Source organism: Carassius gibelio, chromosome A2 (genome assembly GCF_023724105.1).
Source record: "Carassius gibelio isolate Cgi1373 ecotype wild population from Czech Republic chromosome A2, carGib1.2-hapl.c, whole genome shotgun sequence".
NCBI classification, from domain to species: Eukaryota; Metazoa; Chordata; class Actinopteri; order Cypriniformes; family Cyprinidae; genus Carassius; species Carassius gibelio.
Genome location: NC_068372.1, coordinates 20,774,358 through 20,829,184, shown reverse-complemented (window position 1 = coordinate 20,829,184; position 54,827 = coordinate 20,774,358). Strand labels below are relative to the sequence as shown.

At 39.4% G+C, this 54,827-nt stretch overlaps 2 protein-coding genes across 4 annotated transcripts; one reads left to right on the top strand and one right to left on the bottom strand.

Moving 5' to 3' along the window:
* Positions 1–348: 348 nt before the first annotated feature.
* LOC128030817 (protein patched homolog 1) lies at positions 349–34,654 on the top strand. 2 transcript variants are annotated; one of them, XM_052618839.1, is made up of 23 exons: positions 349–1,460; positions 1,599–1,737; positions 9,291–9,483; positions 16,991–17,180; positions 17,278–17,347; positions 17,514–17,605; positions 19,632–19,827; positions 19,955–20,076; positions 20,758–20,905; positions 22,201–22,332; positions 22,441–22,596; positions 22,681–22,773; positions 22,884–23,009; positions 23,704–23,822; positions 23,921–24,660; positions 25,566–25,708; positions 25,806–25,986; positions 26,081–26,361; positions 27,434–27,571; positions 27,667–27,809; positions 31,401–31,791; positions 31,884–32,391; positions 32,537–34,654. In XM_052618839.1, the coding sequence occupies exons 2-23, from the start codon at positions 1,606–1,608 to the stop codon at positions 32,569–32,571; spliced, it is 4,329 nt and encodes a 1,442-aa protein (XP_052474799.1). In that variant the 5' UTR covers positions 349–1,460; positions 1,599–1,605; the 3' UTR covers positions 32,572–34,654. The 2 variants fall into 2 exon arrangements, with proteins under 2 accessions (XP_052474799.1, XP_052474790.1); XM_052618830.1 differs by lacking the exons at positions 349–1,460; positions 1,599–1,737 and adding an exon at positions 7,160–7,807.
* Positions 34,655–41,943: 7,289 nt separating this feature from the next.
* LOC128030808 (kinesin-like protein KIF2C) lies at positions 41,944–53,155 on the bottom strand. Of its 2 annotated transcripts, XM_052618810.1 has the most exons (22): positions 52,940–53,155; positions 52,298–52,392; positions 52,058–52,168; positions 51,568–51,622; positions 51,449–51,481; positions 49,949–50,080; positions 49,631–49,735; positions 49,435–49,526; positions 46,265–46,360; positions 46,140–46,194; positions 45,886–46,048; positions 45,544–45,634; positions 45,400–45,463; positions 45,218–45,309; positions 44,865–45,007; positions 44,309–44,513; positions 43,883–43,993; positions 43,680–43,747; positions 43,481–43,571; positions 43,221–43,295; positions 42,881–42,974; positions 41,944–42,196 (listed from the first exon to the last, which is right to left on the bottom strand). In XM_052618810.1, the coding sequence occupies exons 1-22, from the start codon at positions 52,998–53,000 to the stop codon at positions 42,132–42,134; spliced, it is 2,097 nt and encodes a 698-aa protein (XP_052474770.1). In that variant the 5' UTR covers positions 53,001–53,155; the 3' UTR covers positions 41,944–42,131. The 2 variants fall into 2 exon arrangements, with proteins under 2 accessions (XP_052474770.1, XP_052474780.1); XM_052618820.1 differs by lacking the exon at positions 51,449–51,481 and having other exon boundaries at positions 52,940–53,134.
* Between the last annotated feature and the right edge of the window lie 1,672 nt (positions 53,156–54,827).

The window sequence follows — 54,827 nt, the reverse complement described above, 5'->3', positions numbered from 1 at the left end:
TGTAGTTAATATTAATATTAACCATAACATTAATAAATATTACAATAATAATAATAACAATGTGTTAACCAATTTAATTATAATAAATGTATAGTCAATAATATGCTTATTAACGATTCATATTGAAATGTGAAAATTTTATTAACATTAATTAAAATAATTATCATGTAATGCTAATATTAATAATGTAATTAAACTTTACAATAATAATAATTATTAATGCTAATGTAAATATTAATGTGAATAATTACACCTTTAACTTCATTCAGTATTATGAAAATATAATATATTATATATATATATATATATATATATATATATATATATAAAATACAAAAACCCGCAGTGTAAATATATTAAAGAAACATCTGACTCCATCACTTCCTCTTGGTATTGCATTGTGCACTATCATGTAACATAAATGGGTATAAAGTGTTAGATGTATTGAAACTAGGTTAAGGTTCATAAATTGTGTTTGGTTGTAGGTGTTGATCTTGGTGGGTGTCTGTGTAGTTTGCAGTTTGGTCGTGGTTGTTTGTCCAGTGGATATCCCATCACCCATCTGCGTGACCACCGTGACTGAGACTGCATGCTCTGGTGCTGAAAGGAACAGATAACCACAATGGGGATAAGTTTATTTGTACACAAAAAGACTGAAAGAAACAGACCACCCAGTTAGACAGCGACTACTAACAGTCTCTTTTTCTCACATACTTGCAGGCTTTCCCAAAATGCTTAAAAGGAGTACTTCCTAAAGATTTTCCTCTTTGCCGTCAACGATTTATAGCATTCCAGCACTTGTGTGTCTCTTAAATTACAGGTCCCTGGTTTCCTGGTGACGATGGATTCAGAGCCTGAGGAAGATGCTCTGTGTGATTTATAACTGTTCCAGCGTATTGTTTTTAGGCCCAATCCGAGTCATTTAGTGTCATTGGTGGAATAATTGCACGTTCAGTGTCTTCAAAGCTTTGTTTTGGGGCGTAATTAAATATTTCATAGTGACATCTCTTTGGTGTTTCACCTTGCTGTCTTTGAATCCATAAAATAATGTGTGCATTTATGATATTGTCACTGTTCATTTTAGCCTCCCTTTTCACTTTATTATGATTCAAGACTTTTGGCACATAAAGCTCATTGGGATCCGTGGTAGTTCCCCCCACATGACTTAATAATATTTTTTTATATATAATAAATTGCTCCCTGGAGACACATAATGTTTATTGAATTGTTTGGTGCTATGATGCATTGCACATGTTAAGTAGAAATGAAATAATAAAAATCCCTAAATGCCCCAGGTCCTTTTTGAATGCCTGTCATCTACTAATACGAAACATGTATCCTCCATTTTGTCAGTGTGATAACTAATCAGATGTCGTGGCCTTTGCCCCCTCTCGCCGCAGTGTCCGCGCTCGGACCACCAGACCTGGCTCAGGAGATGTGGCAGCAGTTGTTTTTCAAAGGTTTGTATATTTAGACAAAGCCTCCCAGAGCTGGAGTCCCCATGGCTGTGTTGGTTTGGAGCTGTGCGGAGCTGTGTTCAGTGTCATTCCCCACCCTTTGGGCCAAATGTGACAGATGCTTGTGTTTTCCTGGGCCAGGGATCAGATGTCAACTAGCAGATCATATATCAGGCCCACCTCGCTGGCTCTGGGTAGCTTCCAGCCCGGTTTTCTATGCCTGCTCAAGATGAGGTTCAAGATGTGCCAAACTGAATCAAACACAATGAAGATTAAACAGGTAATCATGCCCAAATATATGGACACTCTTGGTAAATATGATCAAAGAAGGCTGTGAAAATCAATCTGCATTGTTAATCCTTTTGATCTTTTATTTTTTTTAAAAATAAAAAAATCTAACCTTTCATTGGATAATAAGAATTTAAAATGAATTCTTTTTTAAACCTCCATTTGCCAGTTTAACAGCTCTAAATGTTCTCCTATAAAGCCTGACGAGGGATCAGAGACCATTTCTTCATCCAGAATCACTTCAGACCCTTTAGATTCCCAGCTCCATGTTGGTGGTGCTGCTCTTCAGTTCACCACACTCATTTTCTATAGGGTCAGAGGACTGGAATGGCTATAGCAGAAGCTTGGTTTTGTGCCCAGTGACCCATTTTTGTGTTGTTTTTGAGGTTTGTGTTTGGATTATTGTACGGTTGGATGATCCAAACATGGTCCATTATAAGATTTCTAACAGAGTCTGTCACATTTAGATTTTTTATCTGTTGGTATTTGATAGAATCAAAGATGCCATGTATCTAAACAAGATGTCCAGGACCTCCAGCAGAAACATAGGCCCACAGCATCAAAAATACAGCAGTATATTTCGTTGTACACATGGGTTACTTTTTATCCCTGTTTTCACCAAACCCATCTGGAGTGTTTGCTGCTAAAAAGCTCATTTTTTAGTTTCATCTGACCTTAGAAGCCCGTCCCATTTGAAGTTCCAGTCGCATCTGATGAATGAATATGCTGGAGTTTGTTTTTGGATGAGCTAGGAGAATTTTTCTTGAAACCCTCCTAAACAACATGTGCCGATTTTTTTTGACAAAGTTTTCTGACCCCGAGACTCAACTATTTTCTGCAATTCTCCAGAGAGTCTTTAGCCACTCAAACTGACCTCCTCACCGTGCATTAGGATGATATAGACATACGTCTTCTACATTCACGTCTTTTTGTTGATTGGAAATTCTTAATTATTGCCCTGATGGTGGAAATGGGAATTTTCACTGCTCTAGCTTTACTTATAGCCACTTCACTTATTTGTGAAGCTCAATAATTTTTTGCTGCACATCATGTTTTCTTTGTTTTTTCTCATTGTGATGGATGATTAAGGGCATTTGGGCTTTGTTTTCTCCCCTATTTATATTTCTGTGAAACAGGAAGCAATGGCTGGATAATTTCATGTTCATAATCACCCTGGAGTACTCAAAATTGTGAATATGAATGGGAAGAATATATATATATATATATATATATATATATATATATATATATATATATATATATATATATATATATATATATATATATATATATATATATATATAATCTTTTTTTGTGCAGCCTTAGAGAGCACCATGGTCTTATCGAAAAATTGCAAATATTACACTTCAGCAATTTTTTTTTTTTTTAAATGTATAGATAGATAGATGTGGGTATTGTGTTTTTTCAGGATTCAAGTTTATCATGGAAGTTTCTGTTTGAGTGCAAACTGCACTGTAAATGAAATTGAACAGTTCTGTGAGTGAATGGGTGTAAGTGGTAGTTACAGTAAGTACTTGTGAGTCATCGGAAATCACAGTGACCTGGATATAAATATACAATTTGTTACATCCTCCAGTCTTCAATTGGGATAGTGTAGAGCTGGTGTCTCCAGCCCATGAGAGCCAGTGATCTGATGGACCAAACAAATGACAGATACAGTCGATGCCTTTGCTCTGAGGGATGGTATGAATGTGTGTGTGTGTGTGGGGTGGGGTTTTTGAGGGTGGGTGGTGTGTGTGTAGTCGATGGGGAGATGCTAGGCTGAAGTCCTAAGCATGGTGGAGGGTGGTGAGAGCCTCGCTGGCCACCCAAGTGGCAGAAAACCTGCATGTTTTCTGCTGACCCCTACACATTAACAGAACACTTCCTCAATTTGTCTTCAGTGTTCATGAGGCACAAACAAAATTTCCTCTCTTTTTCACCTTCTTTTAAGACGCCGCATCCCCCACAAGCCTCCTACAAACCCTCACGCCCACCTTCAGTGCACACACTTAACAATTAGTACTTTCTTACTGCTGAACAAAGACAGTATGGAAGCTGTGTGGCCTGTAAAGGCCAATAACCTCTATGACATGTGAGGGACTGTGTGCTCTTTCAAATGAACATACTGGCTGCTTTACAACACTCCCCAGGACACTCGCTAAATAATGTCTGAGCTTGTTTATCTCGCACGACCCCAGCGAAGTTACAGCCCTTCGAATGGTGGCTCTGTTCTTTCTGTAAGAAATAAATCCAAGGACTAATCAAAGTACTTATCAGATTCTCGAAGATGTAAAGCACTCTATGCAAGAGAAGATGGATGAGTTGAAACCACCCAAAAACGTCTGAAACTTTGCACTTGTTGAATCAATAAGATTTCTATATTTCCAGCATTGTTTCATGCACCTGTGCCTAACTTTTTGGTTTAAATGCGCATTTCTTCTTTGAATTCTGCAGTCAAGTTTGTATTTTTAGATCAGGCTTGATTGATTATTTCATATATCTATACATACATACACCCCAACATGCACTAAATAAGTAGAGAGAGATAAGTAAGAAAACAAAAGGGCCTGATTTCATCTTGCCACCTGCTAGTTTTGTCCAAACAATACCCCTGTTAAAGGGCCACAAACAAAGAAGGCTGAAAAAGTTTTTTTAAGCGAGCTATTCATTACGATGACAAAGGGCAAAGAAATACATTATCATAATTAATCTTATGTGTGGCTGTGGGTGGCGGGTCTTTCCCTTTTGAGACTGACGGACCCTTACAATGCCAACATGTACACATCAGTGTGTCACAAAGCACTTTCGGGGCTAAGAATATTTTAAGCTTTGTAAACATTTGCCAAACAACTCCTGAATGTTAGCTGGAGGCTAGTGTTTCCCCATGCCTTTATCCACATCAAAACAGTCAGCTACTGCCAATTTAAATATGTGAAATGTGTATGCGTGTTTATATATATATATATATATATATATATATATATATATATATATATATATATATATATATATATATATATATAATACATTACATACAACAAGAATGTCTTTGACATCACTGGAATAAATTACATTTTTAAATATATTCAAATACAAAGCAGTTATTTTAAATAGTAAAAATATTTCACAATACTACTGCTTTCGCTGTATTTTGGAGTCTTCAGTGTCACATGATCCTTTCTTTGATGAATACAGAGTTCAGAAGAACAGTATTTATCTGGTGTGTATATGTGTGTGTGTATATATATATATATATATATATATATATATATATATATATATATATATATATATATATATATATATATATATATATATATATATATATATATATATATATATATATAAAATGTATATATATATATATGTAAATATTTATATAGTACAGGCCAAAAGTTTGGACACACCTTCTGATTCAAAGAGTTTTCTTTATTTTCATGACTATGAAAATTGTAGAGTCACACTGAAGGCATCAAGGGCTATTTGACCAAGAAGGAGAGTGATGGGGTGCTGCGCCAGATGACCTGGCCTCCACAGTCACTGGACCTGAACCCAATTGAGATGGTTTAGGGGTGAGCTGGACTGCAGACTGAAGGCAAAAGGGCCAACAAGTGCTAAGCATCTCTCGGGGAACTCCTTCAAGACTGTTGGAATACCATTTCAGGTGACTACCTCTTGAAGCTCATCTAGAGAATGCCAAGAGTGTGCAAAGCAGTAATCAAAGCAAAAGGTGGCTACTTTGAAGAACCTAGAATATGACATATATATGACATATACACACACACACACACATATATATACACACACACATACATATATATGTGTGTGTGTGTGTGTGTGTGCATATATATGTGTATATATATATATATACCAAGCGTGCTAATGCTCACAGGTGTCAGCTACCATCAAAACCTACTTGGCTGGTGGTTCCAAAGCAATTCGTTCATGGTGCTGATGCCTTCATAAGATATATAAATTTAGCCCTGAAGCTTTTGGGGAAAATAAACACATCTTCTCCCGCAGAGCCTCTCAGCTGTCGTTTGATAGCCGTGCTTCGTTCTGTTGGAGTTCACCTTTACATAAGCAGAGATGGGCTGGGGCCGTTTATGTTCAGGGTCTGTGTGATGGAAGATTTCTGGACAGCGCATGGTCATCTCCCTAGTTTATTTATCCAAGGCCTGTAGACCTCGGCTCGGACCTCCCTCAGTTTGTTAGGCTTAAAGGGGCCCCCTACCTCATGGAGCAATTCCTCAGATTCCACATTAGCTCTCATTCCCAGCTGCCCGTACCCTCATCAAATTAAACAATTTGGAGAAATGTGCTCAGTGCTGCTATAGTGTACATGCATGCATGCCATTGTGCTTCCCCAGTTCTTTATAGTAAAAAAAAAACTGTATTTGAAGTAATATCTTGACTGTAATCATATTGAAGTCAATAATCATCAAATGACAGGGGGAATAGGTCATGTAGGTCATAGGTCAATATGACCATTATTATATGGTAATTATAGTTTGTAAAAGGCCTTTGAACTCTATTGTACTGTAACTTCACACAAACCTCTATAATGTGATTGAATTCTCTGTATATAATGTATATGTTTGTAAAGGTTTTTTTTTTTCCTAAAGAGATTAATTGCATCAGTATGCTTAGGTTCACAAAATCTGTGCATCTTATGTCTCATATGACACATTTATAAATGGACCAATCTAGTGATTAAGTATATCACTAGAAGTAGCCTTGAAATGGACTTGACCCTGCCATTATGCAATATCTAAAACCATTATCCTAAACCTGGGGTCATCTACTGCGGGCAGATCTATCAAATAATGACAAATGTAATTGTCGTCTTAAATTGTTGTGTTAGTGGTGCCTGAGTCACAATGTGCATTGCTTGTTGTACATGTGGTTTGGTTTGTTCTTGTTTGTTTACGATTTATTTAACCATTTTGAATATAATTAGAATCTCTTAAAATTTTGTAGAAAAAGAAATGATTGTGTAAAGTCCCTAGTGTATCTTATAGCACACAAGAAATGCAAATTTTGAAATTTAATTTGGCATTGATTGCTTTGTTTGACAAGCTCAGCAAAGGACATATATTCTTTTTTATTATTATTCTAGCAAGTTTGTTGTTTTCAAAACCATGAAATCGGTTCATTTTGTTCATCTTTATTATTGTATGGTGTTGTTGTATTTTATATTTTATTCACAATTGCTTTTATTTTTGTAATTAAATATTATTTTATTGGATTTATTAAGAGCAGATTAATTTGTAAAGTCTCCCTCTGCATCCGACTGTCAGCATAAAAGAAAAGTGTGATAGCGTGTTAAAATACGAGCTGCGGCTATTGGGAATGTGCAGAGCGGAGCAGCAGTGCAGTGAAACAGCTCCTCTCGCACTTCCCCCTCCCGGCGCTGGTGTGAGGGGCTGCCTGCCTGCCTGGGTGGTCTCCCTCTCTCTCTACTTTGGTGAGCTGTTGCTTAGCAGCTAATAATAGGAGATGTTTGCAAAGTAATTTGCCTCTTCCTCGGCCAATGAGAACCAGAGCACTTTTCCATCAAACCACCCTTTTCAGGGTTTGCAAAGGCGCTACTTCAAATGTTACTGCAACAGGATCAGAGCTAGACTGGCGGAATCCGCTCGCCACTTTCTTCTGCTTTAAAACGAGTTACGCGCTATAGCTGGACGAATGAAGACTGAAGGATCTATACGGACTCGAGCACATAATGTTGGGATGGAGTTTGAAGACTTTGGCTCAAGGAAAGACTAGAGAATATTTCTTAAAGTTGAACCCGGTGGACGCGCGTGTCGCGAATCTTGGATTATTATTAATTTTATCGCTTTTGCCTAACGCGCCGCGTTTGCATTTAACTTTCTTCAGCGCTTCTTCTTCCTCCCGGTCGGACTATGGCCTCGGATCCCAGAGACCCGGGACCGGCTGGTGGTGTTTTAGGAGGTTTACCCCCAAGTTACAAACGCTCTTCGCCGCCTGTGAACTCTGATCTCCGGCGGAGACCCAGTTACTGCTATGCCGCCTTTGCGTTAAAACAGATTTCCAAGGTGACAAACGCTTTTCCGCTGGAATACACACAAACAACGTTGTTGTTCTTCGTGTCCGTGGTCTAATATATTTATATTTCAGGGAACGTTTAAGGACTTTCTTTAACCTAGTTTTAGAAGCGTTGCAGGGAATTTACTCTCTTTTTTTAAGCTAGTGAGAAGGAACTGATCAACATGCTACATATGCATATGAAATCGGTTCAGGAGGAGAGTAGACGACGCTAAATATGAGTGCGGACAGCGATTTCTATGAATGAAAGCCGAGTCTTCATTCATTTAGCTCTTCTGTCCGCGCGTTTTCAAGCTTTTTCGCGTTTAATTCGTCCCTAATGCCGACTCAGTGTTCAATCTGGTTGGTCTAGATACAATATAGCGTGTTTGTTTGACAATGCGCGCGTCCTGCTGAGGAATTCACTGATTAAGTTTGATCTGACAAAGCATCAGTGAAGCGCATGAACGCTTGGCTATGTGTCAAAACTCCCATGAGTGAAACCAAAACATGTCCAGTTATACTGCAGCTAGGACTGACAGTTAAAGGAAACTTTTGAGGTAGTTGCAAAGCCCGACCACACGAATCTACATTTTTGATCAAATTGCTTCTAAACGTGTTTGCTTTTCTGTTACAGCCTGCCAGAAATGCTTACAAATTGACTTTCCGTGTAACATGCTGCTGTGTGATAACAAGAACCAAGTATCTTGAAACCGTTATAGTTTATTGCAAGGCATGTTTGACAGCTTTTAGTTGAGGTTACATGATCTAATGTGTTTTAACATTCGACATGTTAACGCTAAAGCTTTTTATGAGCTTTTATGTAGTTGTAATGTTGTACGATAGATTGTTAACACTCATAATTTGAATAAACCATCTTCTTTAATAAAGAGATGGAGCAGCAAATCCAGACCAGATGAGAAACCTCAGGCCTGTGAGATGTTTGGAGAAAGTCCTTTAATACTGTAAGCAGTTTAAACCCACTAAAATTGAAAACAAATTATTTGAACTTTTTAGACCTTTAAATTGAATTATGACAGAAAATTTCAGATTAGGTACAATTAATATAGGAACAATTTAAATTGATGGAGATGAATATATAACAAATTAAAAACATTAACAGACCTTTGAAGTTGTCTATCTCATGCCAAGTTACCATAAAATGAAATTGGTTGGATTTTAGTGTTTATGATAGGTTATGTTGGATTAATAATCAAACTGAATTCTGAATTTGTCTCCGGTATTTGAACTGAACCTTAAAATAATTAACATTATTTTGCGGAATTGTTGTAGCCAAATATCTTTAACATTCTTTACTCATTTAGTGTCTAATTTAGAAAAGTCTTTAAAAAACTAAAATAATAACTTGACTGGTAAATATTGATTCATGTGTTGTCAGGACAGTTCACTATCCTGGCAGGGCACCGTGTGTTACAACTGATCTGAAATAGCATCACTGTACATGTGAATAAGCGTTCCTCTCTTGTGTCTCAGGGGAAAGCTGTGGGACAGAAAGCGCCACTGTGGATTCGGGCGACGTTCCAGGCTTTTCTCTTTTCTCTGGGCTGTCACATCCAGCGACACTGTGGAAAAGTCCTTTTCATTGGACTTCTTGTGTTCGGAGCCCTGTCTGTTGGTTTGCGGGTCGCTGCCATTGAAACGGACATTGAGAAACTATGGGTGGAAGGTGAGTCCAAGCTTTCATGTTTTCCTTCTGCGCTGAGTGGTTTTATTTCTGGGGCTGATTGGTGAGGAGCTCTGAAGGAACAAGTTATTTGTGAACTGCATGCTGTGACATCACTTTCCATAGGGTCAGAATAGACCTCTCAATTTTAGAACTCTCTCCCAAACAAGCTGACTTAACGAAGCTTGCTAACTTAACTGATTGAAAGTGTGATTGTGGTGCAGTTGTTGGGCGATATAGACCCAGACTTTGTGTGGGCTTCTGATATGAAGTCTCAGGATCTTTGAGCGGATGTAGACCGTGGGATCTGGAATTCCATATCTCCTGTCATGCACACGTAGCATTCTTTTTCCTAGCGCATGCAAGCCTTTTCTTGTTCTCTCCCCATCAGCCTATATTGTTTGCGGTGGGTGCTGTGTGTGATGTTTTTATTTTTCTCCATTTTCCGTTTGACGTCCTTTCCGTGCACCTCACTTATCTGTGCATTTTCAGGGAGCTTTATTTGGTTTTCACACCGCCAAATTCCTTCTAAGCCCCCTAGGCTTTCGCCACACTGCTGATCCCCTGCACAGATGGGCTGTGTGTGAATCGTTAGCCATCTTTGAGGTGCTGACCCTCCCCCTCGTGCTCGCTGTGTGGTCCTTCACTATTCTTGGATTCCATTCAACAATAAAGGCTCCCCCTTTGCCAAAAAAAAAAAAAGTGAATACAGCTGAAGTTTACCCACCTGTTTCACACTCACACACACCATGTGCACACGCTCATGCACAAGCACATCAAATGTGATTATTTTACACTTTTTTGGGGGGGGTTTGACTTGAAAATAAAACGAAATGTTGTTCATGGTAGCTTAGCATTGGTTTGATTCAGAACAATTGTGGGACCTTTTATACATGAATGCTTTTTCACAATATCGTTGTCAAAAATATGTTTTCTGACTTGCTGAAAAGCATATTTTTGTCTATGATATTGAAACAAGTTTATAATTTCTTAGGAAATCTTTAGATCTGTAAAGGAGGTTATATATGAACAAATGCTCTCTGGTGGGACAGTTAACTGGAGTTAAGCAAAGGGAGTTGTCAGTGAAATTTGTGTTTTAATGTAAAGCAGACATAAAGTATGGGGTCCTGGAGTGAAACGCCAAAGTACTGAAAAGGAACGCTGTGCCTTTAAGAGGCAGTGCCTGTGTTTCTAAAGTTTCTGCCTGCCTTGTTTCCCCCAATAGCCCATTGACAAAGCTCCTCTGGGCTGAATGGGGAATAAGTGGTATGGTAACAAGGAGAGGTTAGTTCTCACACACAGGCACACACATTCACTTTTGCACACATACACATAAAAAGTCACAGAGACAAACAAAAGAGTTTTATAATGGGTCTTGTGATGGGGAATTGAATTTAAGAAGGTCCCTGGTGCTGTTAACGATTACTAAATAGTTGCATATATCAAGAGGGCTTTCCAATGACTTGGCAAGCCAATACATTTTATAACAAAATGAATGTGGCATAGGCATTGCTCCATTTAAAAAATTAGATATACCTGTTACATTTTAAATGTGGCAAACCATTTGTCACAAAAAAATCTAATCTGTTGTGTGTGAGGGAGCTATAAATAACAGCAAAACAGTCAGGGCCTGTGGATCTCACACTTGTCCAGCTGTGGATTTTGGAGCATATGCTTCCTAGCTAGGTGGTGACATCAACTGTCCCTCCTTGCTCTAGCCCCTACACAAATGTCACCCAGGCCACCAAGTGTCCGTGTCCTCAGAGACCACCCGGGCCACCCGTAATTACTTCCGCCTTCCATCGAATGTGTGAATAGTAGCAACCTCGTGTTTAAATGCCTTGTAAAAACAGACCAACAATTTATTAATCCGGTTCAGGCTGTTCAAATTATAGTTGTCTTTAGTCTTAGTTAAGGCTTAAGTGTTTGTTCACCCCAAAAAATTACACCCTTGAGTCATTCCAAACATATTTCTTTATTCTATTTTTTGAAGAACATTTTGTTGTTGTTTTTTTGTCTATACAATGAAAGTCAGTGACTGAATTTCATAGCATAGACACAGTTTAGTGTTCCATTTATAAATGTAAGTCATACAGCTTTAAAACAACACGAGGGTAAATAAATGATGGCAACATTTGGCTGATCTATCCCTTTAAGTCATGGGTTAATTCTTGGGAAAGTGTGATTTTTTTATCTTGCATTGTGAGGCAGGAGAAAAAGGCGATAAAATGAAATGTAGTCTGATGGTTAGGGGGTTGGTGAGCGGAGAAACATTCTAGTATTTACACCCTTAAATTACTCTAGATTTCATGTTTGCTTCTTTATGTGCAGTGTCGGATTCCAGAGGGGAATTTGTTTGGAGAATTAAGAGAGGAGGAGAAAAGATTGAGAAAGTTGTGTTTTCAAAGAAGCTCAAGTTATTTCATCTGGTTTTTGACACCAAACCGAGCAGTGCCACATCTTGTTTTAATTGTGTGGATTTTAATATTTGATTGAGCTTTTTTAGAGTGAAGCACGAGGAAAGATTTGTCAGTGACAAGTTGCCCTGTCGGTGTGGGGCCAAAGAGCAGACTTTGATATGTGATTATATGCTTGAGTAATACTGGCCTCCCAAAAGGATTGTTGGCATTTAACGGTCATTGCAAAAATGTGTGCCGGGCTAAACAAACGGCAAACTTTTTCAAACAGATGGACATGTTTATGTAGCCATATACAGTCGTAAGTTAATTTTTCTCATCCGTTTTGACACGATTTTGGGGTGCTTGACAGACGTGTACACACAGACAAGCTGTACAAACATTACTCAAATGTGTGCAGGGATATCTGGGTAGCAGGAGCACTTGAGTTGTATGAAGCCACAAGGCAGCAGAAGAGAGGAATAAAGAACATATACACATTGCATAAATGACCTTGTCCACATGCATGTAGACGGAGGGAAGCAGCAAAGAGCCCAGGATTTACACAGACACGTGGGCCTTTCAGTTTTAGGAACAGTTATCTAAACAAATAAGAAATGCAAGGTAAATGCAATAATTCATTAGAAAATACACAGTCTTCCAGTCCTGGTGCCGGATTTGAGAGAAAGAAAGCTCTATGAAGCATTATTGGAGGTGAATGGCAAGCCACAGTACCCCAGCTACATAAATAAACTCTAACTTGCTGAGATTTAGACCTCACCAGTAGATAGTACAAACAAGGCCAGAGTCAACCTGGGTCAGTTGAAAATGTTTACTTCAACCCCCCCATTTCCACCCCCCACCCCACACAGGCCAGCCTTCCAGCCCCCATTACTCAAGAACAGCCATATGAACTGAATGCATCCCTTCTCAAAGTTAACAACCTTCTCCCCCAGATCAGAGCGTTGCCAATTAAGGCTTCACTCACTCTGCCAGGGTTTTCATTCTCTTAACCTAATCAGTTTGTTTACCATCGCACTTGTTGTTGGTTGCACGCATGATGCGTTGGGTGGTTAAGAGCATGATGCAGTTCCAGAGGTTGTCAGTGCAGCAACAAAACATGTTTCATATCTAGGGTGTAAAGGCATCCCATTGACGTTGGTGGCATGATCAGAGGCAAAATGTGGTCTAACTCCATGGCAGATGTGCTAGGGTACACCTATCTGTTTATATTCTTAAGCTAATGTTACTAGAACAACACCAGCGGAGGCAGTAGGAGCCCAGACCCCCAAGAAGCTGCCCCTCTTGCTGCCCGATGCTGACAGTATTTCTTACATTTAGTCCAATGAGGGTCATTCTCTTTTGATCCAAAAAAAAAAAAAAAACTGAATCTGATCACTTTTTGTCCTTCAGTTAGGGTAAAAAACATTTTCTTAGTACGTGGTGGAAAAGAAATGGTTTCTGGGCTCAATAAATTCATTTCCAGTTTGAATGAAACCAGCAACGTGGAAAATTTTTGCCTTTCACCATGGTATGAATGTATGTTTCAACCACACATTAAACTGCATTAGCAGCCAGTGGAGTGCCTAATGTGGGTATTTTTCACAGCAGCCAACACTAGGGCTGATTAGCATAATTAGTACAGGGAAGGCTATACATATGGAAATGTCCAGGACCTAAATGCCAGAACCAGTGGAAATTTATGTCAATGCTGACAGAAGTATCAGGTCTGAATAGGTGCTAGTTTTAGCCATCATGATTTGATATATAAATACCTGCCATCTGCTGAGTTACAGTGTACGATGTGTGTTTAGTTTTATCATCAAGGCTGAAAGTTACCTCAGAAAGATGTACAGGAGGGCATTCATGTGTGCGTATGCATTTCAGACACACAGACCAGCTATGATGCCTGCCCTTCCTCCCTCTCAAATTGTTTTATCCGCTGCAAGAAATCCAGGTCCAGTTGCTTTTGTAGTGAGTTTCTCTTTTTCAGTTTGTTGGGAAACAACTGAAAGTGACTGAAAATTAGGGTGACAAAGACCTGCATTAAGTCTCTTGGTGGCCTTGAGTTAGAGCTCATAGAGGCAGAGGTGGAGCAGTCTCCATCTGCCACTGTATTCGGGTGAGATGGGGTGGTTCTCTCAGTCATGGTCAAGCCATTGAGACTCCTTGTGATTGAGAGTTGCAGTGAAGCTGAAATGTTTAAAAAGATTTGCACTGCCAAATCTATCCTTGTCTACATAATGGAAAGAAGAGGAAGAAAAAAAATCAAACAAAGAACTTGGACTTGACCGACCCAAGGAAAAAGAGCTGGACCAGCTTGTTCTTAATGGTTTCATATACTAATGTGTTTGGGAGAAAAAGGGAAACAGAAAAAGAGAGTGAAAGCGTGTTTGGGAGAGTGTGTGCGTGGGCACGCACTGGCACCCGGCAGTGTATCTGTGCTCTCGAATTTACTTGGGTGGTGAAAACAGGTAAAAATGTCTCTTTCAGCACTCTTCCTTGTGGGACTTCCTCCAGAACAGCGTGAGTCCTTTCAGAAGCCTCTTAATCCCTCTAATCTGGCCCACAACACTTTGAAGGTGGCCTGTCCTAATGGAGAAAGCACTAGGTTTCAGAACTCGCTGCTCATAGCTACTGCACCACATGCAAATCTTCAAATCGTAGAAATCAAAGGCACCTTTTTCTGTAAATTTTAAAGTAGATTAATTTAGCATGACACTTATTGTAATTAGTTCTTAGTATATTTCATCTTTATTATGCAATTTTTAATTCAAATCACATTTTATTGCTACTTTTATGTATCAATATCGTAAACAAAACTTTATTTCTGGTCAGTGTAAGCATGCAGTTGTGGGTGATATGTTGCGGAGCACTGGATAGGCAGAGCCAGGGTGGACATGAGTGAGATTGGAGCTGACAGGGTCCACTGGCAGGGTGACACTGGGGAGCAGGGGGCTTCTTCAAAGTTAATTACATGTCACTTTCCATACTGCCCACTGGGAGGGAGCCCCTTCACACCAGCTCACTTTGCTGGTCTGCTCCTGTGTGGGACCTTGAGACAAGCTTGCTGAAGCTTGCTACCTTTGTGTTCCAGCTAGTGAGGGCAGACTTTAGATTAGCTTCAGCTTTTATCAATTTATTTGCTAGAGAGTATTTACAGTCGCAAAGCTATCTAATCTCTGAAACACTTGAGGCTATTTTTTTTTCTGGCTATGTTGGGGAACACTGGTCGGACCCTCCAGGTGCATAATTGGCCCGTGATGGTGATGTCACCCCCAAGACTGGGAACAACGAAGGACAACAAAGGAAGAAGGGTCTCTGCTTGGAAGAGAGTAAGCTCTGTATGGCAGTATTGCTGGATTGATATCACACAACACCTTTAGGCTGCCCTCATTTTGGTGTCTGTTGAGTTTTTCTTTTTAAACAAAAGCTTTCAAAATCACAAAAAACCAGTACAAAAATCACTAAAATCACTGTTCCAGTACCAGGAACTCAAGGAAAAGATTAGTGCTTTGTAAATCCCCCTAGGCATATGTGTTTGACAGTTCTCTTGTGCATCACAGTCTGTTTTCCCCAATTCTATGTTGTTTCTGGCTGTGAAAGTATTTGTGTGCCTGTCTCTTTAAGTGTACTGCAGCAGCGAGCCGAGAGAACATAGCAAAGCTCCCATCTGGAGGGTGGCTGAGTAGAGCGGTGGCTGAGCGGCGGGGCCCACTCGGGCCTCTAGCTGGGTGGTCCAGATGGGAGGAACCAGACACAAATAGCTATAATTTACTTCAGGAGTCCCTGTGATTACAGGCCCGAGGATTGGAGCTCAATTCCTGCAGATGCCTGGATGCATTAAATATGAACATGCTGTCTGTAGATCGACACGCATACGTGTTTGCATTCTGCAGATGGAAACGGTCTTCAGATTTTGCCTGCCACATTTTTTGAAGTAATGTGTTTACGTAACCTGCATGTCAGATGGCGGACATGAATGGAACTAGGAGGTTGAATGTTTGCATGCATCAAATAGTAAGCTTCGGGGCAAGTCACATGCCATTTATATTTGCGGTGCAATCTGTTCAGCTTTCTCTTTCATTAAACCAAACCTTTCATGTGTGTTAAAGGATTGTTCTTAAAAGATCTCTAAGCCACTTACAAAGCTGTGGGCCACCCCTGGCATGAACAGTACCCCTCTCTCTTTATTTTTCTCTTTCTCTATGTCTCTTTCTCTCACACTCTCTCTCTCTCTCTCAATTAATTGAGGCAGGCAGCGAGATGTGCCGGGGAGAAAAAGTGGCTCGGTGGGCCCAGCCAGCCACTGCAGGCTTGTCGTCATGTATTGGGACATGGAGGGGCAGACGGGCAGGCTCTGATCTGGGCCGGTGCATTTCATCTGCATTTGGCATGGCCGCAGATACCCCGCATTCTCTTTTCACCACCGCCTCTGTTAATAAGGGGACTGGACTACGAATTTTCCTATGCACTCTTTTATGCTTTTCATCCCGACTCAACATACCACATGAACGGCATTTCTGTTTCTGCTCTTCTACCTTGCTCCCTCCTTCCATTTAATGCTCACATCCTGGATCAGGGATGGTGACCTGTAGATCAAGACCCAACGTTTTGAGTAAACTTATTAATCAGGAACGCAGTCTGTGATAAGCAGTGTGGAGTAAGGCCGGGAAAGAGTTTTTCAATGTTTATCCATCAGTTTTTAGCCAGCCACATTTCAGAATTTCTGGAGGATTTTGTGCAAAAGCCCGTTTGTTAGCCTTGTGTAAAAGTATTGGCCATGTCATAAGGAGCATTTTCAATCTCAAGTATGGTAAAGACACAAATGTGATCCACACATCTGTTTTTGGAGTTAGTTGGAATATTCACAGGGGAAATGAGAACTGTAGAGTGTTTAATTTGGGTTTAATTATGACATTAACCTCTCACTGGGGATCATGTTGTTGGTTTTTTGGGAAATAATTGTTGCAGTGTGACAGTTAACATAAATCAATATTGTTCCTCTGGCTTGTTGTTATCCATAGTCAAAAGGAATTAAAACATCAAGATCATAAAGGTGTCTCCTTTCTAAATGTTAGAAGATAACAAACTGCGTTCTCTCTCTTTCTCAGCTGGCAGTCGGGTGAGCAAGGAGCTACGTTACACAAAAGAGAAGCAGGGAGAGGAGTCAGTGTTCACCTCACAAATGCTCATACAGATACCCAAACAGGAAGGGACCAATATTCTTACACAAGAGGCTTTGCTGCTTCACCTGGAAGCTGCTCTGTCGGCCAGCAAAGTTCAAGTATCTCTTTATGGAAAGTGAGTACAACCCCCAGCAGGATTACAAGGAATTTCAAACACTTATAAACATGAGGGCCAGTCGTTTAATGTGAGGTTGTACAATTTCTACCCACAGATCTTGGGATCTTAATAAAATTTGCTTCAAATCCGGAGTCCCAATTATAGAAAATGTCATGATTGAGAGGGTAAGCATGTTTTTATTATGCAATTTTTTACGCTGATTCATAATAACTGACTGTTTGCTTAGTTCTTCAGACAGCTTTTCTAGTGTTTATTCAACTTAACTTGCTATTTTTTTGTTCTGTGCCTTGAAATCTGCCTTACTGAAGATCATACTCAATTTCTTTGCAGATGATTGACAAGCTTTTCCCCTGTATGATCGTGACTCCTTTGGACTGCTTTTGGGAAGGCTCCAAGCTGCAGGGAGGCTCTGCCTATTTACCGTAAGCATTCTGCTTATTCTTAATGAACATATAACCACATATCTCAAATGAAGTCATGTATAGCTTCACTGGACTATTATAAACATATCTAAACTCAAGAGACCTGAATTAACCATTAAACAAGGGACTGTGCCTGAACTGTAACTGTACATTTTTGACCACCCTCCTTGATTTAACACACACTCCTATAACAATTGGGCTTTACCTTCGACCAAAATGGCACTGGCTGCGACAGTCTCTGACATCAAGCCCCTAGCAAAAGCTCTATTTAGTCTGTTGATAAGCTGAAGCCTGGTTCTGTCATCAGTGTGGCTTGTGCTGTCAACAGTGTGTTGAGGGGGCTTTACAGGACAATTTCTAATTCTGCACCCTTGTCCCACCACCCAATACCCTAGCCTGAAGAAACCCTCACGGAAAGGGAACAGTGACAGAGAGGGAGTGAGAGAGATGACTGCTACTGGGTGGGAAGGAGGGAAGGGTGGGGGGCAGGGGAGCCTTTGGGTCAGACAATGGTAAGCATTCTTTCAGTTTACGAGTGAGTGTCCATCAGTGAGGGGGCCCTGGAGGGGGCCCGGCTTTGTCAGCACTGGGTAACACTGTGCATTCTCATGGTAATCGCCCAGGCTTGGAGCTGTAAGTTGTCCAACAAATAAAATGGGCATTATTCAAGTCATGGGCCCAAAAAGAGAAAGAGGGAGGGAAAAAGTGGGTGAAATTAACTGTGGACGTTAGACAAGGTAGTTTACACTTCCACCCAAAACATCTCTTTAATATTTTGTTGGTGAAAAGTCTCAAAGAGACTTTTTTCACTTTCATCAGCCCAAGTTCATAAATACTAGGGTTTCCCAAGAAGCATGAGTGGCCTTTAAAAATTGTTTTGTATAGTCATGTTTTCACTGTTTGGATATGTGTGAAGTGGGCCTACTTTAGCCACTGAGGCTAATGTCCTCTCAAGCTTCCGCTTCAGTTCAGCTGTTTTTTTTTTCATCTAAAGGGAAAAGAGCGAGAGAGAGAGAGAGAGAGAGACAGAGAGAGAAAGGGAGGAAGAGAGTGTGTGAGGGAGAAAAAAACTTGAGGGAACAAAGAGCAGCAATCTATGGAAAAACAAAAGAGCCCAGACCGGTTCACTCAAGCAAAAAATAGGAGATAAAGGAGACTCTCTTTGCAAGCAGGAGCAAAGGCGCTTGGTATGTGGGAATGGGAGAGAACCAGCTTTATTTGAAGCTGCTCTTCATGAGTTATTAGAGTGAGTTTGGGCCTGGAGTTAGGACACTATTCACTTTTATTCTTCTTTACCCACAAATGCTCATCGCAGTGAAAGGTCCCTCTCTCACTCGGGGTTCTATGGCATTTTAACTTGGGATGTTTGAGCTACATATCTGTTGGTTGGGAAGGTTTTGATAATGATAATTAAATAATGTCAAATGTTAGCAATTTTCAGGTTATCAGTGTTCCTCAGAGTCACCCTGCTGTAGTCTTCTCTTGTAAATCAGAACTTTAAAAAGAGTCCAACTGTAACTCCACTACACCTAGAGAATTAATCTTTGGCACATCAATAAAAAACAGCCCACTCTCTCAATACCCACAGAGTTAGAGATGATAGATTAAAACCTGCAGGCTAAGGGCTTGAGAACACTAGGCTCAAAGCAGCATTCAAGACGGCACAGTCCTTTTCAGCATTCCCACTGCCCGCCTTCATCCTTATCAAGATGTTTTAGAGGCAGAGGTAATCGTTATGACTCGATGCACAAAGTTAAGAGACAGCAGCCTGTAGACCGCCGGCACATTATGCCACTCCGTGTAACAGGATAATAAACGCTACTTTATGCGGCATCTGTAGTCCGCCACCACCACCAGGGAGGTACTGCTCCCGGCAGGCTCAGAGAAGCTGCAACAGGGAAGGGGAAAATGGTTTGCTTGAAAAAAGTGTGCTATCTTTTGAAAAAGTCATAGAATCGACATATTTAGTCTGCTCACTTAATTTAAAATGTCTCAGTTTTGTTGTTTATTGTGTTTCTTGTCGCAGGGGCATGCCAGACATTCAGTGGATGAATCTGGACCCCCTCAAGCTAATGGAGGAGTTGAGCCAGTTTACATCTCTAGAGAGCTTCCGAGAGATGCTAGATAAGGCTCAGGTGGGCCATGCCTATATGAACCGGCCATGCTTGGATCCCAACGACACAGATTGCCCTCATAGTGCCCCTAATAAGGACCCACGGCAGGTGAGATGTTGAACAGTGTTGGAATTCAAATTACAATTTTTTATCACTATGAGTTACATGTTATAATGTGTAATTATGAATAGAATTTACACGTTTGCATTGAATGCATGGTCTATGTATTATTTAGGTGCCTGACATTGCTGCTGAACTTCAGAGTGGTTGCCATGGTTTCTCCAAGAAGTTCATGCACTGGCAGGAGGAGTTGATCCTGGGTGAAAGAGTAAAGGACTCCCAGAATGCCTTGCAGAGGTGAGAAAGGGGGAAGAAAAAAGGATAGGTACGAGGAGGGGGTATGTGGGTGGGCCTCTCATAGGAGGCCCTGACAAGAAAGAAAGTAAGAGAGAAAACCAGAAAGAGACAGAGATGGAGAGAGGGAGGAATCTTTCTGACTCCTAATAACCTCACACATCCAAGGAATTCCTTACATGAAGAGGGATCAGTTTCCACCTCTGACCCCAGTATAGGAAAGACCAATTAAACATGATGGACAGCCACATAACCTACGGGCGGCTCTGAAATGCAGAGTGGAGACAAATGAAAACACATTGAAATTGAACAGGAAAAAAGAACATATGATACAAAGTAAACAAATTGTGGGTAAGCTAAAAACAAGAACAAACGTATCTGACACCTGTAATTCAATCTCTTATGTGTGTATTTTCAGTGCAGTAGTTTAATCTGCAATAAATTAAAGTTTCAGCAAAGAGCAGTATATTGGCCTTTTGCCCAGTTTTTGAGCATTGTTCTAATCTCAGTGGAAGTGTTAGACTGATTTATAAAGCCTGAGATGGACGACACGCATCATTCCAGCCTTTATTATAATGTCTCCCTTATAACGTCTCCTTATTATCACTTTACAACACAATGGTATCTGTACACGCATGTCTGTACATTCAGATCTCACTCAGCCCTCTGTATTTTCCTGTATAGTGCGGAGGCCCTTCAGACCATGTTTCTCCTCATGAGTCCCAAACAGCTCTATGAGCACTTTAAAGATGACTATGAGATCCATGACATCAACTGGAATGAGGACAAGGCAACTGCCATCCTGGAGTCCTGGCAGAGGAAGTTCGTTGAGGTAATTTCCTGTTTCATAATACACCCACAGATCCCTTTGTGAGGTCTGAATGGTTTAAGTGACTGTGGAGAGTGCCCAGCTAGGGTGGAAAGGTAAAAAGAGTGCAGGAGGTCACAAGTTGGTGCAAGAGGGTTGTTTTCCTTAGACCAGAGGATGGCAACGTCTGCCTGAATTCCATCAATCCTCAGCTGCCTAGTAAACGGAGTCCTCCTAGGAGGCCACTGACAGACTCCCAGTTATATGAACAAGCTGTTTTTGTGATAATTGACACCCAGCATGTTTACTGAAAGAGAGAGAGAGAGAGATTGAGAGAATTAAGGCCCCAATATGCTTAAAGAAAAGTTCTTTTTCATTCCTTCTTTTAAGGGGAAAATTAAGTTTGAAATACGTGATCAGTGGGATACTATTATCTAAAATTCTGATGACGCCCACACTGAAAAGTGCAACTTTTAGATGAATATGTAAATATGTGCTTCTACGCTTTTCTCCCGTGGAGATCTTACGACAGGCTTAAAAGACGAAATGAGCCAGAGAAGTGTTCAATGTAAAGGAAGGCGGAGCCTCAGCACACACCTATCTATTATGTAATTGCCACGGAGTAGTATGAAGGTGTTTTGCAGCCGGAGCAAACTTGTGTGGAGATTTCCCTCTGGCAAGCCATTTCGAATTCCCAAAAAGAACTTAGTTTTGTCTTGATTTTGTTCCAAATGACATCACAGCAGTTTTTTCCATTTTGATTCAAGTATAATTATAGAGAGAGAAAAGCCTCCGGTAATGTCTACTCAGAAAAGAGAGCAAGGGAACTGGAGTCAGGGGAGGTAGGGGGATAGGGCACTGTAAAAACAAAGTGATGAGGTATTCCTTTCCCCTGAAGGTTGTTGGACACTCATAGTGCTGATTGAGTAGCCTGAGAGACCATGTGATCTCATCTGATCCATCTGCCCTCTGCCCTCTGGCATCTGTGCTCATTATTTTTGCTTGTCAAGCTTCATATGCTCTCGTACTATCTTGTTTGTGTGTTATTGGGATCAAATACGAGGTGGATGAGGGTATGTGCCACAGAATAATGAATGTTTGTGTGGCGAAAAGTAATTCACGATTTGCTCAGTTCCGAGTGCATTCAAAACACACAATGCTAGGTTAAGCAACTTTGCTCATGCCTAAATGTATTAAATTGCAGCCAGTCACAAGCCTCTTTGATTTGACCCATGCATGTATGCTCTTTCCAATCCAAATACTAAACATCATGTGGTTGGATCCTCTGGAATAATGTTTAAAACTGTGTTTGCTTCTAGGCTGTCCATGGGAGCATTCCTCAGAACTCTTCCTCCAATGTTTACGCCTTCTCTACCACCACTCTTAATGACATCATGAAGTCTTTCTCTGATGTTAGTGTAATCAGGGTGGCAGGTGGTTATCTGCTCATGGTAAGACATCCATTAATGTGGCAACTCGAGTTAAGGCTAATGGATATGTGATGAGCGTGTCTCCATATGTGTGGAGCTATTCCCTTACATGTGTCTCTCTATGCACAGCTGGCATACGCATGCGTGACCATGCTGCGGTGGGACTGTGCTAAGTCTCAGGGTGCTGTAGGGCTGGCAGGAGTGCTTCTAGTTGCTCTATCTGTGGCTGCAGGACTTGGACTGTGCTCACTGCTGGGGCTGTCCTTTAATGCTGCCACCACGCAGGTAAGTAGTACACACCTAAATGTCTTAAATTCACACTCAATGTTAGGGCATGGCTGTAACTCAGAGATGTGCGTTCCTTCACAGGTGCTGCCATTCCTGGCCTTGGGCATTGGAGTTGATGACATGTTTTTGCTGGCTCATTCCTTCACTGAGACCAGATCCAACATCCCGTTCAAGGCACGTACCTCATGAACATGCTTTGGATCCTGACTTCTAGGGAATTAGCTTGGGCTTTCTGTTGTTGTTTCTGAAGATCACAGCTCATTCTTTGCCATATCTCTCCATAGGAGAGGACAGGTGACTGCCTAAGAAGAACCGGCACCAGTGTGGCTCTCACCTCCATCAATAACATGATTGCTTTTTTCATGGCTGCCCTAGTGCCTATTCCTGCTCTCCGGGCCTTCTCACTTCAGGTATGAGTGTGTATTTTGTGTGTGAGTACATGTCATAAACTATTGCGCCTTGTGATGCCCATTCAGGAAGACTGGCAGGAGCTTTGACTATCTGAAAAGGGCAGTGAAAGGTGGCTTTAAAAAACGAGCAGTCAAAGTTCATTCAAAGTGAGGATGGCCTTTGTTTTTTTTCTTGCATTCTCTCTCTCTCTCTTTATTTTATGGTCAAACCGCCTCATCCAACTAAAGTCACAGCCTGGTTTTCAGGTGGAGAGGGGATACCAAGAGAGAGAGAGGTAATGAGTTGAGTGAATATATCAGTATATCACCCAGCCCATCAGACTGTGCTTCTCTGATCTCCCCAGGCTAACCCTGGGTGGTCTGCACTGTAATGATACAGAATATAATGTCTGTCTGAGGCTGGTGGAGTTGGTGGGGGGTGGGGGTTCTGCTCAGACTCGATGTGACCTTGGGAGTCCCCTTTCTTAGATTGTTGACTATTTGTGGAGTGATGGTGGAGGGGGTTGTAGTTGATTTAGGGTGCATATTTTACTTTCTGGGATTCAATCCGAGGCACTAAAACAGCGAGGGATCTTGAATGCAGAGTGTTTTTTCTCAAGTTCAGACAGCAACTGTAGGGTTGGGTGGCAGCGTAAAACCCATGAACGAAAAGACTTGGCATTTATCTTAAATTCTCTCTTACTCTTTATTTCAGGCGGCTATTGTGGTGGTCTTTAACTTTGCCATGGTTTTGCTGATCTTCCCTGCCATTCTGAGCTTGGACCTGCACAGGCGTGAGGACAAAAGACTGGACATCCTGTGCTGTTTCTACAGGTAACTAAGATGCCCTGTCCTTACTTAATATCAGCACTTTTATTATGCCAAAGCTCTTGGTACTTAACATGTGGATTTATATGTTTGTTTTCTTCCAGTCCCTGTTCGTCTCGTGTGATCCAGATCCAGCCTCAGGAGTTCTCAGATGCTAACGACAACCACCAGCATGCTCCTTCCACCCCCACCTATACTGGCTCCACTATAACCACCAGCACCCACATCACCACCACTGTGCAGGCATTCACCCAGTGTGATGCAGCTGGTCAGCATATTGTAACCATTCTGCCACCCACTTCCCAGATATCCACCAGTCCTCCATCCATGGTCCTATCCACACCCACTCCCACCACTGACCCTTATAGTTCCCAGCTGTTCACCACCTCCAGTTCCACCCGAGACCTTCTAGCCCAGGTGGAGGAGCCCAAAGAAGACCGTGAGTGTGTGCCTCTGCCCTTCTTTCGCTGGAATTTGTCAAGCTTTGCACGGGAAAAGTATGCCCCTCTGTTGCTGAAGCCCGAAACTAAGACTGTGGTGGTCGTCGTTTTCGTGGCTCTTCTGAGCCTCAGCCTCTATGGTACTACAATGGTTCATGATGGACTCTACTTGACTGATATTGTCCCCAGAGACACAAAGGAGTATGACTTTATCACTGCCCAGTTTAAATACTTTTCCTTCTATAACATGTACCTGGTTACCATGGATGGCTTTGACTATGCCCGTTCTCAAAGACAGCTTCTACAGCTTCACAATGCCTTCAACTCCGTAAAATATGTCGTTAAGGACAGCAATCACAAGCTTCCCAGAATGTGGCTACACTACTTCCAGGATTGGCTCAAAGGTAAGTTCACAATAAGTTAATTTTCATTAGCGGTGATTGCTTAGGCTACAGCTTTTACTACTTCGACAATTTTTTTTAAGGCCTAGCCCTAAGTCTGAAAATTCAGCCCATAACTTTTCTTGCACCATTGTGTTATTTATAGATAAAGATATATAAATATCTACAAAATATTCGGAAATATGAAACATAGCTGTGGTGAAAAATGCCACATAAACAAACATTTTCAGCTGTGTTCATTCATTGTGTGGGAAAAGCTCTTATCTCTAAAGGTGAGAGATAGAGGTCAGTGAAAGTTCACTCCTGTCATCTGCATTTGTGTTCCACCCTTCTGGGCATAGAGAGGATTACGGGAGGGTCAGGGGTTATCTCAGATGGTTTGTGACCTCTCTGCTCACATTGGTTTGTATTGAGAGCTTTACTGTGAGGTGAATCCACAATAACTCAAACCCAGAAAAAAAAAGAAGCTATTTATTTTGAAAGGCTGTGGAAACTGGAGGTGGTTGAAAGACTCTCTATTTCTCCCTTATGCTATTTCCTTTTCTTGTGAGGAGATCTCTGTAATTACAGAATGGTTGTGGAAACTGTTTTTCAGCTGTTGCCAGACTTTGTTATTTGGAGAGCACGAAGGCTTTTTCTGGTTAGTTTATTCAGCCCACACACATTTATTCAGCACCAGGCAGAAAGATGGAGGACCCAGCAGGGGGGTGGGCTTTTGGTTTATACGCCTGTTTGTGTGTGTGTGTGTGGCTTGGCATTAAATCTGACCCAAGTTTTTGGCTTCTCCAAGGGAGGAGCGATTTTAAAAATCCTCTGTGATAGCTTACTGAATTGAGTAAAGAAAAGTAGGAAGGTTTGAACAGCTTTTTCACAGTAGGTCTAATTGTACACATTCATACTCCATGTAGGTCTGCAGGCTACATTTGATGCTGACTGGGAAGCTGGCAGAATCACCTATGACAGCTATCGCAATGGCACAGAGGATGGAGCACTGGCATACAAGCTTCTCATACAAACTGGCTCTAAAAAAGACCCTTTCAACTACAGCCAGGTGTGTGGTCAACTATTGGACCATTCTTTTTAAATACTCCTCCAAAACTCTGTGTTAATCCCAAAGCTTACATTTACACATTTTGTTTCTTTTAAAGCTCACATCTCGTCGCCTGGTGGATGAGGATGGTCTGATTCCACCAGAGGTTTTTTACATCTACCTGACAGTATGGGTCAGTAATGATCCGCTAGGCTATGCTGCCTCCCAAGCCAACTTTTACCCCCATCCTCGGGAGTGGATCCATGATAAGTACGACACCACTGGGGAGAACCTTCGCAGTAAGTAAACCAAAGAAAATGACATTAGCATATATTTATGGATGCATGTTTCAAAAGTGTGTTCATGTCTAAGAGCATTACTTCTCTTTTTCAGTCCCTGCAGCAGAGCCTCTAGAGTTCGCTCAGTTTCCTTTCTACCTGAACGGCCTCAGACAAGCCTCAGACTTCATTGAAGCTATTGAGAGTGTGCGCACAATCTGCGAGGAATTTATGCGTCAGGGAATACAGAACTATCCCAATGGCTACCCCTTTTTGTTTTGGGAACAGTACATTGGTCTGCGCCACTGGTTCTTGCTGTCCATCAGCTTAGTGCTTGCCTGCACCTTCCTGGTGTGCGCCATCCTCCTGCTTAACCCCTGGACTGCAGGCGTCATTGTAAGTCTGCCTTCCTCTCACCCTAATCCATTTCTAACTCCTTTTTTCTAGCCTCTTCCCCTGTTCTCTTATTTCTCTTGCTCCCCCGATCCCCTCAATAACTTTGCCACCAGGGCAGTTTTCTGCGGAGGGCCTTGGCGTATTGTCTAGAGGTTGCTGTTTGCATATGCACATATACACACACAGTCACACACATAAGTACTCTACCCCTACTAACTTTTGTCATTCAAATGGGTGCAGCAAGAAATGCAAAGCTCTCCTGAAGGCTTTTACATCCAACTGCCTTTGTCCAGAAATTTGGAGACAGGATGGATCTGCCCATTCACGACCTTGGCCTGTTAAACCCATCCATCAGGGACTGGGTGTATTGGGGGTAGTGGATGGGTGAGTTAGTTCAGGGGCTAGGAGGCATTTTACAAATGCTGGTGGGGTCCTCAGCTCAACATGAAGAAGCAAGGAAACTAAAAGTGGCCATTGGCCTTGGTTGACATGTATTCATGGTTTAGCTGTAATATTTCACACTCATTTATGTGTGAATGCATTTGCCATTTATTTAAATGATCATGTAAACCGTTTAGGGCACTTAGTTTTCAGGAAAAAAAAAAAACTGTCTCTGTCCTCTTCAGTTTCACAGCCTATATGTGGCCACAGTAAAATGGGGTTTACCATCTCCAATTTAAACATGACCAAATTGGAACCCCTGCCAACATCAAAGGCTTTCAGGGAAAAACTTAACTAAGTGCCCTATTTAATTTATAGAAAAACAGTTTCTCCTGAGTAGGAAAGCACTGAGGACTACATTGCACCAGGAAAGAGAGAGTAGAATGGACCTTATGCTCTTTTATCATATTGTGTCACTCATTTCCCTAGCCCTGAAATTGAGAAGACACGGGGAGGGGCCAGGAAATAGCCATTATGTAATCTGATACTCAGAGCAGACAACAGTGAAATGTAGAGGATATTGGTCCAGTGAGGCCCATTTTTGCATTGTAATTCATGTAGTGCTATTTCCATGTACATAATTCATTGTGATGTAACCACTAACATGCTTATCTTTTCTTCTATTTAACAGGTTTTTATTTTGGCCATGATGACAGTGGAACTTTTTGGCATCATGGGCCTAATTGGTATCAAACTGAGTGCCATTCCTGTTGTCATCCTTATAGCCTCCGTTGGTATTGGGGTGGAGTTTACTGTGCACATCGCACTGGTAAGAACATCTTGCACAGTAATTTATCAGTATTTGTTTTCCTGCTAATAAAATGGAATAGACCAGTTTCATTCTCTCTATTTTCCACATTGTAGGGTTTCCTGACTGCCATTGGGGATAGGAACACTCGTTCAGCCGTGGCTATGGAGCATATGTTCGCTCCTGTGATTGACGGTGCCATCTCTACTTTGTTGGGAGTGCTCATGCTTGCCGGATCTGAGTTTGACTTTATCATGAGGTGAGTGATTGACAGTTCTCTAAGTGGGTCTCTGAGGTCGGCCCATATGCTGGCTTTCAAAATGGTGGTGGGCCTTAGGCAGAAAGACAGTTGTCCATGTGGCTGTAGGGTACAGGTAGTAACTTTTGCCTCCCTATCACCTGGTGTTGTCAGTCTGGATGTTAACTCCCTGTAGACCACCACAGCACTCTTACAAACATCATTGAGCTGCTTAAATGCTCAACAAATGGAGGAAACAACAAGGGTGTGCAGCAGCTGCTTGTAAACATGTAAATATACAACCCACTGTGTTGTGACTCAACATACACACACTTGCTCAAAGTTTCTCCCATCCTGACTGTGGGGATGTCAACTGTCCAGTCATTTGGTTGTGAACTCCCTCTAGCCACCGCATTATGGTAGCTTTTCTGCTTGGTTTAATGCCTGGTTCACAGAAAGCAAAAATGCCAAAAAGCATTTTCTTTTTTCAAATCTGGATCTAGGCTCTGCTGAAAGCAAACCACAACCTTGAGATCCGCCTCAAACAGACCCATGACATAAAAATGGCTTAGTTAGAGGATCCAGTAAAACATAGCTGCATGTTAAAAATTACAAATATGCCTCTTGATTATTTTTCAAGCACTCGCTTATTGCACCAAAGAATAATTTGGAAATGGAGAAGAGCAGTGTGGTTTGGGTCTCCAGGAAACTGCAGGGGGTAGTTATAGCAGATTGCTTAAGGACAGTGGTAAAGCTGGAGGAAAGATTGGGGGTTGGGGATTGGAGCAAACCACTTGGTACAAGCAGCGTGCCAGCACTGGGGCATTCATGGTGGGAGGTCCTGTTTAGATGCTGATAGAAAGAGAGAGAGAGAGAGAGAGGTCTGGGCCTCTAGCTGGGGAGTAGCATAAATACATTGCTGTAAACATCTCCTGGCTGTGGGACACTGAATAAACAGGAGAACAAGCTCAGCGGCCCCTCTTAGAACGAGCCACCCTTTCCAACCCCTGACTTGGAATGGAAAAGATTACAGTTTATATAAACAACAGAATTCCTAACACTAGGTCTACTCTGGAGGTCTAACCCAGGCGGGGCCCATGGATGGTTTAGTCTTTTTTCTTTTCTTTTTTAATTTTTTACTCCTTAAATAAATCACGCTCCACTTTCGGAATGTTGACTTAGTAAAATAAACATGCGCCCTTTTTCCAATCTTTTCATGTATACAGGACTGTCAGACAGAATGAGCACTTTTAACTAACAAAAAGTGGACGTAAGCGCAGCCAGAGATGGCTGGCTTCTTTGCCTCATTGTTAAACAGCCTTCATGTTTTCACTGGACATTACATACTGTGTTGAATGGATGATTTTGGCTTATTTGAACTCCTATCGAAGTGATTCTTCTAACTGTTTTAATCCATTGGTGTGGAAAGAGATTACTGAGAAAGAAAATGGTTCACACTTAAGCTGTCTGAAACATCTATGTTAATGAAACAGACATGAGAAAAGTTGGAGGCAGGAGTGGAGGAAATGAATGCAGGCTTGCTTCTCTCCATCTGAGAAACACATAGCATAGCTCAGTCCCTGGTCTAAATGTGGCATATAATTTTGACCAGAGTCTCCTGACCAGAGTTTTATGCACAGACCCCGACAGGCCACCTTGGAAATTTGGGTTTTAGAGGTCAATTTAAATATTACCTCTCTCTGACTATGCATAATGACTGAAAATATGTAATTATAGTCTTTAAAACCAGAGGTTCTGTGATACAGTACAGGTCTTGGTTCCTCAGGAAGCTGCGATAGAGACAAAACCAAAATAGATCCAAATTGGAGGTTCAGTGGTGCGATGACCGTCAGACCTGTAATCTTTTTAACAGGGTTTTTTGATTCATTTGTTTGACGGTTCTCAGAGAGCCAAAGTAAACACATGGCCTCATTGGAGGAGACAGGTCAATGGACAGCAGTTTCCACTGTACGTCTGGAATACTCCAAGCAGATTTGCCAAAGATGAACTTTTCCCCCTCTTTCTTTATTTCTTAAACTCAAGGTTTTTGTAAATGTGACAGAAGCAAAAATGGTCAGAAGGTGGGAGGTTTAAAGAACATTCCAAACTTTTATTTTTTTATTTTTATATTTACAGATTCTGTTCCTCTTTTCCTTAACTCAAGAAGTCTGAACCACAGCTGAATTGTCTCTTTTTAGTGTAACCATTTAACTGGAGTGCTCTTTAATTTTCTCATGCACTGTCTTTCTTGTGGTGAATCAGAGCCCTCCCTCAGAACTCTGAGCTGAAGCACAGAGGCACAGGCACCCTCACAGCCCTGCAGCCTATTAGTGAGCGCTACATGTTAACACGCAAGCCAGTATACAGAGCGAAATTACTATAGCTCTTCTCAGCCTTATATCTCTAGCCTTTACTGCTAGCACTCACCCATGAGCTAAAGCCTGGGGAACCTCATTTACAACCCTTTCCCTTGGCCCCTTCATTCAAACATATGTTTTCGGCGCTGCTTCCAAACCTTAAGCAACTCACCAACCACTTCACTTGCACCACCAGACTCGCTAGCGCCAGTGCCAACCAGTCCTCCACGTTCTTGGCTCTGGAGGTGGAGGGTGGTGTTTCCTGCTAGTCCTGCTTCAGTCACCCCCACTGAGAAAATAGCTAGTCTCAATCAGAAAGGTTTCAGAGAGATTAATAAGTGAGATATTTGATGGAACAAATTTCTTTTGCACACAGAATACTTGTTGACAGTAAAAAATGTTGTTGATGGATTCTAGGGTCAGTTTTACAGATTTTTAGCAAATAAGAGTTTATTCCACATGATTCAAATACCTTTCAGTAGATCTCAACATTAGTGTTCTGTGATTAGCTCTTGATCCAGTATGTCTGTTGAGGGCCAGGTAGAGGGAGAGATAGTAGGAGGAAGAAAAAGGTAGAAAGCAAAGGTCTGGCCTGGCCTGCTAAGCATAAACATAAAGGTAGCATGCCCTGGCCAGGGTGAAATAAGATCTCAATAAGAAGGGGTATTAAGTTTCTGAGGAGAAACTTACATTAACAGCAGTGGCAGCTTTTAGGACAGAGGGAGGGAAGAAAGCAGAGGGAGAAAAGCAATGGAGAGGGGGTGAGTGTTTCTGATGCATAGAATCTGTTCACAAATGTAAACACATCTCCTCAGGAAGTGGCAGGGCAGTGGTGATAGATGAGGGCTCCAGCTTTGTTATGTCACCAGGAGAGAGGAATCAGGGAGAGTTAATGTAGTGAAAGAAATCATGGATAAGAGGGCAAGCAACATCATAAAGCAACTCATCTCCAAGATCAGGGGTGGTGAAGGTCAGTCCTGGAGAGTCACAGCTCTGCAGAATTTTGCTTCAACCCTTATCAAACAGACCCGAACAAGCTAATCAAGGCCTGAAGGGTTAATAGGAAGCTACAGGCAGGTGAGATTTTAATAGGGTTAGAGCTGCACTCTGCAGGACTGCGGCTCTCCAGGACCGGAGTTCACCACCCCTGTCCTAGACGATGACCCTATTGTCTCATATCTTGGTTCAACATGCTGTGGGTGTTTGGTGGCTCCTTTAACTTTAATATTCTTTTCACTTGTGTTTTTGTCGACAGATACTTCTTTGCAGTATTGGCCATACTGACATTGTTGGGGGTCCTGAATGGTTTGGTGCTACTTCCGGTACTGCTTTCGCTCATGGGCCCCCCGGCTGAGGTCATACCCGCTAACAATGCCAGTCATTTGCAAAGTCCCTCACCTGAGCCCATGCCTCCTCCTATGAACCACCATGGGTATTACGCTGGGCATATCCCCAAGGGACCACGTCAGGCATTTTCTGAGAATTCTGATTCCGAATACTATTCCGAAACTACAACCACCTCTGGCATCGGCGAGGAGGAGTACAAGTACTGTGACAAGAGCGCATACATCACGTCTCCAGCTCAACCTCCAACCTCTCATATACTGCTTGAATCCAGCAAGAACCCCAGCTTCCCTAAGCTCACAGTAAGTCGACCTGACAGAAAAAAATAAGAACTGCTTGTGATGTACCTCTTGATCACTTTTATAATGTGTCTGTGCTTGTTCTTGCCTCCAAGGTGGTAAAACCTTTTAATGAAAACAACTCTAAGGGACAGAACATCGAGTTCAAGGAGAACGCGGTCAACTCGGTCAGTTCACAGATCACACGGTGGGACAACAAACACGAGTTCCAAGGGCAGAGTCGACAACATTTACCTAGCGACAGGACTCACTGTCCTCGAAGGACTACTCAGTGTGGCCTAGGGCCACAACCAGGGAGAGGGCAGCAACAAAACAGGACTACAGCCCCAGCACACAGCCCTGGGGCATTGCAGCATCCTAACAATGCAATCACCATGGTTACAGCAACAGCCTCTGTGACAGTGGCAGTGCACCCCAGTTTGCCAGGGTCATACCAGGGTTACATGCATGAAGAGTTTGAGGATAATGAGTCCGACTCTTTTGACAACTCTAAGAGGATTTCTCAAACGTATGGGAAATCTACACATTATAAGAGGGACTCTTTGGAACTTCAAGATCTAGAATCCACAGAGAAAAACCAGCATCAAGCTGACCAGGCGCTAGGTAAAGACTCTGATCTTCTCATAGGTTTCACATTTCAAGTCCCAATACTAGACATTTATGTACTTCATTTAAGTTTATATTATGAAAAAGCAGACAGCTGTCCGTACTGGTCATAACGCTGTTCTATCTTTTGCATGTGTTACAGGTGGTGCATGGATCCAAGCAGCCAAAGATTGCTAGACTGCTCCCAACCCCTACATCCCTTTGTCTGGAATCTCTGGCTGTTTAGGGAAGTTCCCAGCCCTAGCCCGGTGTCTTTTATCTCTTTGAACTGTACATAGACCTCACACAGACAAGATAATTTATCTTTAAATTATTAAAAAGGTCTTCTTAGAAATGTATAACTATATATATATATATATATATATATATATATATATATATATATATATATATATATATATATATATATATATATATATATATATAAACACTAAAGAGTTACATGTGTATTCTCTTGTGTAAATGTAAGATGTATAAGAGGATTTGGAGGCCTTATTACCTCCATTGTATAGATTATCAAATATGCTATATGTAAAAATAAGTGAAATGATATTAGGTTATTGAAAAGCAAGGTCAGTGTTCCTTTTTTTTTTTTTGCTGCTACACTTCAAATTTAAGATTATGTGTCTTGAAAATATGCAGTACCCCTTTCCCCAACATAAGCCAAGGTTTAACTTTATATTAACAAGTTGTAAAACTTCAGCCAATAGGAAGCTTATCTGTATTGTTCAAAGATGTTAACTTATCTTTGATTGCACTGTACAAAACCAAGACCTATATAGATAACAGTTTTACTCAGTTAAAATGTCCTAATCCCCCCCCCCCTTATTTATTTTACTTTATACTGACAACCATTGTGCCTTCTTAACTTTTAATCATACAAAATTAATTTGTTAAACTGTTCAGTAATACATTGTCACTGATATGGACTATTAGTGTAATATTATCATCTGTTTTATGACTTCTCATGGTTTTATACATACTTGTCTGAAATGGTCTGTTTGCAATTTTTCAGTGAATAGCAGAAATATGGGTCTAGTGTTTCCTGTTCCATTGATCCATTATATACTCATTTGCAGTCTACATTTATATACTTGAAATGGTGGTTAAATGACACTTTCCCCCCTTTCCTCTGTGGTTATTTTAGCCATACATGAGTAGGCTTCGGTTTGTGTATACCCCAGATAACGTTTGGGAGACATCAGGCTAACATGTTGTTTACCCAAATATCAATTATCATTCACAAAGGGAATTTTGTATGAGTGCAAAAGGATATTTTTGTTTGCTTGTTTGTTTTCATTTCATTTTTTTATTATTTATTTATTATTATTGTTATTATTTGTCATCTTGTTGGCTGCTTTGCAAGTAGCAAAAAGCCCTACGCAATTGTTTACCTGGTAGTTGTCCTCTGGGCTTCTCCTACAAGGCCAGTGTAGGGACAGATAAACAGCGCTGGTGCTAGTCTTCCTAGTATTCTGTCTGCAATTCAGTTCTCTTTCTTAGGTCTAATTTCAGATAAAAGCTCACTCATTCAGTATTGGTCATGTCACTGCCAGATTAAATGCAGGGAAAAAGTGTTCATGTAAGTGGCAGCTTCTCTCACTCTCCTTCTCTCTCTCTCTCTTTATTTAACAAAATGCATTTTAACAGAAACAAACCAAGTAGCTACTGTATCTGGAAAACAAATCAACATGAAATAAGCAATTTAAAGCACATGTACAGCTTAAGGACAGAAGTGGCTTGGGCAGACAAGAGACAAGGGTAGGGGATGGGGAATGGGGGTCCTGCATAGGGGTTTCGTTTCAAATGTATGTCATGCCATATAAATTATTTATATAAGATGTTTATTTTTGTAGTTTGTACAGATGTTAGTCACTAGACTGAAGTTATATTTTTAAAGAGTAAATATATTATAAATATAAATATATAATTATATCTATTTGTTTCTGAGATTTTTGTTTGTTTGTTTTGGGGTGGGGTGGGGTGGGGGGGTGTTGGGTGGAGTGGGCTTTGAAATCTTCATATTGCTGTTGGAAATAATGAAGGAAAGGGGTGGCTAGGATTGTCCACCTTGTTTAGACTCTTTGCCTTTCCTTCTTCATGTAAAGATTTGAAGCGTTTCTGTTTTTGTTGTTGTCTAAAACACTGATTTCAGAAAACTTTGAGGAAAAAAAAGAAAAGAGAAACCCTTTGTGACCATCATTTCCTTCGCCCTTTATAGGAAATTAAACTAACAAAATAAAAGTAAAAAAAAAAAAAAAATGACTCTTTTGGTTTTTCTTGTATGCCTACTTGTTATTTAAAACATTATCATATTTTGATGTTGTTTGTTAAGGTTATACCAAATGTCAAATTTTGTCACTCAAAAACCCACACTATTTTGGGTGACTAAATGCTAAAAAGATGTGAGAGGCGATTAGGTGAGGCGAGGGAAGGCAGTTTATTTATGTATCAGCTCTACACTTCCTGTTTTATTGTTGTGTCTCCCCAGGCTAGTGTCCTCAGTACAATAAGCCCACCAATAGAGATGAAAGAAGTGTGCTGTAAATTCCTCGGCTTCCCACAACACGGGCTCATCTGTCAGCTACCTCGGGCCTGTCTGAATCTGATACACCATTGGCTTTTGAAGTTACTGTCGAGGCCCCTTAGTATCAGGAAATAAAGGGAGCGGGTCAAGGGTTTTGCCTTGTGGAGTCAGAGAGCAGTGATTTAGGCCGTGAGGCCAATCTCGTTCTACACGTTCAGGTTCAGTTTCTCAAAAAGAATGTGCTGAAAGTTGCTGCTTTGTCAAAATTGCTGATGTTAAACTACAATACCATGCGATATATTTACATTAGCTGTTTACATGCACTCAAATGATCTGTTAGTGATCGGATTGATGGCTCAATCACATTAAAAAGGCTTCATGTAAACACCTTCAGCCATCTGACTGAGCTTGATAGGAATTCAATTGGGATGAAATGGATTGGAAAAGGGGGTGTAGACCTGAAATAATCCAATCAATAAGAAATAATCTCATTTAGATTTAAAAATACCTTGCGCTCATGTGCAGTGCAGTTTGCCGGTGCTCTTTTATAATAAAATCATTGATGTTCACATGCTTTACTTATTTCTAACCTTCCAGTGTCCAGTGTCTAAAAATCCTAGAGAAATGTTTTCTTACACCATGAGTGATAAGTTTAGGCAGCTTGACTTTAAACTGGATTTTCCAGCACTTAACAGGTTATAACCACCCAAGAAAAGCACATGACAAGACTCAAATCACATATATATATAAACTCCTGAAAACGCACCAAATATCTTCACTGGAGGTCTGGAACTTTCAACAGCTTCCGCTGGGAAGCACTGAGATTAGGAGAGCTGACGTAGTTTAACTACATCTTCCTGAGGAGCTCTGTGACGTACTGAACATGCATTGACTGAGGAAACTAGAGAGAAAAGAGCTGATCGCAGGAGCGATAGGGCTGTCTCTCATTCATGTCTGGCTTTGGCAGCGTTATCATGAGCTGCAGGAGCCAAACGGCACTGGGACTGTGTAATTCAAATGGGGGGTCTGACTCTCTCCCTCCCATTCCACTCTCAAAACTTTATCAGAGAAGAGTCAGATTTAAAGATTTAAAGAGCTCTGCATGTTGGAGCACTTTAGAGAGAACCATGCTCCAGAAATGGAAGGCAGCAGTTGGCACAAATTGAAAGAATCTTTGAAATAGCTGGTAATATACGGGGTGAGATAACAGCTGACACCTTTAACAACAGATAGATGCGTCTGGATGGCAGCAATCGGAGCAAAGCATTGTCTGTATGGGGCAAGTAAAAAGGGGGAGGAAAAAAATTGGGTGAGAACAAAAGGAACACATGATCTGCTGTGCTGCTTGGGTGGCCAGAGGATGAACGGCCATTGTCGGTTGAATTCAATAGGGCTGATTAGTTAAAAGTGTGTGTTTTACATTTATGGTGACTGGCACGGGTCTCTCTCGCTCTCAGCATGACTGAAAATGGGGGGAAAAAAGATTACAATTCTATTCACTGTTTTTTTGTTTTTGTATGGTTGATGGGGATGGAAAAGGGAGGTGGTGATGAAAATTTCATAAAATAGATAAGGGACAATAACAACTGATTATACATAGCAGGTGAATAAATTGATCAAAAGTGACAGTAAAGGCTTTTAGATGATCCAGAACATTTCTATTTCAAATAAATGCTGTTCTTTTGAACTTCGCGTTCATCAAGGAATCCCAAAAATACCAAACTATTCCCACAAAAAATATTAAGCAGCACATTTTGCAACGCTGATAATAATAACAAAAGATTCTTGAGGATCAAATCAGTATATTATTAATGACTGCTCATTGCTTTGCCATCACAGTAATACATTTAATTTTAAAATATATTAATTAAAAATAAAAATCACAATAGTTTTGTTTTTACTCTATTTTTGATCAAATAAATGCAGCCTCGTTGAACATAAGCGTTCTTACAGGTCCCAAATGTTTTACATACATTAACATAGTTTTTTTTAAATGATTGCATATTTACCACATTCAGAGTCGCACTTTCATTATGATCATCCTAAAAGGTTTAGATATTTTATGGGTATTAAAGAACCTAAACCAAAGCCTTTCATATACTAAAACGGACGTTTAGATCAGCTGATATAGCACAGGAAGTGGAGGTGATCTGACGTTTCTCAGCCCGTGTCCATCTATACGTCTTGTTTATAGTTGTTAACCATCATCATTATTTCCCTGACCTCATTATACAGAGCACAGATCAATATTTACAGAAATCGCTTCAAACTAACAAATGTGTTTGCAATTTTCTACGGCCTATTCCGACACAGGAACAATATGAATTTTCAAGGCGGCCCCTGCAGTCTAAACATTTTTTAAATAAACAGGAACTAACGTAATGCTCTTTTAATTGATTCACTCTGCCCAGCAATGTTTACAGAGGGGCCTAAATATGAACTTGTAATGCAAATCCAGCGTTTAGAAGTGGTTTGTTTGGTTAAAGCAATAACAATCTGTATGCCAGCCGTGTTTAAGTTGCATTGTGTCATTCAAAGGCTAAATCTTTCTAGGCTGCTCTCTACAAATTGTACTGCAATTCGTAGGGCAGAGCTGTCTATGTTCGAAATAGGAGAGGGAATAATCATAAAGCGGTTGTGGATGGTATGGCACTCAGAGTAAAAGACCATCAGATTATAATTAAACACATGTGAGAGGTTATAAAATGTAATGAATGTTGTGAGGAGACTGGCAGAGCCATTTTATGTGGCCAGCACAACATGTTGTGTAGCGCTGAAAGCCACGCCATATGTGTCCTTGGGTGCTCTGGGTTTAAACATCTGTCCATATATGGTAGCTGTAGCACTTTTTTGAAACGCTTTCACAGTACTGACATGGAAGTGGCCTTGTGGGTAAATTTCTTTTAAATTGAGTTTGTGTCATGCTTGCAACATCGCCGGCTAAAACTTTGAAAGCAAATGGAAGGTTTTGGTAAAGCCGACTATTTGTAGCTGCTTACAGCTTGACTCAAGGTCATGGCATTTTGTGTGATTATTTACAAAAATAATTTTTTGGTACACACAATGTGTGTTAGCATTAATCCACTTTCTGTAATTGCATTGTAGGTTTTGCAGCCGAATTACACCTCTTTGCTCAGAAAGATTTGAAGTGTAATGTTTATGAGAGTTTAAAACGGTCTGTGTTCTAGTGCAAAAAGTACAAGAAGTTAGTAGAAGTAGAGGTTTTGTATCTCAAGTTATGAAGGTGTTTAATCACTGGGGAGGCGCTGATCGGACTATAATAAAGACTGAAATATGAAAAACAGCAACCCACAACAGTCAGATTAAGCTGTCATATAATTTGAAGTGAACTTTGTGTTCTAAACTTTAATTACAGTCATTCAATTGGATAAACACACTCAGAAGTACTTGTAAATGTGGACACTTGTAAACTAACACAGTAAGACACTTTAAATGGTGTTTTTATAAGACTACAAGGGAGTTCTAACCCTCATTTAGAGCTATGTATTCAGTCTGGCATGTTCGGCCCAAAGGGCAGGGCCAAGGCACAAGGAGGTCCAATATTCCAAACGAAATGCCTCTCATCGCTTAAATCCATCACTGGAGCGGAGACAGGCGTGTCCCTCTTTCTCTGGATGTTTAAATGAGAGAGTGTAAGCATGTATGTGTTGACTGGTCCTGAGCGGACCTTTTGGCCTCTGGGATGCTCCACAGAGAACCAGTTCATTTTTCTGTTATTTCTGTGTAATAATACAAATCAGTGCTACAAAAACTACAAAACTGAGCTGAAATGCATGAACACTAAAAGTAGATGTCACATTCAATGCACTTAAAAGATTATAGAAACCCCTTTTATATGTGATTTGATTTGTTTTCACTCTTCAAAAGCGAAATCTAATAACATGCGCAGAGCATATATAAAGAACTAAAAAATGAACGTCTGCATGAGTTAGTTTTTGTTAGGCTCTGTGGTTTGCACACCTGTGTTGACGTGCACACTGTCCTCTAGCCGCCTTGAAATGGAAGCATAAACAAGCACATCCAGCTGGGGAAACCCAGACTCACCACAGCCATGCAGACAAGGCCTGTCGCCAGCGCCTGTATCTTTTCACACAGACACACTTGTATTTGATCATTCCACCTGGAAAAGAATAGCAAAAGGATCTCAACAGACTTCTAAAGGAAACATTCTAAATTCGCATTTGGAATCTTCAACAATTCCTAGAAAACAGTGAAGCATTCATGAACAAAATCAAATATTAAAACGCCTCTGTGAATGCATTAACTTCTGGTGCCAGTGGGCATGCCAGTCGATGCCAGACTGCATGAAAAATAAGCAAGCTCCAATGTGACTCTGAAACTATTCTGATGCTTCAGGGCCAAATAAGATGCTGGGAATTTCCTAGTGTGTTACATTGATTTTGGAAGGAGTAAACATGCTAAAGCAAATAAATACAAATGCAAATGAACACCTCAACATTATTAGAACAGCGGGAAAATGTATTTCTAATGCAAAGTGCATGTGTGAGCTCTGTGTGCATAGTTTGACTGCCCTCTATTGGTAACAACATGTCATGTGCATGACAACAAATTCAGCATTGAAACACTGCACCCTTGTGACATCCATGAAAATAACAAAATCCAAGTTAATAACCATAACGGCATCAGCTTATAACATCTGTTTTCATAATTTGTCAACTTTTGAAGCTGACTAAAAATACAGTCTTTAACCAAGAGTTCTCCAGTTTAATTGTGGTTCAATGAAAAATAAGCATGTTCAAAGTTGAAGACGTTTGTTTTGATGAAATGACTTACCCTCGTGTCGTTACAAATCCATGTAGTCTGCTCTTAATTTCCCTGTTCAATATTAAATCATTATTCCTGAAGAAACATCATGCATATATTTTCTATACAATTTATGGTGGCCACGTGGCATAGGCGGGAAAAAAAAAAAACATTAAAGTAGTCTATACTCGTGCACTATATTCTAAATTATAGTTTTGTATGAAGATCTGACTGAAAATTAAGTCATTATTCACTGATTATTTCAAGTATTTGGTAGCTGAAAAACTACTGCGATCGGGTCATCTAGATTTGTGAATGAATCATTTTTTGAACCTGTTCTTTGTAATGAACCCATTGATTGACCTTTAAAATGTGCTGAACAACTCACGAATCAGAACTCAACTGACTCAAGGTCGCATTCAGGTTTTCGAATAATTAGCTAACTAAAAAGAACCTTATGTAATATGCAATTCAAACCAGTCCTAATAGAAAAAAAGCTTTAAAACGGTTGACTTAAATGCTCCATATTTAAAAACTTTGAGTAGTTCAAAGGTCATGTCAATACATGTATATTCTATTTGTTTGTTTTCTTTTCCATTCCTTCTTTTTTCCTTGGTTCCCATAGCATTCATATTTTTATGGTTGTAATGTTTTGTTATTCGCAGCATTAAAGAGTAACTAGAGGGAGAGTGAAAAACACCTTTGTTCTTTCACAAACTTTTTTTTTTTTTTTTTTGTCATATAAGTTTTATTTTCAGAGAGACTGATATATGCAGTAAATCACATTATAGACAGGGTATGCAAAAATAAATAAATAAATATTGGCGTAAAATTGAGGGATGTTTATAAAAAGGCTCTTCTCCAAATACCATAACACTTTTATTCAGGCCTGCAATGAGCCTGGTGTTGATGGACACTTTCCCCATTCAGATCCATTCACAGACAATCCAGAGCCACAGAATGACAGAAGAAAGAAAGGGGTCAGAAGGAAAAGAAAAACAGAGGTTGTTCTGCATGCTCCTCTGATAGGCTTGCTGGGTGGCTTGTGTTTATTTAGTCTGTGGAGGTGATGGGAACTGAGCATTAGCCACTGCCAATTTTCTCCACACTGAGAAAATATTCATGTGGACAGCTGGAATCCAGAAAGCAGAGTCAAACAGACTCAGGGCCAACAGATACAAGACTCGGCTCGCATGAAACACATTTCCAAATCGAAAACCCAAAGCTTCTTCAGCGCTCTCGTCTTCTTTAAAATTCATGGTGAATAACCGAATTCAAGAAAGCGTATCTGTAACAAGCCCAAGGTCCTTTTTAGCTATTCTAAGAGTGTTGTTTCAGAAGCAAAGCTGGCTAGTAACATCCCAAGACGATTACAAAACCACAACGCAACACCGAATCAAAATGGTTTCAGTCTCTTTAAACCACTGAAGGGTTCAATTAGAACCAGCTCTCAGGAAGTTAAGGTTTGTCTGAAGTGAACCTCCAAGTCCCTAATCATGCAAGAGAGGAGAATATTAAATCAGACTAAAAAGATTTGAACAAAACATTTATTTAAAAGAATGTTAATTAGTTCTCCACGACATGACTGATATGTATACATTCCAAGCAATTATTTTACATTGAAAGATATTTAACGCTAGATGAACGCAACCAAAGAAAGGCTGGACAGCAGCTATAAACTGAAAATTTGAATTAATGAATGAGACTTTTTAAGCATTATACAAAAGTTCTGCATACAGTAGTATGTGTACATCAAATGTAGTGTTAAAACAAGATACATATTTTCCATTGTAGTGCAATATATGTAGCACGGCTATATGTATTTCCAGAGCGGGGTGGGGGGAGGGGAGGGGGTGGGAAATGCCACCCAAAGAGCTCAGAGGAAGCAGTTGAGATTTTAGGCCTCACACAGAGATGTGGGGCCACCCACTCATAGGCCGATTTTGTTTATTTTCATCCATTGAGGTAAACTGTTCAGTGCGAGCTGTTTATTAGGCCTTTGATTTGTCATGTGTCAGCTTGTGCTTGCAGGGCAAGTGTATACACTGGTTGTGGCTTGTATATAGTGGCGGTTTGGAGGTCAAGGCTGGGGGTGATGGGAAGGGTGGGTGGTATGAAGTGGTGCTCAAACCACCTCTCATTTTGGCGTCATCAGGATAAAAAAAAAAGTTTCAAGGCAGACACGTGACAGGACTAAGAATCCAGATGCAAGTAAATGAAGCACAAACAGCTGATGATTTACAAAAGATCCAAAGATGAGGGAACCTTTATTCAGTACACAAAAACAATTAAAACAAAAATAACAAAAACTTGATATATCTTCTAACCATACAGCAGATAAGATTATTAAAAGAACAAATGGAAATTGCATTATCTTTTGTAAGCGGTGTCTCTGCAGTTGTACACAGATGAAGCTCATCTTCGATTAGTTTGGTGACATCCTGACCCTCTGTTCTGCTTCAATAGCTGATCTCAAAGCCTGGTAAGACTCTACAACAAGGAAAAGTAAAACTATTACAATGTTCGGCAGGAAATGGAAGGGGTTTTTAATCAACACCTTCTCAAACCACACAATGTGTGTCACTTCAACGTGTATCCAAACTCAAACAAGTTCTTACATAAACAGAGGTGTATGGGGGGGGGGGGGGGGTAAATGTGTGTGTGTTAATTAATTTCCCCTAAATAAAATGAACATTACCATTCAAAAGTTTTTTTTTTTTTCTTTAAGGAAATTAATACTTTTATTCAGCAAGGCTGCATGAGCAATTGATCATAAGTGACAGAAAATACATTTATAATGTTAAAAAAATACTTCTATTTCATAAAAAGGCTGCTCCTTTGAAAACCAAGTATCACAGTTTACTTAAAAATATTTAGCAGCATAACTTTTCAATACTGACGAGAAATATTTCTTGGACACCAAATTAACATATTAGAATGATTTCTGAAAGTAAATATAACACTGCAGACTGGAGGGAGTAAATGGCTGCTAAAAGTCGAGGAATTAATGACATTTTAAAATGTATAAAAATAGAAAGCAGCTATTTTGAATTGTAATATTATTACACAATATTACTGTGTGTGCATGAGAAACATCTTTCAAAAACAAAAACCTTACTGACCCCAAACTTTTGAATGGTAATGTAGGTGTCTGTTTGGATTCTAATGAAATACCTTGCAGTTTCCTCATAAATGCATCAATCTCTGGTAAATTTGGGATGATATCAAATGAGGGATATTCCATAGACCTGGCAACCTCGCTGCACCCCTGGAAAAGGAATGAGAAACACAGATAAACACAAAACCCACTTATCCTATGACTCAACCAAGGTCCTTGAGCATTTAAAAAAAAAAAAAAAAACGTCTGAAGAAATGCATTCAGGGGTAAACAAATAGCAAAGTTCGTTTTGTAACTTGATTGCTAAAGGGAGTTCTGTAACTTTTTGAGTGATTGTGAGGTTTAAAACAAAGCTGCCCACTCAGAGCAGGTGTGTTTACACAAACAGCTACAAACCTTCAGCTCTTCATAAAACCTCTCCTCCATCTCAGACACTTGGGATATAGCCTCAAACGCTGGGAGAACAGACTCCTGAAAAGAAGTACATTTTAGAGGTTTTGTATCAATTTTTGTATCACATATCTGTAAATAAATACAAAATGTACACACAAGTTTAATTGCCATTCAAATAAAAGCTCCATTTAACCAATTATAAACGAAACAAAAACACAAAATTTATTTAGAGTTCTAGATGAAAGTCCTGCCACTTCACTCACTTCCTCCGAGGAGTTTCCTTCCTCAGAAAGCTCTAGTTTTGTACCATTCTCCACTGCAGCTCCCTTAGACACACCATTCAGTTCTTTTACCCTGTCACAAACACCCACAAATGAGTGTGATACCTAAACCGCACCACCAGAGGGCCTTCCAGGCCAATCACAGCAACATTAGTTTAAATCAAGGAAGATAAAAAAGCACCTGTTCGCATAACGTAGTGTATTCATAGTGTATTCACAAGAGCTCATACCCGGCGAGATCATTGCGATCTGAAACGAACAAAACACACAAAGAGATAAATGTTACAACAAACAAGTATCAAAAGCAAGTCCTGAAAAAAAAAAAAAGCGTTATTGAAACGCACATATACACAAAACTGAATAATCACTCTAGCAAACTCTTACCATACAGGTCCTGGAGTTTTCTCCAATGAAGGAGTCCCGAAGCACCTGGGTGAGTTTGCTCATCCTGAACGGGATGTGCTCGCTGTTCTGTCCCAGAGATCGGATACATTCCTGAGGCAGAAGGGAAGACATTAACAACTTAACCGTACTAAAACCACCATTTACTTGTGTGTTTGTAAGCAGGATAAAAAAATAAATAAAAAAAAAAGCATTGGGCACATATAGGTTTCTTAACAGTATAACTGAGCAGCAAACAAAAGCTATAACTATCAGCTGTATAAACACAACCTCAGATTTTAAACAGTTTAAACAGTAATTAGGATGCATTTAAATTTAATTTATTAAAAATGGGGGGAAAAAGTGTATTTAGGATAAAGAATGATGTAGAGATGACCTATTTGGCGCAGAAGCCACTAGACAAAGCACCTTCAAAGCCAGCAGGCTGCGGTTAATCTCGGCCGTCTCCACGATGGTGTGCCGATCGTTATTGCTGATATCAGTGCCACGTTCATTCCCAGCCAGGTCCACCAGAGAGAACTTCCCATGGAGGATATTCCGCCGCCTTAGAATTACTTGCAAAACCGCATGTGAACGTGATGAGCTGGCATTGGCAAACGTTTGGCCAGACGTTCTGTTATAAAGCCAAGATAGAGTTGCGTTTGTTCAAACGTTTTTGGTAAATGAAATAAGGCGCAAGTAAAATTAGTATATAAAAATTTGATGGAATAACTTCGAAATTAGAAGAAAGGTTGCCTTGTCAACTAATGGAAAATGACTAAAATTAACCGAATGTCAAATAAAAATGAAGAGCACAAAGGATTACTAAACCTAAAATTAATTAAATCATAATAATAATAATAAAAACATACCATTAAAGCATCTAAATAATTCTAAAATAACAGACCTGTAGCATAAACAGTCATTTAAGACAACAACAAAAAAGGCATTTAAAGGGTCACCTTAAAAAATGATTAATATTTACCTGCATGCACTTCCCTTCTCAATCATCTTGATGACGTCATCAACAGATGACACGGGCACTTCCTGCAGGCCAACAACATTGACCTGCTGCTTCTCATCCTCCAAAACACGCAGCTTTGCTTTCTTATTCAGTAAATCAAACACCTGCAGCACACAAAGAGTTCCCCATCATGCCCGAACAAGTACTTTATGCTTGCAACCATAATCAAAAACAGTGTAAAACCAAATACTAATACCACAGTAAAGATTTGGAAATTTGAGAATTATTAACACTTCATGCAAATTCATGAATCCATTTGACAAGCCATCACAGAATCCCCAAATTGGAATCGGAAACATACAATGTGAGCAAACCTTGCCATTGTAGATCTCAAAAAAGGTGACATATGGGCAAAGGTCCATATCAGCATATCGCTTTTGCCTTAAGAGGGTAAATACATCCTGTGCTGTGACGTATGCAGAGAGATTAATACATGAGTGAACATGGATAAAAGTAACAGGCCAGTATTTAAAGTACATGTGACAGTTTCAATCACCTGCCAGGGCGTAAATCCCTTTAGAGCTGTTTTGGCTCTTTCCAGAAAAGTCTCCACCCATAGTCTGTAAATAATGCCTCAGATGAACAACATGGAAAAATGTTTTGGAATTTTATTTTGGAAGAAACAAACAAAACCACTTACATGGGTCTTTCCACTGCCTGTTTGGCCATATGCGAAGCACGTCGCCATACCACCTTCAAAAATGGTCTTAACCAAAGGTTTAGCACTGAACCTAAAAGTTAAATTGATAACCATTTGAATATTTTCTGAATTAAACATTAATAGTGAATTAGATTTTATTATTTAGAAAAAGATAATCCAAACATGTAAAATCTGTCATTATTTACTGGTAATGGTTGCTCTATTCCATGCAAATTACAAATTGCTGTTTCAGTTTCGGTTAGAAATGACAGATTAGAGTGAACTGATCTTTGAATGAATGACACTTCATGTACATGCATGGAAACTCGAATATGCAGCTACCTGTAAACCAAGTCATTAGTGGCGTCTTCATCAAACGAGTAATCAAAATGGAAAGTCTGATTCTCTAGGTACTTGGTCAGATCCACTTTCTGTTTGGGCTCATGCAACAGCAGGGCTCCATTACCAGGGATCGTGACCACGTCAATCTCTTTCTTTGCCAACTCTAAAAACAAATAAATGAGAAATAAAAAGGAAAAACTCAACAAAGAATAAACAATTCTATTCCATTAAGAGAGGTCATATCAGCAACCTACCTTTTTTATTCAGCGGACGTTTGCGAACACAGACACATATTCGGTGAGGTTTGACCTAAGAGAGACACTGTGTTAAAATATGAAATTAATAAATTAGAATAGTAATAGTATACTCATTAACTTACAGGATCAGAAAAGGACATGGGTACTCTCTCCAGGGTCTCTCTGTATTCCTCGATCATCTGGTAAAACTGCTTATTAGGTCGACTTGTATCTGCAAACTAGAAACAAATATAGCAAGAATTGGATGGAGAAAATAAATAAATCTTTACAAATTTCCTCTTCAAGATTAACTGTAACCAAACAAGTAAAAAAAAAAATTAAAAAAAATTTTTTTTTTTTTTTAAGTCTCTTATACTCATCAAGGCTGCATTTATTTGAAAAAAAAAAAAAAGAAAACGAAAACTGTATTCTTGCAAAATATGTTATTACAACAAAATAATGGTTTCTATTTTAATATCCTTTAAAATATAATTTATTTATTTGATGCAAAGCTAAATTTCCATCAGCCATTACTCCAGTCTAAAGTGCAAAATGATCCTTAAGAAATCGTTTTAACATGCTGATTTATTATTAGAATTATCAATGTTGGCAACAGTTGTGCTGCAAAATATTGTTTTGGAAATTGCAATCCTTTTTCAGCCTTCTTTGATGAATAAAGTTAAAAAGAACAGCATTTATTCAAAATAATTATTTTCTAACAATATAAATTGTTGCCATCACTTCTTAACAATAACACATCCTTGCTGAATAAAACTTGTAATTAAAAAAAATTATTAATATATAAAATTATAATAATAATTTACTGACCCCAAACTTTTGAACTGTAGTGTATATTGTTAGAAAAGATTTTCATTTTAAATAAATGCTCTTCTTTTTAACTTTTCATTCATCAAAGAATCCTGAAAAAAAGTATCACAGGTTCCAAAAAAAAAATATTAAGCAGCACAACAGTTTCCAACAGCATATCAGAATTATTTCTGAAGGATCATGTGACACTGAAGACTGGAGTAATGATGCTGAAAATTCAGCTTTGCATCACAGGAATAAATTAGATTTTGATATATAAAAGTAGAAAAAAGTTATTTTACATCATAATGTTATTTCATAATATTAAAATTTCCCCCTTGTATTTTAGATAAAATAAATGCAACCTTGATGAGCATAAGAAACTCCTGTACAAAACATTAAAAATAATTCTGATCCCAAACTTTTGACTGGTAGTGTGTGATATACATATATACCTATACACACATAAATTATACAGGTGCTGGTCATATAATTAGAATGTCATCGACTGTCATCATTCACTAATTCCATTCAAAAAGTGAAACTTGTATATTATATTCATTCATTACAAACAGACTGATATATTTCAAATGTTTGTTTCTTTTAATTTTGATGTTTATAACTGCCAACTAAGGAGAATCCAAGTATCTCAGAAAATTAGTATATTGTGAAAAGGTTCGATATTGAAGACAAATGGTGCCACACTCTAATCAGTTAATTAACTCAAAACACCTGAAAAGCCTTTAAATGGTCTCTCAGTCTAGTTCTGTAGGCTACACAATCATGGGGAAGACTGCTGAATTGACAGTTGTCCAAAAGATGACCATTGACACCTTGCACAAGGAGGGCAAGACACAAAAGGTCATCGCAAAAGAGGCTGGCTGTTCACAGAGCTCCTTGTCCAAGCACATTAATACAGAGGCGAAGGGAAGGAAAAGATGGGGTAGAAAAAAAAAAAGGTGTACAAGCAATCCCCATTCAAAAATGTGGGGGAGATTCCCAAAGAGTGGACTGCAGCTGGAGTCAGTGCTTCAAGAACCACTATACAAAGACGTATGCAAGACATGGGTTTCAGCTGTCGGATTCCTTGTGTCAAGCCACTCTTGAACAACAGACAGCGTCAGAAGCGTCTAAAGACAAAAAGGACTGGACTGCTGCTGAGTAGTCCAAAGTTATGTGCTCTGATGAAAATAAATTTTGCATTTCCTTTGGATATCAGGGTCCCAGAGTCTGGAGGAAGAGAGGAGAGGCACACAATCCATGTTGCTTGAGGTCCAGTGTAGAGTTTCCACAGTCAGTGATGGTTTGCGGTGCCATGTTATCTGCTGGTGTTGGTCAACTGTGTTTTCTGAGGTCCAAGGTCAACACAGCCATATACCAGGAAGTTTTAGAGCACTTCATGCTTTCTGCTGCTGACCAACTTTATGGAGATGCAGATTTCATATTCCAACAGGACTTGGCCCCAAGCACACAGTGCCAAATCTTCCAGTACCTGGTTTAAGTACCATGGTATCCCTGTTCTTAATTGGCCAGCAAACTCGCCTGACCTTAACCCCATAGAAAATCTGTGTGATATACCAGACCCAAGAATGCAGAAGAGCTGAAGGCCACTATCAGAGCATCCTGGGCTCTCATAACACACAAGCAGAGCCACAGACTGATAAGACTCCATGCCACGCTTCATTGCTGCAGTAATTCAGGCAAAAGGAGCCCCAACTAAGTATTGAGTACTGTACATGCTCATACTTTTAATTTTTATACTTTTTAGTTGGACAAAATTTCAAAAAATCCTTTCTTTGTACTGGTCTTAAGTAATATTTTAATTTCTGAGATACTGAATTTGGGATTGTCCTTAGTTGTCAGTTATAATCATCAAAATGAACAGAAATAAACATTTGAAATATCAGTCTGTGTGTAATGAATGAATATAATATACAAGTTTCAATTTTTTAATGGAATTAATGAAATAAATCAACTTTTTGATTATATAATAATTATTTGACCAGTTCTGTATGTGTGTGTGTGTGTGTGTGTGTGTGTCTAATATATATATATATATTTATTAGTAATAAAAAAACAAATAATAGAAATAATAAAACAATTTAATTGTTAAATTAAGTACAATGCAAAGGAAAAATAAATGCATATCTGAGGGGCTGTTTACACCACATTGACAACTACAAACTGAAAACTTTTGTTTTACCTATTCATTTGCACTATAACAATGTTTAGAGGGCTTGAGAATGAGTTTATAAATGCAAGTTTTCGAAAACTATACTATTACCTTATTACAAAAAATTTGAAGTTGTGAAAACGGTGACGTCATGCGCATGCAGATTACATGTTTAATCTATAGGCATGCGGGAGTGCGTACTTAATGCATATGTGTGCAAGCACACCAGTGTTCCTTTACAAAGTGACTTGTTGACATTGTTGTCTCTAAAAGTTTTTAGCACAAGTGTTGTTGTGTAAAGGTATCCTGAACAATAACAATCAAATAAGTTACCTTTCCTCTCTTCTGTGCTTCTGGATTTTTGGCTACTGACAACCGTTTGTTTGCAACCTTGTTCATTTCTGAGACCTGAGACATGCGATGGCCTAAAAGATTACAAATAGAACGGTTTATGCAAGTGTTGTAGATGTTACTAACCACCTTATCAATAATGTGAAAGCATGCATGACAAATGCAAAACAGTACATACTTGGTGGAGCCATGGGGGCACATTTGGAAGCCTCACTCTCACAAATAGCCTCAGCAGTTGGTAGTAGAGGAGAAGCTGGCTTTGAAACAAATCTCCTCTGGTAGCCTACCAATCCAGATAGCAACTTAATGAAATATGCAAGATTATCAAAGCGGACTGCACAAGTTATCTGCATGGCTGTTTCAGGGCGTTCACCTCAAACAGGTTAACAATCAATATCAGTTCACTGAAATGCAAAACAACTTGATACCAGTAAAGCTGCAAGATATGTAGTGAGATAAAGAGGACAGAGAACATTATGCTAATGAAAAAACAGACCTGAAGGTTTAGGGATCGTAGATGAGGGAAGATCCTGAGAGAGAACTTCCTCTGCAGCCGTGGCCGAGACCACAGGTGGAGGGGCAGGATGTCGGAACAAGCAAGTCTGACGTGTGGTCATCCTTCTAGAAGCTGAAAGGGGATGAAATTATGTTATGTGTACTCTCTGCAATGCAGTGTCAACACTGCCACTAAATCAAAAGGTGACCCTATAGGCAACACCAGAACCTCCAAAAATGTTTGTCATGACTGTATTTTAATCAGCAATAATTGAACAACAATGTGAGCTCCTCACCCCATAGTATCTGACAAAGTGCAAACACACAGTACAGAAAGTAACTTCTAAATTGATGAAAAGAACAATTATTGCTATATAAAACCCTAAAGTGAGAAACCACCATTCACAGTGCTTTGATAACCATTTGAGAACTTTCTGGACTGACCGAAACAGTAATTTAAGAGAATTTTTTGATTGCTACAAGTAGATCATTTGTAGAAAAGATAATGTGGACAGAAGTGGGAAGAGACACCCTGATTAAGTCTAAAGATTAGGGCTGCCCTCGACTAAAGATTTCTTTTTGGTCGACTAGTAGTCGTTCATTTTAAGCATTAGTCAACTAATCCCACATTTATTAATAAACCGTTTAAATCTGAGACTTTAATTGCCTACATAGCTGAATAAGCACCAGCACACACATAAAACTTGCCACAGCACACCAGCAGAAGTAATGATGAATGTGTCAGGGAAAAATAAAAAATAAAAAAACAAGGTAAGATTATACTGCATTAACATTTGAATATTATATTGATAAACTATTGTTTTCTATGTTTTGGTCTTATATGAACTCGGGTTACATAATCACAGAAATTTCCTTTCTTTCCAGATATTAATAATTTCATTTGAAAAAGTAGACATTTCACTCCCTATAGATATATTTTTCATGTCTGTAAGGGAAGTATACACAGAGTTTCACGCTCAAGCTCAGAGAGGCCGAGACGGCAGAAAGCACATCCGGTTTGCTTTCATTATTTTACAAAAGCGCAATGTTTTGTTGTTATTGTGAGCACACACAAATAAATGTCGATTCCAAAGATGTATTACTCTTATCCGCATGATCAAAATGACGGATTATTTTAAGAGCAAGTGACCGCACCGATGCCTCCATCTATCATGCTACGAGTGCACTACTGTTCAGCTTTCACACTTCACACAGGTCAACATTAGATTGAGCGGCCATATAAGGTCGCTACTACTTACATATTTCAGATGTTAAGCCATATGTGATGTCAATGAATAATAGTTCGGTTGTCTTGCCCGATATATTACCACAAAGATCAGCCATTAACGATCTGTCCATCACTGGCTGCATGACCACCCCACTTCCTATGGATTTTTACTTTTTCTTTCTTGGGGGCAGCCCTACTAATGATAAATGTTATGATCCAAGCGTGAATGAGTATGATTGGAGAACATGAAGAAAGCATGCACTTCATACAAACCTGACTCTTCAGATGAACAATCCTGAGGAGCAGCTTCAGATGGGAAACACACCTTAAGTTTACACTGGTGCAGGTCAGGAGACCAACTTTGACTCGGAACAACAGAGAATATAACTTACGTTCTGAAGTAGGTATTCTTGATGATCTTGATGGAAGCTCTGATGCTCTGACATTCTGTATGGCACAATGAAATAACATTAAAATAATTTTTGTAGGAGTGTTGTAGGTATAAAATAACAAATGAGTTAGTGTTTTTAGACACAGTGCATGAATGTGTGGAATTAAGTAAGGTTTGTTTTCTCAAATGACTTTTGCTTTCAGCACCACTGGTTTTCCTCTTATCACACTGACAGCTACTGACAGTTTTTGTAAAAAAAAAAAAAAAAAAAAAAGTGTCTAGACATTGTGCTGACGCCTACAGCATTACCATGGTAACCAACATGCACATATCAGATGTTGACAACACTGTCTGTGCAAATTGGTCCATTTTAGCCCTTTGTGAAACAACAGTGCAGATAGTCAATACTCTCAATATAAAAAATAAAATATAAAAACCTTACGTGCATTTAGAACAAATAAGAATTTCTAGAAAAGAAATAAAGGACTCACTTTTGCCGGTTTTGACAAAGGTGCAGGTGCGGACTCACGCTCCCCTTGACGACATGGTTGGAGGTGTTGCATCAGGTCAGAATTGAGCTGCTTAAGTTCATCTAGGTCAACCTAGGGGAACATTTGTTTATTAGTTAAGCATAACACCCTAGAGCTTTAGCAAAACCTGTGGTCAACAGTCTAACAACTGCTCCAAGCAAAGGGGAAAAAGTCTTATGTTATGAAAAATTAAGTACCAACCTCTTTTCCTTTAGTCATGCCTTTCTCAGCCCATTCCACATTCACTGTGGACTTCGAGGCACTGACAGTTTTCACAGTGGCGCTGTGTATTCTTCCTGTGGCATAAGAAAACAGCATTATCTTGGTGGAACTTTGAGATAATTAATGACTGACTTCTTGTGGTGAAAAATAAGCTATTTACTTATTTACTTTTATTTTATATTTGTTTTCCATACAGTAAATTGTAAATGCCATTCAGCCTAATTTCTGTTTTTGAAGAAACTAAGTCACATGGGAAGAACATGAGTTAAGAAATTAAGTTGGAATTACAGACTTTATCTTGGTGTGTGTGAATTATCCCTTTAAAACAATCCTTGCCAACAACACAAGGGATCACAGGAATAAATTATTTTGTGTTATTTATATATCTTCAGATTTAGAATTTTAGAATTTTAGAATTTTTTTTAGAATTTTTCTATTCAAAGCAATTTTTTACATTTAGAAACCTTCCATTGGCAGCAATAATCAGTACGTGTTATGTGCGCTGAAAGTTTTATTTGCGATCTTTTTTTTTTCTTTTTTTTTTTTTACATCAAGTGATTTAATTATGCAGTTCATGTCTGGAAAAGATTAGCAGCTAACGTTAGCAAACAAGCATCTTACCATCACTACGACTTATATTGACAGCGAGTCCGATAAGAAGTTTCGACAAGGCAGGATCCATCTCCGGTTATAGTTTATCAATTGCAGTTGTTTGTGAACGTTTCTGAATCAAAAAATTGAGACTAGTATGTTTCTGCCACTTTGCCCTTATGAGTCGTAAACCAACATTAACCGCTCTGCATTCAAAAATCGTCAGCGGAAGTTATTGGATTATTCAAGTAGGTGGTGCTTTGTTTGAACCTATCAGAGCACTGTAAAAACATGATTGGCATTTCAATACACAAATAAGATCTTACAGCCGTCTTTCGTCACACTCTCTGGTACCGCAACGTGAATCTAACGTTACTTCAAAAAATAAAAATAAAAAAATCAATTAAAAAAATTATTGCCTGGTAAACTGATGGAAATGAGACTTTAAAAGTCAGTGTTATGGAGGGAAAATTCTGTCAAGTAAGTAATAAAAATCCAGGAACGTATCTGAGGAAAGTCACTGATACAAAATTAATACAAAATAATGAAGAAGTTTCAATGTGGTACAGAGCATAAACAATGCATAACAACGTTTCTTAAAATATTTTATTAATTATTAATGTTTACATTAAGAAGGTGTTATGTGTAAAGTCAGTACACCAAAGGTTCAAATATGATAATGTCTGAAATGCCACTATTTAACTTTTATTGAAGTACTAAATATTATATTGAAGGCTACTAAATACTACCAATCAAATTAATACTTATTCTTTGCTATGAATGAAATATTATGACAAAATGAAACATACAAACTATATTCACTGTTATTAAATATGTTTATATATTTAACACAATATTAATAATGATAATAATAATAATTAAAAGCCTACTGGCGCTCGTGATTCTATAACTTCACATTGATATTCTTTATTTAGGATGCCTTTATACAATTGTTGTTCTCTGTTTGTAGCTAAGACTAGCACTAGATTTGTACATGCATTCTGACTGTTAGAGTTCAGAAAAGAATTTGTACCTCACAAAGAAGTATGACAGAAACACAAAGTGCCTGAACAAACACGATCTGTGCCAGGAAAGGGTTTACGAGAGACTCATTAATCATATATAAAAGAAAATGTTTCAAATGATCAAGCAGAATTTTCTGCTATTATGCTACCCAATTTTTCATATTGTGGTATAGGCATTATGGCATCATGACTCTCTGTTAAGCCTTGGCTTTATTTGATAGAAAAGTTATTCTTTAAGTAAAAGGAAAAGAGTTATTGTATCATTTTGCTCCACCTACTTTGTTCTACAGTACTTGCTAAATTTCATATACGTATTGACATATACATATTGAAAATACATATCTATTTGTGCCTTGATCTGTTAAAATAAGACCAATTAACAGACAGCTATGGAATATTTTTTTAATTAAACAGTTTCTGAAAAATAGTGAAGGTAAAACATTTAATAATATGGTATTTTGTTTTACAAAAATTTACTATTTATGTAATAGAATAAATAACAGTAAAATGTGAAAATGTGCTTTTCTTACAGTCAATGTAATTAAAAATGCATGAAATAAAACATAAAGTATAAGTCTCTCCTTCCCTATATTTTTGTAGATTTTGATTGGTTTTAATATACAAATAAATAGATAATCATGTCCATTCATAGCTATTGCATTTTTTAAAAACATATTACAAAGAAAAACCACTAGAGGGACTGTTGAGCTAAACAGAACCAAATTTATCCTGTAAAGGAAAGAGACCTGTAAACCACCTCCTGCTGTGGCTGTATACTTTTCCTGAAAATTCCCGGACTGGGAGGGAAGGCAGTTGTAACCCAGACACAAAAGAATAAAGATCTGTACTCTTGGATATGCATACTGTATTCAGGGTGAATTCACAACCTATCC

Coding starts and splice junctions, on each gene's coding strand:
- LOC128030808 (XM_052618810.1), bottom strand. CDS start 53,000: ATGGATCCTGCCTTGTCGAAACTTCTTATCGGACTCGCTGTCAATATA. Junction 52,393..52,939: donor CAATATAAGTCGTAGTGATG/GTAAGATGCTTG, acceptor CTTATGCCACAG/GAAGAATACACAGCGCCACT. Junction 45,008..45,217: donor TTGAGATCTACAATGGCAAG/GTTTGCTCACAT, acceptor TGTGTGCTGCAG/GTGTTTGATTTACTGAATAA.
- LOC128030817 (XM_052618830.1), top strand. CDS start 7,655: ATGGCCTCGGATCCCAGAGACCCGGGACCGGCTGGTGGTGTTTTAGGA. Junction 17,181..17,277: donor CAAGTATCTCTTTATGGAAA/GTGAGTACAACC, acceptor TTCTACCCACAG/ATCTTGGGATCTTAATAAAA. Junction 22,333..22,440: donor CAGGTGGTTATCTGCTCATG/GTAAGACATCCA, acceptor CTCTATGCACAG/CTGGCATACGCATGCGTGAC.